The following is a 72089-nucleotide window of genomic DNA, read 5'->3' on the forward strand; positions in this document are numbered from 1 at the left end:
AGACAGGCAGAGACATGAAGGCCTGAGAGCTAACAATAATTGAAACAGGAGGAAAAGAGATTGGGAAGGAGCTTGGGACATCAGACGGCAAATATTTAACCTCGTTTTCTGAGTTTATGTTTGCAGGATCTGGGGAGACAATGAACGATATCAGGGCCTAAAAGACTTCAGACCTTTACCTGGTACTGGTAGCTAGTTGTCCAGGCAAAGGTATGAGGAAGCAAATATGAAGCAAGCATCTTCTACGTGCCAGGCAGCAAGCTGAGAAGCCCATGCTCCTCGTTGAATTGAATCAGCTGTGGTCAAATGGAGACAGCACTGGACAGAGAAGTCGGGAGACCCGGCTTCTGGGCTCATACCAGCTCATACCTGCTAGCTATGTAACACCTGACAGGCCAGTTCCTCTCTCTGGGCCCTAATTTTCTCATCAGTGAAATGGGAATGCACTTCAAATGATTATTCTGAAGATTAAATGAATTGAAATACAGAATTATTGAGTTGGTAAGTGCAGTGTGAAAGTGATGCTAAAATTCCATTGGGTTTCCAGTAGAAGGCATTGCCATATTTCTAGAGTTTGTGTCCTCTCTGACACAAGGACCAGAGCAGATTTCCCCCTAAAATTCCAGATTTCCCAGCCAGTACTATGCCCTTTCTGTTGCACTGGCCTTCGCCTCCCTTGAATGAGTCCCTGATGAAAGACTCAGCCCTGTAGAAACTGCTGCCCTGCACCCCTCCCCCCACACCTTGGGTACTGGGAAGGAGCATGATTACTCTCTTGGGTCTCAAAACACCTCAGTATCTTCCGGCCTATTCAAAGAGGAAACTAACGGTTAAACTCTGCCAACTTCCCCCCATCTCTGCAGGACCTCGGGAGTCCCACCCAGCCAGCAACTGCTCTGCTGAAGGTCCCCACAGAGATAGCCAGGGTCAGGATTGGGAAATGTAGTCCTTCCAAGTTCCACAAACAGAAGCTTCTAATTAGTTCCCAAATGAGAGTTCAGGATAATGCAGCCTAGGGGCTAAGGGAAAGTGCGATTTGCTGACTGTCTCCTGCAACTCTGCTAATAAGGCCAGAGGGAAGGGATGCCCAGAGAAGATTTTCTTTCTTTTTGGTCCTCAAGTCAGAAAGAAACTAGACCTTAGGGAGGTTAGTGGAGGAGGCCAATTAGTGTTGGGTGGTTGCAATAGCATCATTAGCAAGACTCGTTAGCAAAGTTGTGAGTAGAGGCAAGATGTATTCAAACCGGGAATGCCTGGCCAGGAGTCTCAGCCTCCCTGTAAACACTGGCCTCCCATTTCTTCACTGTCTATCTGATTTTCAGCATTTTGTTCTTCCACCTTTTTCACACCCACAACTCTCTTGTTCTCCCTCTCCTTCCATCACAACCTACTCATTTTCAATCTCATGTTAATAAATGCACCTATTTTGTGGTAAGAATGTATCATTTTATAACTGCACCAGGATTTCCTTCATCAAACTCTTGCCTTGACTCTTTAGGTTGTTTCCAGTTTTTCACTCTTGTAAAGACAAGGCTTTGATAAGTTTTTGCACAGCTCTTTTCTTTAATGGACCATATTAATGTATATATTTTCAACATTTTTATGAATATTGACAAATTACCAATAGACAGATTGCACCATTTGACTTTTCTACCAATTCAATGCAACAAGGCTACTTTCCTAGTCCTGACTAGCCCTAGGTATTACCATTCTTAAAAATCTTTACAATGTGGTGGGTGAATCACTATTTCCCATTACGGTCTTAGTTTGCATTTCTTTGTGAGAGACAATGAACTGTCCTTCCTATATTAATGTAGCTATTAACTCTTTTTCATGTATCCTGCAAATGTTTTCCTTTTTCTTATATATTTTTATTGGAGTTTGATTTGCCAACATATAGCATAACACCCAGTGCTCATCCCGTCAAGTGCCCCCCTCAGTGCCCATCACCCAGTCACCCCATCCCCCTACCCCTTCCACTATCCCTTGTTCCTTTCCCAGAGTTAGGAGTCTCTCATGCTCTGTCTCCCTCACTGATATTTCCCACTCATTTTCTCTCCTTTCCCCTTTATTCCTTTTCACTATTTTTTATATTCCCCAAATGAATGATGTTTTCCTTATTTATATTTGTGTCTCAGTGCTACTGATGTTTGTGACATACAGACTTTTAAAATTTTCTATAGCCACTTATATATTTTACTTTATGATTTCTAACTTTGCTGTCACACTTGAGATTATTTTCCCTATCTAAAGTTTATGTAAATATTCATCTATATTTTCTATTTACATTATGATATTATTTTTTATATTTTATGTTTTATATTTTTACATCTCAAATTCATTTTTCATACATGATATGACATAGTGATACAGCTTTATTTTTTAATTCTATAACTTAGGTCCCAAGACTTTTCCCAATAATTTGAAGTACCTCTTTTTGTCAAACATTAACTGTTTTTGTGCACTTGAATCTGCTTCTGGGCTTCCCATTCTGTTCATACCACAATCTTTCAACCACTGTAGCTTTACAGTACAGTCATACACATCTCATTTTAGAAATCACCATATTCAGGTCGCATTCTTGTAGATCTCTTTCTTCCCAAATGGACTTGATTAGTCTCATATGTTTAACTATAGAATCATGTTTCTGATTGGGATATTCTACTTTTGGAATTTTAATTAGAATATGTAAAATTTATAGATGATTTTGGGAGAATTGACAGTTTTCCAATATTATATCTTTCCAGATAGGGACATGGTATCATCTGTTGATTTATTCAAGTATTATTTCTAAAGAAGAGTTTTGAAAGCTTTTAAAAATGAGAATTTCCACCTTTCTATTAAGTTTATTTCTAAATAAATCGTAGTTTTTCTTACTATTATGAAGTAAATATTTTAACATAAAATATGAATATTTTTGGAATTTTAATATATATTGTTAAACTACCAACAGGAAAGTGACAGTCTCAATTTAGAAATAATCCATGTCCATATCATCATACCATCACAAATACTGATTTTTTTATCATTTCTAATTTGAGAGGCAAAAATATGTAATGATTTTACTTTGCTTTTTCTGCTTACTAGTAAAGCAGAGTATTTTCTTCTGTCTGTTAACCATGTTTGCATTTTTCTCTTTTGTAAATTACCTTTTATGTTCTTGGCCTATTTATCTAAGGAGATCTCAGTGTTTTCACTTCATTTTTTAATTTTTTGATTTTGTTTTGTATGCATTTCTAATAGATCTTTACAGGGTAAGTATATTAACCTTTTCATATTTTCTGCAAATATTTCTCAAAGTTTGTTGTTGTCTTTTAATTTGAGTAACTTTTTACATAAGTTTTTTAAAACGTTCATGTAATCAAATCTTTTGATCTTTTCCTTTGAGTCTTCTTCCATTCTATGTGTTCCTAGGATATCTGCCATCATTGATGGTTGATAAATTCTTCTATGTTCCTGTGTACATTTTCAATTTTGAATTTTGTGTTTAACTCTTAAACTCATCCTGCATTTGTTTCGCCACATTGTATATGTGTATATACACATATACATAGTATATACATAGTATATACATCTGAATGTCTTTTTTTCAAATGAACTATCAATTGATTCAACATTATTTATTGAATATTCTACTCCCTGTCCCACCTATTTGTAATGCTTAATTTATGTACATATTAAATTATTAAATTATGAAATTATTATTATAAAATTATTATATTATTATAAATTATTATAAAACCCAAAATGTGTTCATGGTCTGTGTCTTCCATTCTACAATCATCTATTTCTGAATAAATATCAGTGTTTTTTTCATCCTTAAGACAATTTTTTTAAAGATTGATTGATTTAGAGAGTGTGCATGAGCAGTAGAGAGAAGCAAAGGGAGAGAGAAAGGGAGAGGAATCCCAAGCAGACTCCCCAAGTGGGCACAGAGCCCGACATGAGGCTCACTCTCAGGACCCTGAGATCATGACCTGAGCCAAAACCAAGAATCAGACACTCAACCAACTGAGCCACCCAGGCTCCCCTCATCTTCAAGACAATTTTTATGACTAACTCACCAGATCCTAAAAAGAATTTTTTATAGTAGAAATATCACTTCTTTAATGTATACACATTTCAAGGGTTTTCCCACATTAATTGTTTTTGTTAATAATTTGGAGGCTTAAAAATTATTCTTGATTTTAATGTCATGATTATCTATTAAAATGTTCTTTTATATCTTCTTTCAGTATGTTTTTATTATTGTTAGTAACAACCCCTATTTATTTCCATTTATTTAGCAACTAGCCAGAGACTAGGCTTTACATACATCATCTTGTTTAATCCTTACCATAAAAGTCCCATGAAATAAATGTCAGAATTTTCATTTTACAGAATTTTTATTTCACAGACCCAGCAGGAAAACTCTGACAGAAAATACCCTGTAACATTTTCCTTTTTTAAAGATTTTATTTATTTATGAGAGAGAGAGAGAGAGAGAGAGAATGAGAGAGAGAGAGAACAAGCAGGGGAGGGGCAGCGGGAGAAGCAGACTCCTGGCCAAACAGGAAGCCTGACATGGGGCTCGATCCCAGGACCCTGGGATCATGACTTGAGCCAAAGGCAGATGCTTAACTGACTGAGCTACCCAGGTGTCCCTTTTTCAGTTTGTTTAAGGGTATATCACCTGTTTTCTCTCAATCTCTGGCTGATCTTACTTAGTGCCCTCAAGACTATGCACACTGCCTATCCTGCCACACCTCCTAAATTGGATCAGTCACCACATAAGCTGAAGAACTGCCAGTGGTGCCAATGCATAACAAATGCTAAGACATTGCTGCAACATTTCCACTCAGAGTTTCTTATGATACTTCTTTCACAACTGGCAAGAAGCAAACTCACTGACTTCCTGCTGAAATATGCAAAGTCTTTCAGTGTATTTCCAATGGAAGATTTTAAAACTCTCCTTGCCATCGACCTATGTTTGATCAATATTTTGTGACATGCATGTGGAAATAAAGACATGTAACCAGCCTTGACATCAGTCAGGTTTTGGTCATCTGGATGTATAGGTGAAGTGGGCTAAAATTCTAAAACTGAAAAATTCACAGCATAGCATTTTTTAGTGAGAATAAATGAGGTTTTTTCTTTTTTTAATTATCTAAATTTTAAGCACTTCAGAAGGGATGTGCAAGCCAGGAAAAGAATAATTTTTAAAGCAGGTTAGAGTAAGTGGTTTTATTTCATACTGCTTCAGAGGTTCAGGTATCTGGGGGTAAATTGGGTGGTTCTTGTTCAGGGTCTTGAGATTGTAGTCAAACACTGTTGGCAGGGCTACAGCCTCTGTAGACTTGACTGGAACTGGAAACTTCCATTCATCACTGTGTAGTCCTCTCCATAGGGATGCTCTTGCCATGGCTTCTGCCAGAGTGAGTGATGAGAGAAGGAGAGTAAGAGAGACAGAGAGAGAACACTGAAGATGGAAACCACAGAACTGAATCTTGGGAGGGACATCCCAGCACTTCTGTGATATAGTGTTTGTTAGAAGTGAGTCATCAAGTCGAGCCCACTCTCACAGGAACAGAAATTCCTTCTGGAGGAAGGGGAGGTGCATCAAAGAATTTGCAGACATATCAGAAAAGACTAATTTCCAAACATTTTAACAAAACTTTAAAATCATATTCATATAAACTTCCTCTGTGTTTTAAGAATGTAACTAGTGGTGTTCAGCTATAAATAGTGGAAGAAGCATGAAATAAAAGAGAATTTTATTATCTGACTGGTAGCATCTTGAATGACCTTTATTTTTTCTTTATTCATTTCTATATTTTCTAATAATCTTATGATAAATGTTGGTCAGCATAATAAAAAATAAGCTAAAAAAAGAATTTTATTTTATTGAATCAAGGTATGTTCAAGCAAGTATTAAGTTCTTTAATGGTACCCTAGGGAGAGAGATATGCAACTTTTATTAATTAAAAATCCATTCTATACTCCACAATAAATTAAATTTGAGGAAATGCATACAAATATCAATTTGAAAATGTATCTAAGTATTACACTGTCTGGGAACCCAGACACCTCCGTTTAGCTGTGCTCACTCTGGGGATGTCTGTTTAACTCTTACGCCTCCTAGACTGGACAGAGTTCTCCACAAGATCAAGAATTTGTGTATTATTTCTCGAAATTTCCCCAGAACCAGGCACACATGGTAGCCATCAGTAAATATTGTCTGAATGAACAAATGTTGCATCTCTCCTCATTCCTACCCTAACCCCTAACTCACCTTCTCAGGAAGAGTGATTACTTCTCCCCCTTGAGTGTGTAGTATATACATCTAAATGTGTTCTGTATCTTGTGAAGATAGTTATGCAAACAGCTAGATTCTGGATTAAATTGCAAATGTGGGTTCTAATATCTGTGTCTAATTTCATTCCTCTTTCTATCTCCAAATCCCAATCAGACAGTTAGTTTCCAGAAAGCATAGCACACATTTCCTCATATGAAAATCTAATGTAAAGACAGTAAGAATTTGACTTTCTGACCAAAACAGGCTCAGTATACCCTACCCAATGATTCACTTTGGAGACTGCTAAGGTTTTAGTATGCTTCTTCTTACTTTCATTTACTTGTGGCCATGGATGACAGTGGATGGTGACAAGAGCTGCTTAGTCAAGGACCAGTTCTCAGTTACACACCAGGGTGTTTCAGAGCTACCTGGCCAACTTGAAGGTGGAGCTGGCTCTGTGGGACACAGCTGGCAGGATGACTATGGCCTCTTGAAGCCTCTCTCCTACCCAAATGTCAACATGATATTTACCTGCTTTTCTATGGTTTCCCCTAATAATTTCCAAAATAACCCAGTAAAATGGACCCCAGAGATCAATCATTTCTATGCTGATGTGCCCATCATCCTGGCTGGGAATAAGAAGGACCTTACTTATTAAGAATGCAAGAAGTAGGAGCAGTAAAACCAGATATTTTAAAAGAGGACTTTAATACCTGAATAATAAAAGTTGCCTGGAGAGAGAGTAAAGAAAATGTGATGGGGGAAGGGGAAGTAATAGTTTTTTAAAATTTCCATATCTCAAGAAAATGCCCATATTCAAAGCATAATGGATGAAGATAGATCTACCACAAGGCAATCATTGTGAAATTTCAAGTCACTGGGATTTAAGAGAATGTCCACAAGCTTTCAAAGTGAGGATGGGAGAGAAAGGAATTGTCAGTTCATATATGAAGGATAAAGATTCGGATGCACTTGCACTTCTTACAATGGCAGGTGAGGTAACTTGGACTAAGCCTCCCTATCCAGACAACTATAAAAACTGGGCAACATATTTTTATTTTTTTTAAAAGATGTTATTTATTTATTCATGAGAGACACACACAGAGAGAGGCAGAGACCTAGGCAGAGGGAGAAGCAGGCTCCATGCAGGGAGCATGACACGGGACTTGATCTCCTGTCTCCAGGATCACGCCCTGGGCTGAAGGCAGGCGCTAAACTGCTGAGCCACCCAGAGATCCCCTGGACAAAATATTTTTAAATATATTATTGAAGGTATCAGAGAGCTAATTTAAAAAAGTGCATAACTGCTAGGACAGAACCCAGAGGGAGATCCAGTCCCACAGAAATGAGCCCATCCAGGCTTTTTTCCCTGGAGCCCCTCACTGATTTCAGAGGGGGCAGATCAGAAGCTCAAGATCACCCAACCAGACCTTGGGGCCAGAGATAATGTGGACCTGTGCTATAGTCTCTGCCATGGCCTGTGTATTTTCAGTTTACACTTTGCTATCAAAATGTAGCCTTTCTGCATCCCAACCCAAATAAAGGGGTTTTATTACTTTCTGAACGCTAATCCTTTTTCTCTAGGACCTTGAAGACTGAAAACTGTCAAAAGCACTTAAAGGCATATTAGGAAAGAAAAACTTTCAATATCAATACACTAAACACCCACCTTAAGAAGTTTAACATAAAAAAGAACAAGTTAAACTCAAAGAAGGAGTAAAGGAAATAATAAAGATGTGAGTTAAAATCAATAAAACGAAAGAATATTATCACAGAGATCAAGAAAGCCACCAGTTGTTCTTTGAAAAAATTGACTAATAAAATTGATATACTCTGGCAAGGCTTATCAAGAAAAAAGAGAAGGAATCAATATCATCACAGATACTCCGACATTAAAAAGGTTATTTAATAAAAACATTAAGAAGATTATTTAATAAAAACATTAAAAAGTTTTTGGGAAAAAAACATTTTTGGAAAGCTTTATTCTAAAAAAGTTAAAATTTTTGAAAGAAGAAATACGAAATCTGAACAGTGCTGTAATTATTAAAGAAATTAGATCTTTAATGAAAAACCTTTAACACAAAAAAAAGCACCAGGTGAATTTCTACCAGATAGTTAAGGCATAAATAATGCCAGTTTTACACAATCTTCTCTACAGAATAGAAAAACAATTCATTTCCCAATTGTTTTATAAAACTTGAATAGTTTTGATAACAAAACCTGTCAAGGATATGAAAAGAAAGAAAAATTCAGGCAAATGTCATCATAAACATTATGGAAAAATCTTAAATAAAATAACGTAAAATAAGTCATTCATTTATAACATAGAGGCTTCAATACAATAGGGTGGATTTATTCCAGGGATGCCTAAGTGGCTCAGTTGGTTAAGCATCTGTCTTCGCCTCAGGTCATGATCCCAGGGTCCTGCGATTGAGCCCTGCATCGGGCTCCCTGCTCAGCTTGATTCTGCTTCTCCGTCTCTTTCTGCCTCCTCTCTCTCTCTCTCTCCCTCTCTCTCTCTCTCTCTCTCTCTCTCCAATTAATAAAACCTTTAAAAAGTAGGTTTATTCCAGATATGCAGAGTTGATGTGCCATTCAAAGATCAGGGTAATTCACCAAATTAACAGAGTAAAGGGGGGGTGGGAATCAATTGATCTTGTCATTAAATACAGAAAAAACATTTGGTAATATTAAATATCCATTCATGATAATAACATGGATAAAAGCATAAAAAGAAGGAAATTTCTTTAATCTAATGAGCAGTATCTACCAAAATGTACAGCAAATATCAAGCTTGCTGTGGACTGAATGTTTGTGTCACTTCAAAATTCATACCTTGAAATCTAATTCCTAACATGATGGTATTTGGAAGTGGGGCCTTTGGGAGATGATTAAGTCATAAGGATGGAGACCTCATGAATAGGATCGGTGCTCTCGTAAGAGACCCCAGGGAACTCTCCCACACCTTCTGCCATGGAAGGACACAGTGAGAAGATGGGAGCTAGGAGGCAGGTTCCCACCAGACATCAATTTGGCCAGTGCTTTATTCTCATACTTCCCAGACTCCAGAACTGTGAGAAATAAATTTCTCAGTTATTCATAAATCACCCAATCTATGATATTTTGTTACAGCAGCCCAAACCAAGAACGTTGCAAGTTTTCCTTCTAAGTACAAAATCAACTGCTATATCCACTTCTAATCAACATTGTCCTAGAGGTTCTTGCCAGTTTGATAAGGCAAGATAGTAATAATGATTATAATAATGAGAATAAAAGGAAGAACTACAATGATCACTTTTCATAAATTATATATTTGTATGTTTAGAAAATCTAAAAATTATATGCTAAGCCATTAAGATTAATAATTGAGAGTAGTAGGATTGCTGAGTGCCAACTCAGTTGCACTTCTATACACCAGCAACTTACACAAAGCTAAAAAGATAGCACTTAACAATAGCATCAAAAATATCAAATGCCCCAAAATATAGTTGATAAAAGATGTGTGAAACCTGAGTAGGAAATCATACAACAAAATGAAGAGAAAATTTAAACGACCAAAATAATTGAAGGGCTATTCATTTTCATGAACTGAAAAATATAATACATGAATAAATAAATTCTCTCCAGATTGATCTATATGTTTAATTCAATCCCAGTCAAAATCTCAACAGGTATGTGTTGTGGGGAGGAGGGAAGCAGGGATACTGGAGAAGCTGATTCTATAATTTTTCTGGAAAATGCAAAGGCCCAAAAATTGCTTGAGGAACAAGCCAGGATGACTTTCTCTACTGGATATTGAAATTTATTTGTAATAGCAACTAAGACACATGGTGTGGATACAAAGATAAGCAAATAAAATAATAAAACAGAATCCAGAGATCCCTGGGTGGCTCAGCGGTTGAGCATCTGCCTTCAGCCCAGGGTGTGATCCTGGAGTCCTGGGGTCTAGTCCCACACATCGGGCTCCCTGTATGGAGCCTGCCTATGTCTCTGCCTCTCTCTCTGTCTCTCATGAATAAATAAAATCTTAAAAAAAAAAAACCAGAATCCAGAAGTTACTTCAGTCAGATAGACTTAGGTTTACAATAAAAGGTGGCATTTCAAAGCATTGGGGAAAGGATGGTCTTGTCAATGAATTGTATGGCACAATTGAATATCTAAACAGAAAACTGAGAAAGTTAACCCATATCTCACACTACACACAAATGTGGGTTCCAGGTAGACTGTAGATCTAGTTATAGAGGCACAAACAACAAAGCTTCAAGGGGAAAATAAGGCAAAATATCTTTAGGACTCAGGATGGAGACAATTTTTTTAAGACAAAAACAACCATCATAAAGGGAAAAACTGAACAAACTGACTACATTAAAATAAAGAACTTCTGTTTGTCAGAAGATACCAATGAGAGAATGAAAAGGAAAGCCACAACCTGAGAGGAGAGCGCTGACACACACACACACACACACACACACACACACACACACACACACAACTAACAACTCACTTCTCACTCATTAAGAAACATGTACAAATTAACCCAGCACAAAAGTGGGCTTGGATACCACACAAGAAGACATCCTCATGGTCAATCAACTTATGAAAGCGCAGCTTCAGTAATCAGGGAAGTGCACACTCAGGTGGGCATTCTTCAAGACCTCACGGGCAGGCAGAGCTACTCCAGGAAGGAGAGGGAGGGATGCCAGGGCCAGGTCACTGGCCATCACCTGGGGCCAGATCCCCTGCCGCCAGGTGGCAGCCTCAGCACAAGGAAGCTGGGAGACTGCTCCTGGGAGTTTAAGGAGGCCTCTGGGACCTGGTCAACAGGTCAGGTATCCCTATGTGTGAGTGGGCGCTGGCCACCGGCCACAGGAAGCTCATGCCCATGGGTTGGTGACTGTGGATGTGGCAAGAGCTGCTTAGCCAAGGACCAGTTCTCAGTCACATGCCAGGGTGCCTGAGCGCTACCTGGACGACTTGGAGGAGGAGCTGACTCTGCCAGACCCAGCTGGGCAGGAAGACGAGCCTCCTGAGACGTCTCCTACCTCAATGTCGACGTTATACTGATCTGCTTCTCCATGGTTGCCTTTATAGTTTTCAAAATATTCCAGCAAAATGGACCCCAGAGATCAATCATTTCCACCCTGCTGTGCTCATTACCCTGGTTGGGAACAAGAAGGACCTTACTTATGATGAACGCAGGAGCCAGTGAAACTGGAAGACATCCCAAAATGGTCTGTAAGATGGGAACACCTTACTACCTGGGGTGCTTAGCAAGACCAAAATTGGGATGAGGGAGATTTTTGAGCTGGCTACACAAGTGGCTTTGTAAACCAGAAATAAGAAATGTGCCCTCAGTTGCCTGGGTAGCTCAGTCAGTCAAGTACCTGCCTTATGCTGAGGTCATGATTCCAGGGCCCTGGGATCCAGCCTGGAATGGAGTGAGTTCCCTGCTCAGCAGGGAGGCTGCTTCTCCCCCACCCCCTAACCCCCCTGGCTTATTCTCTCTTATTCTCTCTCTCTCTCTCTGTCTCGTTTGTGGATAAAAGTCTTAAAAAAATAAGTGCTTTGTCTTATAAAACCTCACTCTCCCACATGATGAAGCCCTCATATGGTTATTTTTACTTATTACTGACCTTAATTTATCTATCATCTATTGACCTAATATTATAAATCACAAGTCTTCTTGCCATCAGTATGTAACAGCCAACAGTGGTTATTAATGACTATCTGTGTCCCGCAGGCCCCTGTGACAAGCCTCCTCTAGACTCCTGCTCAGCACATCTGGTGCTAGGACTTTCATCTGGTGCTAGGACTCTCTCTTAATTTCTTGATTCTCTCTAGAAAAAGAGAAAGCTCCTGAATCCAGTAAATTAAACTGTAGCTATGTTATACATGCCATTATGGTCAATTTTAAGTATCAACTTGACTGGACACAGTGTGCTCAGATTAAATATTATTGTAGGGATGCCTGGGTGGCTCAGTGGTTGAATGTCTGCCTTTGGCCCAGGGGGTGATCCTGGAGTCCTGGGATCGAGTCCCGCATCGGGCTCTCTTCATGGAGCCTGCTTGTCTCTCTGCCTGTGTCTCTGCCTCTCTCTGTGTCTCTCATGAATACATAAATAAAAATTTTAAAAATTTATTATTGTAGGTGAGTCTGGGGGAGTGTTTCTGGATGAGACTGGCATTTGAATCAATTGACTGAGTAAAGCAGATGGCCCTGTCCTATGTGTGTGGGCCTGAATAGAGCAAAGAGCAGAGGAAGGAAGAATTTGCTCCTTTTTCTGCTTCACATTGAGCTGGGACATCTCATCTCTTCTGCTTTGGGGCTGGGATTTATACCACTGGGTCCCTTGGTTCTTAGCCCTTTGGAATCAGACTGAACTGTATACCATTGGCTTTCCTAGGTGTCCAGATTGCAGATAGAAGATTATGGGATTTCTCAGCCTCCATAACCTTTTATAATATACAATATTTTATGTATATATATATATATACACATATATGTATGTGTATATCTATGTATATGTATACATGTTTCTCCAGAGGAACTGAAGCTGGAGCCATAAGAGATACATACATAGTTACATGCATAGGTACAGAGATATACAGAGATACGTAGATGGTAGGTGGAGAGACATGGTTCTACATCTCTGCAGAACCCTGGCTATTATACATGCCTGCTTATATTTCAGCTGCAAAGCACTCCATCGAAGGGCCGAAAAACAGATTTCACTGACATAGCTCCATAGTTGTGATTGTTTTGAAAATGCACTCTGCCCAAAAAGGCCTGAGTTCATGTGGCACAGTTTCTTCTCTTTTCTTTTCTTTTCTTTTCTTTTCTTTTCTTTTCTTTTCTTTTCTTTTCTTTTCTTTTCTTTTTTTTTTTTTAAGATTTTATTTATTTACTCATGACAGGGAGAAACACTGAGAGAGAGACAGAGAGAGGCAGAGGCAGAAGCAGGCTCCGTGCAGGGAGCCCAACATGGTACTTGACCCCGGGTCTCCAGGATCACACCCTGGGCTGAAGGCGGCGTTAAACCGCTGGGCCACTGGGGCTGCCCCACAGTTTCTGTTCTGTAATTTCTTTTTGTTGTTATTGTTTCAAGTTTTTATTTAAATTCCAGTTAGTTGCCGTATAGTATAATACTAGTTTCAGGAATAGAATTTAGGGATTCACACTTACATATAACATCCAGTGCTCATCACAAATGCCCTCCTTAATACCCATAATCCATTTAACCCATCCTCACACCCACTTTCCCTGCAGCAACCCTCAGTTTGTTTTCTATAGTTAAGAGTCTTTTTACGGTTTGCCTCTCTACACCTCCCCATGTTTATCTGTTTTGTTTCTTAAATTCCAAATATGCATAAACCCATATGGTATTTGTCTTTCTCTGACTTGTTTCACTTAACATAATACACTCGAGCTCCATCCATGTTGTTGCAAATGGCAAGATTTCATTCTTTCTGATGGCTGAGTAATATTCAAATTTCAATTCAGTAGTCAATATATACATATTGCAAATATCTTCTCCCATTCTGAAGATTGCCTTTTTAAAAAAGATTTTATTTATTTATTCATGAGAGGCACAGAGAGAAAGAGAGAGAGATAGAGAGGAAGAGACACAGGCAGAGGGAGAAGCAGGCTCCATGCAGGGAGTCCGACGCAGGACTCGATCTGGGTCTCCAGGATCACCCCCTGGGCTGAAGGGGGCACTAAACCCCTGAGCCACAGGGACTGCCCAATTGCCTTTTAGTTTTGTTGATTGTTTCTTCACTGTGCACTATTGGATGAAATCCCTAGTTCATTTTTTTGCTCTTGTTATCCATTTAATTTCAAGTTATTACCCTGTGATTAGTGCTTCTGAAAATGTTACCCAAATCAGCATATTAACCCCGGCTTAGAGTATTTTTGTATAGATTTTCTAATAACCAATATTTTGTCTGTACTAAAAGAGTCTTTTAAGAAAAAGAGGGGAAAAGTACTTGAAAAGAAAGTAAGATGGAAAATTTATTTTTAAAGTTCTTTTTCTCTTAGTTTCCCTCAGAGAGACAAGCCATACAGTTGTCACCCCTAAACCCTGTCACTGGAAAGATGGCTAAACCTGCCTCCCTATAATGAGAGGTGTCCTAGACCAGGCCGTTGTTACTTTGATGTGCATGCAAAGAGGTTGGGGTTCTTATTAAAAAGCAGATTCTGAGCCAGCAGGTCTCAGGTGGGGCCTGAGAGTCTGCATTTCTAAGAAGCTCCAGATGAGGCCAGTACTCCTGATGGATGGACCACACTTCGTTTAGCACATCTAAACAATATTGTTCTTTTCTGTCACTGTAACATGGCATTTCTCTACCATGGGAACCTTTCAGTTCTGCATTATGTGAAAGCTTGTTCAGAATCACAGGCCCTCCCAGATGTACTAAATCAAAATCATTTATGTAAGATTTTCACATAACTGTGTGCGTGGTAAAGTTGGAGAAGTTCTAGAAGTTGGTTCTGGAGTCTTACCTGATTTTCTACAGTAATAACCCTATTTTTTTTTTATTTTAAAAACTGATGAAGGGGTTTCCCAAAGTACTCTTTCCTGTTGAACCCCTTTCTTTGCAAACCCCTCTCAATTTAACAAGACAGTATCTTTTAGGATCTCAATGAGAACATGCCTTAGAACTTGCAGGCACTCTCCTGCATCCTTCACAAAATCTGTTCCAGTGAGAATGATCTACTCAGATTATTCAGCTTGGCTTTCCCTCCTAGCTGTCTACTAACTTTCCTTCATTCATTAATCTTTGTCTGTGTGAGTTGAAACTTACAGCATTATGAGCAAGTATGAGTTCCTTGAGCTTCTGGGTAGGTCCAGCATTAGGGGTCTCGGTTGGGGTGAAGTGATGGTAAGATATAAAGTCTGGAAACACCTCTGATGAACAACATAGGGAAAGGCCTCTGTGTGCTCAAGATTAGCCTCAGTTGAAAATCTCAACTCCAGGCTATTGGAGTTCCTTCCTATGACTCAAAGGAGGGGAATGTGGTCCCAGGGAGGTCTGAGGATGAAAGCACCTGTTCTGGTTGCCTGGGTGGCTCAGTGGTTAAGTGTCTGCCTTCTGGCCCAAGGCGTGATCCTGGAGTCCTGGAATCGAGTCCCACATCAGGCTCCTTGCATGGAGCCTGCTTCTCCCTCTGCCTGTGTCTCTGCCTCTCTCTTTCTCTGTGTCTCTCATGAATAAATAAATAAAATCTTAAAAAAAAAAGAAAGCATCGGTTCTGTGTTACTTTCTTTATTTGACAGTTTATATGCATTTATACCTCCTTTACATCTTTTTTTTTTAAGATTTTTTTATTCAGGTTGTTTCCTGGAATTCAATATCTCTTATGGTTTGCCTCCCTACCCTGAGTTTTAAATCTTTGGCCTTGAGTGCTTCTGAGACATCTGAAAAGCATGAATTCCTGGGCCTAGTACAAGGTTCCTGTGGGCAAGTGGTAAGTCCATTCCAGATGTGTAACATTGAGCCCTCCCAGCCAGGTTTAAATTTTCCTTATGGAATTTTTCAAGCTATATGTAAATCTTTTATTGGCTACACCAGTATTAATCATCTAATAAGAACATACCAACATAAGATATTGTTCCAAAGCTTCTGTTCATGTCTTATTAAACATCAGATTATTTTAATAAGGGTTATTTTCTAATAATTTAGGTAAAGACCATTGTGGGAAATAAGGGCTATTATTTTTAAAATACAAAGAAAAATATCTATGATTCTCCTATATTCTCCTATTCTCCTATAAATATATTCTCCTATTTGGTATACTACATTCTTTTTTTTTTTCAGTTTTATTGCGATTTGGCTGACATACACATTACATATATACGTATGTACACACATATATAATGACTTTTTTAATAGTTGGTTCATTGAGATGTCAGCTGGGAGATCCTAATAAAATTGCCTACATCTTTCAAAGAATACAGCCAAGGCAAGTTGTAAGTACTCCATAAGACTTCTGAGGCTTCCTGAGAGACTTTTCAAAATGCTCACTTCCCCTGGGGCCCTACTTACAGATATGCAGCCTTTATGCTGCATTCCATCACCTCAGACCTGACCCTGGATGCCTCTTGATTTCCACATTCTCAACTCAGTATCTGAAAAAGTATCTGTTAAACTCTCCAAATTCAGATGTTTTATCATTCCTGTCATTGAAGGGCAATTTCATCTTCTTCTTCTCATACTTTCCCCTATTTTTCTATTCATTCCACTCTCTTTTCTCAAGTCTGAGGATGGTCTTATTCCAAAAATATGCAGTGGTACAAAGTCTAAGACCCTCTGGAGATAATTGGAATGGGGTGTGTGTGGTCATGGGCAGTGGGGTGAACAAGGAAAGCAAAAAGAAATCTTGTAATATTGGGATCAGGCATTCCATTATAAAATTAATCTCTCAGATCTCAAAATAAATAAAACCTACATTGTTAACACTTTATATACTTTTAATCTTTGAAGTTTAAAAGTTCTGCATTAATTTTTCGCTGGTAGGTTCTCATTAAGTACTACCAAAACTTATGGGCCATGATTTCAACCATAACCTTGACTAAGTCTGAATCAAAGAAGATGGGGCTCAAAATCATTTTTGCAATGTCAGGATGAAAATCAATCCATACTTAATTATGTTCTCTTCTCTCCCTGCTACAGCAGCTCAAGAGGGTGCCTGCTAAAGCAGACAAAGCATATTTGTAGCCTTACATACAGCAGGGGTTCCCAAACTTGGCTGCATATTCCACCTGACTGCATAGGTAGTACTGATATGACCAGTCCATGAACTAGCAATTGGGAACCACTGGGCTACATTATACCCACAGTGTAGACTGAAAACACTTACTTGGGATGAAGTGAGAGCTGATTTCTCAAAGTCTCCAGTGTCTTCTCAAGGGGTGTTTCACCTGGCCCAATTACCTAATCCTTGGCATGAGGACCAAGGGCCTCCAGTTTCTTGTAATTCAGACCAACCCCCTCAATGAAGACAACTAAAAAAGCCAGATGAAATGTTAAAAATGTCTTTTTTAAAAATTTTATTTTATTTTATTTTATTTTATTTTATTTTATTTTATTGGAGTTCAACTTGCCAACATATAGCATAACACCCAGTGCTAATCCCATCAAGGGCTCCCCTCAGTGCCCATCACCAGTCACCCCCACCCCGCACCCACCTTCCTTTCCACCAGTCCTTGTTTGTTTCCCAGAGTCAGGAGTCTCTCATGTTCTGTCTCCCTTTCTGATATTTCCCACTCATTTTCTCTCCTTTCCCCTTTATTCCCTTTCACTATTTTTTATATTCCCCAAATGAATGAGACCATATAATGTTTGTCCTTCTCTGATAGACTTACTTCACTCAGCATGATACCCTCCAGTTCCATCCACGTCGAAGCACATGGTGGGTATTTGTCGTTTCTAATGGCTGAGGAATATTCCATTCATCCATTTTGAGTTTATCCTTGTATATGGTATAAGAGAATGGTCTAGTTTCATTCTTCTGCACGTGGATGTCCAATTTTCCCAGCACCACTTATTGAAGAGACTGTCTTTTTTCCATTGGATAGTCTTTCCTGCTTTGTCGAATATTAGTTGACCATAAAGCTGAGGGTCCACTTCTGGATTCTCTATTCTGTTCCATTGATCTATGTGTCTGTTTTTGTGCCAGTACCACACTGTCTTGATGACCACAGCTTTGTAGTACAACCTGAAATCTGGCATTGTGATGCCCCCAGATATGGTTTTCTTTTTTAAAATTCCCCTGGCTATTCGGGGTCTTTTCTGATTCCACACAAATCTTAAGATGATTTGTTCCAACTCTGAAGAAAGTCCATGGTATTTTGATAGGGATTGCATTAAACGTGTAAATTGCCCTGGGTAACATTGACATTTTCACAATATTAATTCTTCCAATCCATGAGCATGGAATATTTTTCCATCTCTTTGTGTCTTCCTCAAATTCTTTCAGAAGTGTTCTGTAGTTTTTAGGGTATAGATCCTTTACCTCTTTGGTGAGGTTTATTCCTAGGTATCTTATGCTTTCGGGTACAATTGTAAATGGGATTGACTCCTTAATTTCTCTTTCTTCAGTCTCATTGTTAGTGTATAGAAATGCCACTGACTTCTGGGCATTGATTTTGTTTCCTGCCACGCTGCCGAATTGCTGTATGAGTTCTAGCAGTTTTGGGGTGGAGTCTTTTGGGTTTTCTATGTACAGTATCATGTCATCGGCAAAGAGGGAGAGTTTGACTTCTTCTTTGCGAATTTGGCTGCCTTTTATTTCTTTTTGTTGCCTGACTCCTGAGGCTAGGACTTCTAGTACTATGTTGGATACATATACTATGTTGAATAGCAGTGGTGAGAGTGGACATCCCTTGTTCCTGATCTTAGGGGAAAGGCTCCCAGTGTTTCCCCATTGAGAATGATATTTGCTGCGGGCTTTTCGTAGATGGCTTTTAAGATGTTGAGGAATGTTCCCTCTATCCCTATACTCTGAAGAGTTTTGATCAGGAATAGATGCTGTATTTTGTCAAATGCTTTCTCTGCATCTAGTGAGAGGATCATATCTTAAAAGCATCAAAGAATAAGTCATACAGAGAAGGGTAAATACTGTATGTTTCCACTTATATGAGATTCCTAGAATAGTCAGATACATAGAGATGGAAAACAGAACAATAGTTACCAGGAGCTGGGAAGGAAATGGGGAGTTATTTTTTACTGGGGATAGAATTTAAGTCTGGGAAGATGAAAAAAGTTCTGGAGGTGGATGGTCATAATGGCTGCACAACACAATGAGGGTATCTAATGCCACTGAACTGTAAACTTAAAAATGGTAAAAACTGGGGCATCTGGGTGGCTCAGTCAGTTAAGTGTCTGTCTTCGGCTCAGGTCATGATCCCAGGATCCTGGGATTGAGTCCCAAGTCTGCTTCTCCCTCTTCCCTTCCCCCCACTCATTCTCTTTTGTGTGCTCTCTCTCTCAAATAAATAAATAAAATCTTTTAAGAAATGGTAAAATTTATGTTATGCATATTTTACCAAAATCTTAAAAAGAATAAAAGACATCAAACAGGCTGTCGGGGTTTTCCTAGTAGACACCAGGAGTGGACCAAGCCCAGAGAAGTCACTTAGCAGTGGGAGCCTACACACCTGGAATTGCTTTTTTTCCTCCCTAGAGGCATTTGCTGATCCAAGGAGGCCTCTGAGAAGGCTGTTTGACCTGGGAGGACAACAGTGAAACATTTTCACTCTGAGCTGTGTTATAATCCTATAACCACTAAAATATTAAATCAATGATTAAAAATCGTCTCTCTCTCTCTCTCTCTCTGTCTCATGAAAAAATAAATAAAATAAAAAAAATAGTTAAAAATCTTCTCACAAACTCTAGACCCAGGTGGTTTCAATGATGGGTTCAATCAAACATTTAAAGAATAAACAGGGCAGCCCGGGTGGCTCAGCGGTTTAGCGCCGCCTGCAGCCCAGGGCGTGATCCTGGAGATCTGGGATCGAGTCCCACATCGGGCTCCTGGCATGGAGCCTGTTTCTCCCTCTGCCTGTGTCTCTGCCTCTCTCTCTCTTGCTCTGTATCTCTCATGATTAAATAAAATAAAAATCTTTTAAAAAAGAATAAACAAATCTAATATATGCAAAGCTTTCCAGAGAATTAAAAAAAGAAGATATGACCCATGATTCATTTTATAGTTACAATAACTTTGACACCTAAATCTGAAAACATCAGAATGAGAAAATAAAGGTAGAGCCCAATCTCTCATGAACATAGATACAAAGCTCTTACACAAAATATTAATAACTGAATCAAGCCACATGCATGAAAGATAAGACATCATGGCCAACTTCAATTAGTCACAGAAATGCAAAGTTGGCTTAACATTAGAGAAGCAATGTAATTTTTCACATCATAAAGGAAAGAAACATGTAATTAATAGAGGAAGAATATTTGACAAAATTCAACATTCATGCAGGACTTAAAAAAAGAAATCTCCTGGCAAACTAAGAATAAAGTTCCACCTTCTTTTTCCTTTAAAAACTTTTTTATTTTACAGTTTTATATTGGTTTTAGGAATGCAATATAGTGATTCAACACTTCAAAACAACAGCTTGTTCTCATCACATGTGACTCCTTAATCCCCATCAACCTATTTAACCCAACCTGCCACCCACCTCCCCTCTTAGTCATCAATCTGTTCTCTATATAATTAAGAGCCTATTTCTTTCTCTCTCTCTCTTTCCCTTTGCTCATTTATTTTCTTTCTTAAATTCCGCATCTGAGTGAAATCATAGGGTATTTTTCTTTGTCTTATTTTGCTTAGCATTATACTCTCTAGCTCTATCCACGTCCTTGCAAATAGCAAGATTTCATTCATTTTTATGGCTGAGTAATATTCCATCGTATACATATGCCACATTTTCTTTGTCCATTCATCTATCGATGGACACTTGTGCTGCTTCCGTATCTTGGTTATTGTAAATAATGTTGCAGTAAACAGAAGTGCATGTACCCTTTGAATTAGTGTTTTTGTATTCTTTGGGGAATACTCAATAGTGCAACTGCTGGATTGTAGGGTAGCTCTATTTTTACCTTCTTGAGGAAACTCCATATTGCTTTCCAGAGTGGCTGCAGTCATTTTTTTTTTTTTGAAAAAGAAATCTGTTTTATTCCTCTGAACAGAGCTGGATGTGAAGGTGGCTATCTCTTGACTCCATATATCTCTGACACAAAAGTGCCCCCTCAAATATGCTCAGTTACTCGCCCCACTTCAGTCTTGGAGAACTGACAGTTATTGGGTGGGAAGGAAGGCTTAAGTCTCAGGAAGGTTTTTTTGAGACATTTTTGTGGGAAGTTTTGGGTCAAGGGGAAATATTAGACCCAAGAGTGGGTGTTCTATCCTCCATCTTCCTGGGGAAATCGAAATCCCAAAGGTCTTCTGAAAAAAAAGTCACCTCTCTCAGCGACCTAGGGAGGGAAAGAGCCCAGACCTACTGCCTGGATGTAAGGCTAAGGCAGAGAGAAGGACTGCATTACCAACAGGGCAAAGGGTTCCCTTTCTCCATATCCTCACCAATACCTGTTGTTTCTTGTGTTGTTGATTTTAGCCATTCTGGCAGGCATGAAGTGATAATTCATTGTAGTATTGATTTGCATTTCCTGATGTTAAGTGATGATAAACATCTTTTCATGTATCTGCTGGCTATCTGGATGTCTTCTTTGGAGAAATGTTTGTCCATATCTTCTAACTATTTTTCACTGAACTATTTATTTTTTGGATGTTGAGTTTTTTTCAGTTCTTTATGTATTTTGGATACAAACACTTTAATGGATATGTCATTTGCAGATAGATATCTTCTTCCATTTGGTAGGTTGCCTTTTAATTTTGTTGATTGTTTCCTTCTCTGTTCAGAAGCCTTATATTTTGATGTAGTGTCTGTATTTTATTTTTTATTTTATTTCTTTTATCTCAAGAGATATATCTAGAAGAAAGTTGCTACAGCCATGTCAAAGAGGTTACTGCCCATGTTCTCTTCTAGGTTGCTAATGGTTTCAGTCTCACATTTAAGACCTTAAATGGTTTTTAGTGTATTGTTGTATATAGTGTAAGAAAATGGTCCAGTTTCATTCTTCGTGTTGCTGTCAAGTTGTCCCAACACCATTTGTAGAAGAAATTGTCTTTTTCCCATTGGATAGTCTTTCTTACTTTTTCAAATATTAATTCACCATATAGTTGTAGGTTCATTTCTAGGTTTTCTATTCTGTTCCTTTGAAATATGTGTCTATTTTTGTGCCAGTGCCATGCTGTTTCAATCACTACAGCTTTGTAATAGAACGTGAAGTCTGGAATTGTTCTGCCTCCAGCTTTGCCTTTCTCTTTCAAGGTTACTTTGGCTATTCAGGGTCTTTTGTGGTTCCATACAAATTTTAGGATTGTTTGTTCCTGCTCTGTGAAAAAATTCTGTTGGTATTTTGATAAGGATTGCATTAAATGTGTAGATTGCTTTGGGTGGTAGAGACATTTTAACAGTATTTGTTCTTCCAATCCATGAGCATGGAATGTCTTTCCATTTTTTGTACCTTCTTCAATTTCTTTCATGAATGTTTTAGAGTTTTGGAGTACAGGTCTTTCACCTCTCCAAGAGGTGAAAGGTTTATTCCTACACTTACGTTTATTCCTAGGTATCTTATTATATTTGGTCCAATTCTAAAAGGATTGTTTTCTTAATTTGTTTTTCTGCTGCTTCATTACTGATGTGTAGAAATGCAAGACTGCTCTACTTTGATTTTGTATCCTGTGACTTTACTGAATTTGTGTATCAGTTCTAGTAGTTTTTTGGTGGAGTCTTTTGGTTTTTCTATATAGAGTATCATGTCATCAGCAAATAGTAAAAGTTTTACTCCCTTACTGATTTGGATGCCTTTTATTTATTTGTTGTTGTCGTTGTCTGATTGCTGTGGCTAGGACTTCCAGTATGTTGAATAGAAGTGGTGAAAGTGGACATCCTTATCTTGTGTCTTGTTCCTGACTTTGAGGGAACAGCTTTCAGTTTTCCCCATTGAGAATAATGTTAGCTTGGGTTTTTCATATATGGCCTTTATTATATTGAGGTATGTTCCCTCTAAACCTATTTTGTTGAGGGTTTTTATCACGAATGGATGTTGTACTTTGTCAAATGCTTTTTCTGTGTCTATTGAAGTCATCATGTTTTATATACTGTCTCCTATTGATATGATGTGTCATGTTGATTGATTTGTGAACATTTAACTACCCTTGCAACCCAGGAATAAATCCCACTTGACATGGTGAATGATTTTTTTAATGTATTGTTTGATTCAGTGTGCTAGTATTTTGTTGAGGATTTTTTTTTTATTGGTGTTCAATTTACTAACATACAGAATAATACCCAGTGCCCGTCACCCATTCACTCCCACCCCCCGCCCTCCTCCCCTTCTACCACCCCTAGTTCATTTCCCAGAGTTAGCAGTCTTTACGTTCTGTCTCCCTTTGTTGAGGATTTTTGCATCCACATTCACTAGGGATATTGACCTGTAGTTCTTGTTAGTGTTGTCTTTACCTGGTTTTGGTGTCAGTGTAATGCTGGCCTCATAAAATGAATTTGGAAGCTTTCCTTCTTTTTCAATTTTTTGGAATAGTTTGAGAAGAATAGCTATTAATTCTTCTTTGAATGTTTGGCATAATTCACTTGTGAAGCCATCTGGCCCTGGACTTCTGTTTATTGGGAGATTTTTTATTCTTGATTCAATGTATTGATTATCAGTCTGTCCAAATTTTCTGTTTATTCCTGTTTCTATTTTGGTAGTTTATATATTTGTAGGAATTTATCCATTTCTTCCATTTTGTTGGCATATAGCTTTTCATAATATTCTCTTATAATTGTTGGTTGTTATTTCTCCTCTCTCATTTTTTATTTCATTTTTTGAATCCTTTCTCTTTTTTATTGATAAGCCTGGCTCAAGATTTATCAGTTTTATTGATTTTTTTCGAAGAACCAGTTCCTGGTTTCATTGATATGTTCTTTGTTTGTCTGTGTTTTTTTCCTGTATCATTTATTTCTGCTCTAATCTTTATTATTTCCTTTCCTCTGCCGATTTTAGGTATTGTTTGTGTTTTTTTTTCTAGCTCCTTTCAGTATAAGTTTGGGTTGTTTAATTGAGATTTTTCTTGCTTTTTGTGGTGGGCCTGTATTACTATAAACTCTTAGAACCACTTTTCCTGAATCCCAGAGGTTTTGCACTGTTGTGTTTTGATGTTTCCATGTACTTTTTGATTTCTTGGGGGAGAGTGTCACACCACACCTGAATAACAGCCCCCAGAGAAATGAGAAACATCCCCCTGTAACTCGCACCCAGAAACTCATTCCACATCCATTACAGGGATGGTAGGGTAACACGCCTTGTGAACAGCAATGCACACCCAAGTCTGGAGGCTGTCCCCACAACACAGACCCCAACATACAATTGGAGCCCTGCCACAATCCCAGTCACCAACCCTGCTGAGATCCTCATCACCCTCCTTCCCACTTTCTCCCTCCTCCTTCCCACCTCCTCTCACCTCCTTCTCCCTCCCACCTCCTCCATCCTACCTTCTCTGTCCTATTGTTTAGGAGCATGCTATTTAACTTCCATGTGTTTGTGATCTTTCCAGATTTTTTCTTGTGGTTGAATTCCAGTTACATAGCACTGTGGTTAGATAAGATGCATGGTAGGACTTCAATCACCTTGAATTTGTTGAGGCTTGTTTTGTGCACTAATATGTGATCTATTCTGGAGAGTGTTCCATATACAGTGTAAAATTGTATTCTGCTGTTTTAGGATGGAATGTTCTGAGTATATCTGTAAGTCCATCTGGTCCAGTGTGTCATTCAAAACCATTGTTTTCTTGTTTATTTTCTGGTTACATGGTCTGTTCACTGATGTAGGTAAGGTGTTAAAGTCTCCTACTATTATTGTATTAGTATCAATGAGTTCCTTAATGTTTGTTAGTAACTGTTTTATGTATTTGGGTGCTCCTATGTTGGGTACATAAACATTCGAATTTGTTATGTCTTCTTGTTGGATTGTTTGATTTATTTGTTTGTTTGTTTGTTTGAGAGAGAGAGAGAGAGAGAGCAGTGGGAGGGGCAGAAGGAGAGAGAATCCCAAGCAGACTCTATGCAGAGCATAGAGCCCAACATGGGGCTTGATCCCACGACCTTGAGATCATGAGCTGAGCCAAAACCAAGAGTCTGACACTTAACCAATTAAGCCAACCAGGCACTTTTTCCCCTTTATATAGTGTCCTTGTCTCTTGTTAGAGTCTTTGTTTCAAAGTATATTTTATCTGAAATAAGTGTTGCTACTCCGGCTTTCTTTTGACATCCATTTGTATGATAGATGTAGAAATGGCGACAATTTCAATCTGCAGATGTCTTTGGGTCTAAGATGAAACTTTTGTAAGCATATGGATGGGTCTTGTGATGTTGTTGTTTTTTAATCCATTCCATCACCCCATGTCTTTTGATTGAAGGAGTTAGTCCACTAGCATTCAAAGTAAGTATTAATAGATACGTGTTTATTGCCATTTTATTACTTGTTTTGTAGTTGCTTCTGACAATTTTCTCTGATCCCTTCTTGTCTTCTGTCTTTCACGTTTTGCTGATTTTCTTTAGTGATATATTTGGGTATCTTTCTCTTTATTCTTTGCATGTTGATTAGTGGGTTTTAATATATGGTTAGCATTAGGTTTGTATATAACCTCTTCTGTATATAGCAGTCCATATTAAGTTGATGATCATTTAAATTTGAACCCATTCTTTTTCTCTTCTCCCTATGTTTTAGGTATTTGTTACTATATTTTATATCCCTTTTTTGTGAATTCGTTGACTGATTTTTATGGAAATATTAATTTTTACTCCTTTTGTTTCCTTTTTCCCTTTTGTGTCACTTTTGGTCTCTCCTTTACACTCAAAGAGTTGCCTTTATTATTTCCTATAGGCTTAGTTTGATGGTCATGAATTCCTTTAGTTTTTGTTTGTCTGGGACACTATCTTTCTATTCTGAATGATAGCCTTGCTGGATAGAATATTTTGGCTGCATATTTTTCCCATTCAGCATTTTGAATATATCTTACCACTTTCTTCTGGCTAGCAAAGTTTCCATTGAAAAATCTTCTGCTAGCCTTATGGGCTTTCCCTTCTAAGTTAATGATTTCTTTTGTATTAATGCTTTTAAGACTTTTTTCTTTATCACTATATTTTGGGAATTTAATTACAATAAGTTTTAGTATCACCCGCTTTTGTTGATTTTGGTGGGAATTCTCTGTGCCTTTTGGATCTAAATATCTGTTTCCTACCCCAGATTAGGGAAGTTTTCAGCGATTATTTCTTCAAATACATTTTCTGTCCCCTTTTCTCTCTTTTCTATTTCTGGGATTTCTATAATATGAAGTTTATTGTGTTTGATGGAATCACTGAATTACCTAAATCTGTTCTGTTTTTATATAATTCTCTTTTCTGTCTTTTGTTCAGCTTGACTACTTTTCATTCTTCTGTCTTCTAGGTCACTAATTCTTTCCTCTGCTTCTTCCATTCTGCTATTCTTTGCATCAAATGTGTTTCCCATTTCATTTACTGAGCCCTTTATCTCTCCTATGTTATTCCTTGTATCTCTGTTAAGGGTCTCACTCATGTCTTCCACTCTTTTCTGAAGTCCAGTGAATATCCTTATGACCATTGCTTTAAATTCTCTACTAAGCATGAGAGCTAAGTTTTGCTTTGATCTCTGGCTGTGGTCTTGTCTTATTCTTTCATTTGGGATAAATTTATCTCTATTCTCATTTTGTCTGCCTCTCTGTGTCTATGTCTCTGTGTTAAGAAAGTCAGCTATGCCTTCTGCTCTGGAAAGTAATGACTTTATGAAAAGGAGTTCCTGGAGTACTCTGCAGGTGCAGTGTCCCCAGTTCATCAGAACTTGGCCTTGGCCCTTCAGGAGAGTGTCCAATATGTGTTTTTTTAATATAGCCTGCTGTTGTCTCTAAGTCACTTTTTCTTCCAGTATAGTCACCTGCATTAACTCTGCCTGTTGTGGGATCTGCTTACTCTCTGTGGCATTTGTAGGACCCAGGCAGGCCAGCTTTGAGGGGGCATGCCTGCTCTGCCAGCTTTGAGCAGGGCTGCAGTGTGGGCAAAATTTGAGCTGGACCAGTAGTCCTATGCCAAATCCCCCAAAGTGCTATGGCAGCTAGGAGCTGCCCACTGGGGGGCCAGAGACTTACTGCTGGGTGCAGCTGGCAGGCAAGGGCTGGGCATGGCCAGACAGGATGCATGATGGTGGCTGGAGGTGTAGTAGAAGCTCTCTCTGCACCTTATGGCTGGGCACTGCATGTATAGAGCTTTAATAAAATTTGCCTTGATCTGTAGGCTGAGGCCAAAAGTGTCCATACAGCCCTGAGTCCTGGTGGTTCTGTGTTTATAGTAGGGGACAGTGAGAAGAAAATGGCACCTGACATTTTCCTCATTTTTGGAGAAGTCCCCCAACAGATTCTGAAATCAGTATGAACAGATCTGTTCCCTGTTTGCCCCCAGTATTATGTAAACTGCCATTTTTATGTTGCCTCACCACACAGGCTGCTATCTTTTTAAGGGCCATGACCCAGCTATCACTCATCCTCCCAGTTTGCCCAGTGCTGGGTCAGCTGGGGAAACTGAGTTTTAAAGTTCCAGGCTCCAATTCTCACTCTTTATCCAGAGCCAAGGAATTCAGTCCCTTGGGTTTTTAAAGCCAAGTGTTATGGGAATAAGTCTCCCCCCTGTGATCTGATGGCATGAGGGCCTGTTTCTCTGCCCTCTCCTTGTGCACAGCTCCCTCCTTCCTGCCAGCCAGCCTCCCTCCAACTTTCTGACCTCCCCAACCTTTCAGATGCAGCTTCTTCTCTATGTCTAGTTGCTCTGCCAGTCTTCAGATCTCTCTCTGGTTTATTGACTTGGATGTAGATAATATCTAGTTGTAAACGTGGGGTAGCATGAGCTCAGGGTCCTCCTACTCTGCCATCTTCCCAAGCTTCTCTTTTTTCAGAATCAATACTGTTTTTTTTATTATTTTTTCTTTTTTTAATAATAAATTTATTTTATCAATACTGTTTAAAAGCTATGGTCCTAAAATAATTGTAGCACAAGAAGCGGATAACTTAACATACTTAAAAAAATTTTTTTTACCAGTATGCAGAGCAAGTCACTGTTAATGAAAAATAAGTAAATAAAAAATTAAAATAAATGTTGGGTTGAGGAGATCTCTGGGTGGCTCAGCAGTTTGGCACCTGCCTTCGGCCCAGGGCATGATCCTGGAGTCCTGGGATCGGATCTCACTTCAGGCTTCTTGCATGGGGCCTGCCCTCTGCCTGCGTCTCTGTCTCTCTCTCTCTCTCCCTGTGTCTCTCGTGAATGAATGAATAAAATCTTTTTTAAAAATGTTGGGTAGAAATTTCTTTATTCTGTCTAGAGAATACATTTTTAAAGAATAAGCAGCAAAAAATGACAATTAAGAAAGTATCTAACTAAGCCCAGACGATACCCTGAGCTGATAAGACCCTCTCCATAATCAAAGTCATGGAAACAAGTGATACTTTGACCCCAAAAAACTCTAGATAGTGTCACTACAGTCATCAGGTCATTGAAAACAGTGTTATAACTCCTTGAGAAATCTGGGGAACAGCTATTCATTCTATAAATATTCATTGTTCCATGCTCTGTATGAAATATGCTGTGATACTACAGAAGATAAGATGGATATAATGCCTTGCTACACAGAGTTTTTACCACCAAGGCAAACATAAAATTTAGGAGTACTCTGAAAAACAGTATTGGATCTGATGATTCCTTTCCAGAGGAAGCAATAATTTTTGTTGGGGAAGTGAAAGAAATTGAAACAAAGACAAATGTTCTTTTGTGAATGTGTGTCAGAAGCCACAGCACTGAATTTGTCACATTTTGTTTCTATCAATTTGTGTTCTCTTTTAATAAGGATAAGGTTGGCTATACTGAGATAACAATTACCTTCAAAATCTCAGGAATTAACACAACAAAGTTTATTTCTCAATCATGCTGTATGTCTATATGTCATGAAAGCTCTGCTCCACATATTCAAGAACCCAAGTTGACAGAGGCTTTACCACCTTGAACTGAGAACTCAACAACTGAGGTCCCTGAAGCAGGGAAGAGGGGAATAGAGGAGGTACATAGGTCATTAACTTAGACCAGAAACGACACAACACTTCTGCTCATAACCTGAACCTAAGTGTAGGGGAGACTGAGAAATGTAAAGGAATACATGGTGGTCCCTACTGATTCTTTACAAGTAACAGAAATCAACTAGTTTCCTTATGCAGAGAAAAAAAATATTGGAAGGATATGAGTGAGATCATAGTATCAAAGAGACAATGAAAGACTATCTTTGCATAGATAGGGCTCAGGAAGCCTCACAGGTTCTTGAGGACAGAGAGTCCCTGAGTATCTCTCCTGGGTACCACCACTAGAATGAGTGACTCTAGTCTTTCTTCAGTTCTTATATATTTCCACTCAGGAGTCAAAGTCCCAGAGACCATGTGGGAAGCATCCTCCAATTATCCCTTCAATTTAATATAGTGCAAAGTCAGGACATCTGAGTTGACTGCCCCAAATTAAGATCACATACAATGAGATGAAGGAATCTTTCCAAAGGGAATTAATAGCTCTGTTATAATTGGAGAATGGATATAGAGTAAGCATTGTGTTGATAGTGTCACTTTCATCTTTATCCAGGAAGTTCCACTTACTTCTTCCACACTAACTAAGTCCACAACCCTCCTATGAATACTGATCACTGTTTAAAGCAAGAAATCTAGGCTTAGAGAAGACCTTTTCTAAGAATTACTTTATCTTAGATGGAACTGGTGAGATTTAAATGGGTCAGGTAAAGAATCCCACCTCATGTCCAGGACATTAGTGGGTCATGTGTTTCTCTCACTAGTCAGATAGCTAGTGGAGGCTCTAAGAAATCTGAATGCTAAACTCCAGAAGAAAGTCTCTGGGAAACAATAGTGAGAGTGCTACCCTCCTTAGAGTCTGAAAGACCTGGTACAAATCCCGTATCTTCCTTCCACTTACAAGCTGGGTGACATTAGGCAATTTATGCCTCAGCCTCAGTTTTGTCATCTCTAAAATGAATAAACAAGCCCAAATTTATGGAATTCTTGAGATATTAAATGACAATATATGTAAGCAATAAATGTTATGCCCAATAGGTATTCCATAAGGGTAGCTGCTATTATTATTATTATTACTCATTTTATTAGTTTCATTTTATCTCTTCCTTCCCAAGGTTGCATTCTTTGCTCATCTCAATGAACCCATGAAAAAGAGATTCTGGCCTTGAGATCTCTTCCCAGAGAGTCTTTTATGCCTTTGTTCCTGGGGCGTTTTCACTGTGTACAAAACAGTGGTTTCTGGACTCCTCTACTAAGCTGCCCCATAGACCAGGGAGATGACAGCAAAGTGAGAATCTCTGGTGTCTCTCTTAGGAAAAAAAAAGACTGAAGACAGCTGATATAATACAGATAAAGAAAAAGATGTCAAAATATAAGAGGGCTGTAGAGTGGCTAAAATTAAAAGACTGACAATACTAAGTGTTGATGAGGATGTGGAGTATATGGAACTCTCAAATATTGAGAGTTGAGAACATAAACCGATACAGCTATTTTGGAAAACTATCAGGCATGGTCTAAGAAAGTTAAACATTCTCTACCTTTTGGCACAGCAGTTCTCCTCCTAGGTATACATCGAGAAAAATGAAAATATGTCCACAAGAAGCCTTGTATAAGAATGTGCATGGCAGAAAAAAGAAATTGTGCATAGCAGCCTTATTCACAGTTGCTGAAAACTGGACATAAGCTAAATATTAATCAATAGAAGAATGAATAAGAAAAAAATTATCACTGTAAATCCATACAAGTGAATATTACTCAGCAACAAAAAAGTAACAAACTACTGACACATACGTCAATATAGATGAATTTCAAAAACATTATGTCGAGCAAAAGGAACCAAACCCCAAAGAGTACATACTATGTACATACTGTATAATTACATTTATATGAAGTTCATGAACAAGTAAATCTAATCTATGGTGATAGAAATGAGATCAGTAGTTGCCTCAGTGTGGAGGATGACTAGAAAAGAGCATGAGGACCTTCTGAGATAGTGAAAATATTAAGTATTTTGAGTAGAATGATCATAATATGATAATATGTAATACATTTTGTCAAAACATACTGAACTTACTGATCTATGCAGTTTACTGTATACAAATTATATCTCAATAAAGAAAAAAAAAGAAATATAAGGGCTAAAACACTCCACCAAGAGCAAGGGAAGAGACTCATCAAATTCATGTTAGAGAAAAATGCTTTCGTCATGGTCCCAGATCACAAAAATAGTCAGGGATGATGTTGTAGAATATGAGGAAGGTGTGGGTCTTGGCCGTGAGGCACGTAACAAGCAGGCAGCACCTGTGAAAGCATGGGGGGGCGGGGAGGGCCCAAGGGTGAAAATCGTGTAGTGGAGAGGGTGGTAGATGGCCATGTAGAATTCATAGGCCACTGTGGCCAGGAGAAAAATGTCTATGTTTCTTGCAGTCAAGAAGTAGAGCTGAACCAGGAAGCCTGTGTAGGAAATGAACCTGTTCTGAGTCTGGATATTCACCAGGGCCTTGGGCACAGTAGCGGAGGTGAAAAGGATGTCTGCACATGGCTGGTGAAGAAGTAGTACATGGGCATGTGGAGATGTGCATCAGTGTCAATGGCCAGAAAAATGAGCAGGTTTCCAGCCACAGTGACCATGTATATTTGCAGGAACAGCAGGAAGAGGATGTGTTGCTGTTCTGGCCACTCTGAGAGTCCCCAGAGGAGGAAATCAAAGATGTTGGTCTGGTTCCCTCCTGTCATCAGCGCAGAAGCCAGAGAAAGAGACCGCCAGTGAGACCCATTAAAACTCTAAGCATACTTCAGGATAAATTAGAAATATACTTGCAATTGAGGTTAAAGGAAAAAATTATTTTTTAAACTTTTTGTTTAAACTCCAGTTAGTTATCATACAGTGTAATATTAGCTGCAGCTGTACAAGATTTAGCGATTCAACACATCCGTACAACACTGGTGCTCATCACAAGCGCACTCCTTATCTCCATCACCTATTTAATCCACTCCCACCACTCTCCTCTCTGGTAATCATCTATATAGTTCTCTATAGTTAAGAATCTGTTTCTTAGTTTACCTCTCTCTCCCCCGCCCCATGGTTGTTTGTTTTATTTCTGAATTTCACATGTCAGTGAAATCATATGGTATTTGTCTTTCTCGGACTGACTTCTTTCACTTAGCATAATACTTTGTAGCTCCATCCATGTCATTGCAAATGCAAGATTTCATTTTTATGGCTGAGTAATATTCCATTGTGTGTGTGTGTGTGTAATCACATCTTCTTTATCCTTTCATCAGTAATAAACATTAAGGTGCATGTGTAAAAAACATCTCCCAACAAAATCCAGGGCCACATGGCATCACAGTCAAATTCTACCAAACATTTAAAGAAGAGTTAATAATTATTCTTCTCAAACTATTCCAAAAAATTGAAAAGGAAAACTTCCAAATTTATTCTATGAGGCCAGCATCACCCTAACACCAAAACTGGAAAGATTCCACTAAAAAAGGGAACTACAGGCCAGTATCCCTGATAAACATGGATGCAAAAATTCTCAATGAAATACTAGCTAACTGAACCCAACAGTACGTTAAAAGAATCATTCACCACAATCAAGTGGGATATATTCCTAGGTTGCAAGGGTGGTTCAGTTTTTTCAAATCAATCAACGTGATACACCACATTAATAAAAGGATAGGAAACATATGATCACTTCAACAGATGTAGAAACTGAATTTGACAAAGTACAACAGCCATTCATGATAAAAACTCTTAACAAAATTTTAAGAGAACATATCTCAGCATAATAAAGGCCATATACAAAAAACCCACAGCTAATATCATCCTCAATGGGGAAAAATTGAGGGCTTTTCCCTAAGGTCAGGAACAGGACTACTCACTCTGCTTCTATTCAACATAATACTGGAAGTCCTAGCCACAGAAATTGGACAACAGAAAGAAATAAAAGGCATCCAAATCAGTAAGGAGGAAGTAAAACTTTGACTATTTGCTGATGACGTGATACTCTATATAGAAAAGACTCCACCAAAACCTGCTAGAACTGATACACAAATTCAGTAAAGTCACAGGATATAAAATCAATGTATAGCAGTCTTGCATGTCTACACATCAAAAATGAAGCAGCAGGAAAACAAATTAAGAAAACAATCCTTGGGCAGCCCAGGTGGCTCAGCGGTTTAGCACCTGCCTTCAGCCCAGGGCGTGATCCTGGAGACCCAAGATCAAGTCCCACGTCAGGCTCCCTGCGTGCAGCCTGTTTCTCCCTCTGCCTGTGTCTCTGCCTCTCTCTCTCTCTCTCTCTCTCTCTCTCTCATAAATAAATAAAATCTTAAAAAAAGAAAACAATCCTTTTACAATTGGACCAAAAATAATAAGATACCTAGGAATAAACGTAAGTATAGGAATAAACCTTTCACCTTTTGGAGATGTGAAAGACCTGTACTCCAAAACTATAAAACATTCATGAAAGAAATTGAAGAAGGTACAAAAAATGGAAAGACATTCCATGCTCATGGATTGGAAGAACAAATACTGTTACAATGTCTTTATGACCTGGGGCACCTGGGTGGCTCAGTCAGTTAAGCATCTGCCTTCAGCTCAAGTCACCATCCCAAGGTCCTGGGTTGAGTCCCCACAACAGGCTCTCTGCTCCCACTGAGCAGGGAGCCTACTTCTCCCTCTCCTGCTCCCCTTGCTTGTGCTTTCTGTCTGTCTGTCTGTCTGTCTCTCTCTCTCTCTTTCTCGGGCAAATAAATTAATTTTAAAAATCTTTTTAAAAACTGAAAAGAGTCTCTACTACCCAAGGCATTCTACACATTTAATACAATCTCTATCAAAATACCATCAGCATTTTTTCACAGAGCTGAAACAAACATTCCTAAAATTTGTATGGAACCACAAAAGACCCTGAATAGCCAAAGTAACCTTGAAAGAGAAAGGCAAAGCTGGAGGCAGAACAATTCCAGACTTCACGTTCTATTACAAAGCTGTAGTGATCGAAACAGCATGGCACTGGCACAAAAAATAGACACACATTTCAAAGGAACAGAATAGAAAACCGACAACTATGTGGTCAATTAATTTTCAACAAAGCAGGCAAGACTACCCAGTGGGAACTGGGCAGCAACACAAAGAGGTACAAAACTGGACCATTTTTTCACACCACACACAAAAATAAATAATATGCTAACTGAAATAAGTCAGAGAAAGACAAATACTGCATGATTTCATTCATATGTGTAATTAAGAAACAAAAGAGACAACCATGGGGGGAGGAAGAGGCAAACCAAGAAACAGACTCTTAACTGTAAAGAACTACTCTCCAAGAAATCTTGATTTCTATACTCCATGTTTTCTATCCCTGATGGTATGCTTTGTGCTATGAGTTTTAAAGATGCTAATACATGTTCCTTACTGTATGTATGGTTACCAGTGACTATAAAATAGCTGTTCACGGGTGCCTGAGTGGCTCAGTTGGTTTAGTGGGTGCCTTCAGCTCAGGTTATGATCTCAGGGTCCTGGGACTGAGTCCTGGTCTGGGCTGACTGCTCAGTGGGGAGTCTGCTTCTCACTCTGCCCCTCCTCCCAACTTGTGCTCTCTCTCAAATAAATAAATAAAATCTTAAAAAAATAAAATAGCAGTTCAAAAAAATAAAATAGCAGTTCAAGCCAATGGCTGGCTTAGTTAGGCATCAGACTCTTGATCTCCGCTCCAGTCTTGACCTCAGGGTCGTGTGTTCAAGCCCCATGGATGTGGAGCCTAAACACACACACACACACACACACACACACACACACACATATCCACACACAAAATAGCAGTTCAGGAAGCAGGTATACATACTCTAAAATGTTGGACTTAACTTATTTAGAATCTTTTGGGCCAGAAGATCTAAAGATTGTCTTAAGAAGAGGAGTGCCTAGGTGGCACAATCGATTAACTGAGTAACTTGGTTTCAGTTCAGGTCGTGATCACAGGGTAGTGAAATTGAGCCCCACAGCTTGAGGCACTCTCTCCCTCCCCCTCTGCCCCTCCCTGCTGCACTCTCTCTCTCTCTCTCTCAAAAATAAATAAATCTTTTTATGACAACAAAGTAGAGATTGCAACATTCATGTGAAATTTTTGGTCCACATTTGCAAATTAGTGTTCTCTTGGCCAAGAACCATACGTATACTTTATCTTAAAGTCTTTTATGTTAATGCATAACAAACTAAATATGTTCTTAATTTAACAATATTATAATACCAAACCAACAATGCTAATTTTATTTTTTAAATAAAATAAAGTATATTCTAACACAATAAATTATTCAATATAAATTCTTGCCCCGTAACATTTCCAGCTGCATATAAACTTCTCAGCACATGAAAGGTCCTTAAAAGAATTCACAATGAAAATTTAACAACCAGAGTCCAAGACTCCTGGAGGTGGCTCAGTCAATTAAGCAGCTGCCTTTGGCTCAGGTCATGATCAGGGGTTCTGAGATCAAGCTCCACATCGAGTCCCACATTAGCTCCCTGTTCAGTGGGGAGTCTGCTTCTTCCTCTTCCTCTGTTCCCCCTGCTTGTGCTCACTCACTTGCGTGCTCTCTTTCTCTCTAATAAATAAAACCTTAAAAAACTAAAATAAAAATAAAACTTGTTTCCAATGGTTTATGCTGAAGAAAAAGTGCAAATATTAAATGTCTCATTTTATAGCTTAGTACTTCTCAGGTGCAAGGGCGAAGTCAGGCCACGACACTGATTTGGAATTGGCTATCCCATGCTGGAACGAGACAGATAAAGCTAAGCTCAGTGAGCACAGCTACACATCAGGTGATTATAGAGAAATGCACTCAACAGTCAAAAGAGATGAAAACAAGGTTCTGTTTTCACAGAGACAAAATGAATAAAATAGCTAATACTAAAAATCATGATAGTATTTCACAGGGAGGAGAAGGGACATTCATCACTGCTGAAGGCAGTGTGATTAGTAAAAAGGTTTACTTGAAGAATTTCTTCTCCACATTTGTCAGGAGTTAGAGAACTGCTCACCTCTTTGACCCTGGATTTTCTCTGCAGGGTCCTGAGAGATTGTCAAGGAAGAAAAAAGGCCCGAGTTGATATACCTTCTTAATAAGTTGTTCAAAATGACAATAACAATTAAATAATTTGTGACATATCCACATCATGAGCATGCAGTTATTAACATTAACACCATGTAGTTTATTTTTTAAACTTAAGTGTGTGATTGGAAATGAAAAGGAAAATTTTTTATATTTCCACAATGCCTAGCATTGTGTGTATGTTGGAGGGGAATAAATGAAAATACTTGCTCTACTAAAACATAAAACCCTTTGCCAATATCTCTACATATTTTCTTTATACTTATCTTCTCTTTATACTAAATGTATATATTTTTAAAATTTTATTTATTAATTCATGAGAGACACAGAAAGAGAGGCAGAAGCATAGGCAGAGTGAGAAGCAGGCTCCCCACAGGGAGCCAGATGTGGTATTTGAACCCAGGACCCCAGGATCACACCCTGAGCCAAAGGCAGACACTCAACCACTGAGCCACCCAGGCATCCCAAAAATATATACATTTTAAAAGAATTTTATATGTATGCGTGTGTGTGGATAGATGGATGATGGATAGATGGATGGATAGATAAAGTTTGTATGACCTGGAAGGAAAGCATGGAACCTGGCTGTCAAAGCTGATTACCTTATAAAGGTGGGATATGAGAGGAAGTCAGGAGAGATTTTTTTTCTTTATATATCTCTGTATTTTTTATTTGTTATAACAAGTAAATATTACCCTTAGAATAGGGGAGAAATTGAAATAAAGAAATTTTAAACGTAAGGAGGTGAGTAAACAAGAACATTTTTTATTTTTAAGAAAAATAAATTAAAAGGAAAAACAGTACTTAATACCACTAACGTGTACACTTAAACATAGTTAAGATGCAATAAACGTAGGAGTGCATATGTCTTTTCAAATCAGTGTTTTCATTTTCTTTTAGGTAAATATCCAGTACTAGGATTGCTGGATTGTAGGGTAGTTCTAGTTTTAACTTTTTGAGGAAACTCCATACTCTTTTCCACAGTATGTATCCCCAACATTGTATGATGGTTCCTTTTTCTCCACATCCTCATCAACAATTGTTATTTCTTATGTTTTTTATTTTAACCATTCTGACAATGTAAAGTTGATGTTTCACTGTGATTTTAATGTGTATTTCCCTGATGATGAGTGATGCTGAGCATCTTTTCATGTGTCTGTTGGCCATCTGTATGTCTTCTTTGGAGAAAGGTCTATTCAGGTTGTCTGCCCATGTATTAACTGGATTATTCATTTTGGGTTGTTGTATTGTGTGTGTGTTGAGTTGTGTAAGTTCATTATATATTTTGGATATCAACCTTTTAGTAGATATATTATTTGCAAATATCTTTTTCTATTCACTAGGTTGTCTTTTATTTTGTTGATAGCTTCCTTTAGTCTGAACTCCTATGTTTATTGCAGCATTATTTACAATAGGTAACAACCCAAGTATCCACTGATAGATGAATGAATAAATCAGATATGATATATATGTACAATGGAATATTACTGAGCCATAAAAAGAATGAAATCTTGCCATTTGCAACAACATACATGGACCTAGAGGGTATAAAGTTAAGTGAAATAAGTTAGAGAAAGAAAAATACCATATGCTTTCATTCATATATGGAACTTAAAAAACAAAATGAATGAACAAAGGAGAAAAAGAGACAAGCAAAAAAACCAGACTATTAAATTCAGAAGACAAACTGGTGGTTGCTGGAGAGGAGACAGATGGAGGGATGGGTGAAACAGATAAAATGGGATTCAGAATACACTGATCTTGATGAGTACTGAGAAATGTATAAAATTGTTGAATCATTATATTGTACACATGAAACTAACACTGTGTTAATTATTCTTGAAGCTTATAGAAGTTGTTTAAAATGGTTAAGGTGGTAAATTTAATATGTATTTTATCACAATAAAATCTTTTGAAAAAAAAGAAAAGAAAATCATGCCTTAAGAATGTATATCTAGCAAGTCTCTGAAGAATCCCTTTGATTTAGTTACTGCCATTTTTCCATGGCAAACGTGTTTCCATTGTGTGGTAGTAGTTAGCATCGTTAAGCAACAGGAACAGTACATAGAACAACATATTATCACATGCTGTAACAACAACGATATTCTTAGGTCATTGGTCAGTATCCCCAGATCGATTTGAAACAACTACTAGCAACATGAGGAAAAGTGCCTCTTTATCATTGAGCTACAGTTATTTCATGTTTATCAGGGGAATGGAAAGACCAAGATGCCTTCTTAAAAAAAAATACAGGTCAGAAGGGCACAAGAACAAACCTTAAGACACCTAACATACAGTAACAGCCAGCATGTAGCCTTGGTTTGCTGAGGGCCCGGGGTCGGGCGGGGGGGGGGGGGCCACTATTGCAAAGGCTTTATGTTCCTCATAACATTCCTATGAAGCAGGTTCTATTATTTTCCCATTTTACAGATGAGACACTGAAGTACAGAAAATTTGAGTAACTTCCCCAAGGTCTGTCTCACAGCTAGCCTTACTCTAAGGTCAGGATGAAGCCAGAGAACCCGGGGAGTGGATGCATGGACCCTCTCCCTACTGGAAATTTGTACAGGCAGTCTTTCCCTTCCATTCTGCTTCCTGTGGCTCCTCTGCATATACCGTGCCCCCCAGGTCCCTGGATTTGTCCACACTGCTCTCCCACACACCCACATCCTTCCATTCTTCTGCCATTTGAACCCCACTTCCTCCCAGAAATACTCCCTGAACACCCAAGCCACAGGCACAGCTTCTACTCTGGCACACACTGCCCAGCATCGCACTGCCTGCGCCTAAGCCTCCTTCCCTGGATCTGAATGTTAACTATCCACATGTTCCATTCTCTAACGTGAAAGGATCATCAGACCGTATCAATTCATCCCTCTCAATTTGCTGATGAGGAAACAAGCCCAGAGGAGAGAAGACACATGCCCAGAGTCCCACAGCTGATCAGGACTTGAACCTCACTCATTTCGAGACTGCTCTGACACTCCTGAGAGCCCAGTGGGGCCAGGACCCCATGGACAGTGAACAATGTTTTCAAATGACTGAATAGTTGAGCTGGAGAGGTTCATCCCCTGAGACGTTGCTACCAGTTAGTTCCACAAGTTTTACTGCCTCAGAAGAAATTGATGAGCCTGGGAATTAAGTTGCCCCTCAGATGCAGGAGGGCTGCTGCTGTCAGGCCAGAGGACAGAACAGTCAAAAGGCTTTGGAACAAGGAGCAGAAATCCTCTTGCCTTGGCTCTAGCTGGGCAGGGCTGAGGTCCTAGCATCTCTGACTAGGGCTGTGGGGTGACAGAAGGCAGCACTCCTGAAGCCCATCAAGTGGAGCTCCACAGGCACTCCCTGAGCCTGCTGTCCTGGGATGAATCTGCCAGTGGTTTTAACCCCTCCTCTCTCCCTAGACTTCTAGGTTAGGTGGGACTTCTGGGGCTGAGGTGGGCCTGGGGCTCAGGGAAGGGCTTTGGGTGCCCAGGATGGAAGACTGGGCATCGAGATCCCCAGCTCCACCTTGTCACTTTCCTCATGGCAGAGTCAAAAGAAAGAGCTCTCTCCTAACAGAGGAATCACAGTGAGGTCACAGCTTTAGGGTGATGGTTACAGGTCAGCATATGTACAGCCAGGGAGAACAGTCCTTGCTGTGATTGTCAACAAGCCCTGTCCCTCTTGGGCCATTAGCACACCCTTTTAGAAAGAGGCAGAGGGGTGATAGCATCCTCTGAGCACAGGAGGTCACCACACCAAGGGGTGTCTTTCTCAATTCTGGATTCCCAGGTTCTTTGGTTCCCTCTCTCTTATTCAGTCTTTCTAGAAGGGTAGGAAGAAGACACCATGCTGGCTGATGGCTGAGGGGTCCTCATGAAGCCAGTGGGAGCAGAAGCCATCCTTCATGAAGTTTCCTGGTTAGTTAGTGAAACTGTGCTCCCAGCCGGCATGCCACTCCTCTCACTTCTGTTGAGGTAAATGTTCTTCAGGGCATATGTGCCTTAACTCTCCCCTTGCTGGTAGCAGATCAGCCTTTGGTATACAGTGTGGAAGACATAGGTAAGTGGTCAGGCAGGAGACTTGCTGGTACAGAGCAGAATAATCAATGGCAGAAGGGCAAGGGGTTAAATCAAGGGAGAGAGGGAGAGAGGAAAATGAGAAGTACCTGTCAACATGTGACAGAGAAGATGAGGAAGTGCACAACACCATAGTTAGAGTTCAGAGCCCCGGATTCAGAGCCAGACACTTGGCTCTGTCCTCAAGTTGCTGAATGACTTCAGACACAGTGTTCTCTGGGCCTTGCTTTCCATTTGCGACATGGCTGTTGGATTAGGTGATATCTTAAAATCATTGCCAGTTGCTGATACCAAGATAGGAAGATTAACTCTTTGATCGTGTTTTATTCATAAAGCTCTGAATGCCCTTCCTGACTGGTGCTCAAGTACCTGCCTGGCATAGAGTAGATATAACAGGTAAGATTGCTGTGTAAATTATTAAAGAGAAATGAATGAGGAATTTGCAGAAAAAGCAGAGGAAGGAGCAAGCCGTTGGAATGGGAAGGGCTCCTCTTGGGTTACAACTGGTTGAAGAGAAGGCTATTCAGGATGTCACTGAGAGAAGAATCTGGGCTGACTAGCAAGAGACTGGAGTCAAAGGGTTGAATAGAAATTCCCAGGGCTGAGGGGCACCAGAGTGGCTCAGTTGGCTAGGCATTCAATTCTTGATTTTGGCTCAGGTCATAATCTCAGGGTCATGAGATGGAGCCCTGCATCAGGCTCTGCGCTGGGCTTGGAGCCTGCTTAAGATTCGCTCTCCTTTCTGCCCCCCCAATCCAGCTTGTGCTCTCTCACTCTCCCAAAGAAAGGAAAGAAAGAAAGAAAGAAAGAAAGAAAGAAAGAAAGAAAGAAAGAAAGAGACTATCTCCCAGGACTGAGAGTACTGGGAGCCAGCGATGGCTTCCCTTGTTTGCCACTGCCCATGCCCCACTCTGATAAGGCAAATGGAGACCTTCATCAAGAGTGAGAAGGAGGAAGCTGTTGGTGTTTGCATGTTGACTCCTGTGTGCCTGGAGGAATCCATGGAGGTCTCTACATCTCTGGCATTTTGGGGTGTAGGGGTCTGGGTCTTTGCGTGTATGTGGTATGTATGCCTATGGATCGATCTGTGTATCTGTCTACACTTCTGTCTAAATGACTGTTAGCAGGTGTCCATGTGTGCCCATGTGTATCTGTTCCTGTCCTGGTGGATGTGTCTGGTACATCCATGTGACTGGATTTATCAGGATATGTCTGCATCTCTGCGCAGGTTCATATCTCTGTGTACTTCTGAGTCTTGTGCATCTGAGTGTTTATTGCAAAGGTGATCTTTCCTGCAAGCTGCCTGGGAGATGAGATTTCTGATTCTACATCCTATGTATCTCCACCTCATTTAAATAAGTCCAACACCTGCCATGCCTGGGCCTTAGGCAGGGGCTCTGAGTCAACAACAGCAGCTCTGCATGCAGAGGAACCAGTTCTGTGCCAGGTTTTCTGGGGGAGCCAATACAAATTTAGCTGATTTATCTCCCTTCACCATAAGTGTTTAGGGGCTGGGTAGAGGAGGAATTTGACACAAGAGATAGAGGAAAGAGGTATTTGCATGGGCTGGAGAAGTTAAGAAGGAGGTGGGGCTTCTTAGAGGAGGTAGAGCCAGAGTTGGGCATTGGGAAACTGTAGGAAGAGCATTTCTGGTAAGCAGCAGTTCATGGAAAAGGCATGTGAGAAAGGTGTAAACGAGATATGGTGATGCTGCTGACCTGGCTAGAGCGGGGAGACGGAGAAGCATGTGGAAGCAGTGGAAGCTGAGACCACCAGAGGACCAAGTTGGAAAGCTTTGGCTGCCGGGCTGAGCCATTTGCACTGTACCTGATGGGCAGTGGGAGAGAAGCAGGGTAATAAACTGAGTAGAAAGAGCATGACCCAAGAATTCCCAGGGCCCTTATAGCTCTGGCTTTCTGTCTCTTTAAGGCTGCTGTCCTAGACCACAGAAAGCACACTGAATGTCTCTGGGTGAAGATGGATGATAATACATCTGTCCTTAAGACTGGGGACTTCTGGTCAGGAAGGAACTAAGCCCACAGACTCTGCAGACAGTACTGAAGCCTGGCATGCTCCCCTGCAGGTGAGAGAATTCAACATTCCTCTGCTGTCTTCTTGCCTTGGGTCCTATCTTCCTCCCTACCCCACTCCACTGGGCCTTACAGTGGAAGGGAGGAAGAAGCCACATTGTCAGCTCTCCCCACCCACAAAACACCGTTCTGCTTCACATTCTGTCCTCTGAATCCCCTTCCCACTCCCAGGTCTCTATCTGGTGATATCCTCCTTATTCTTCCAATTCCAGTTCAAATCTCACCTCTTCTTTGGAATCTTCCCTGAATCAGCCTAGCAAAGGAAATTACTCCTGCTTTGCCCATACAGTTAGTGTAGTGTTTATTATTGTGCATGGATAAGGTCAAGTACAATGGCTGACCTACTTGTATAATCTTAGAGACCAATACAAAGCCTGACCCAAAGCAGATACTCAACAGAGAGATGCGAAGTGTACAGTTGAACTGTTATACTGTCCCCAGGTAACTCCACACAGCCCAACCCCAGCAAGACCACTGTATCCAATTCCAGTTAAGAAACAACAATGACAAAGCAGAGGTGATCAGAATGGAAAAGGACCTGGAAATTAGGTCCTATAAGGAGGAATCTAAGGCACCAGGGGCTTTTGGGCTGGAGGAAAGAATACTTAGTAGACTTAGAATGGATTTTTTAAAATATTGTGTGAAGAGCTTCAGAGAAAGGAGATGAGTTGTTTAACTCCCAGTGGCCAAAACTGTGATAACTTGTAGAAGTTACAAGGAAGCAGGTTTCAGCCGAGATTAAGAAAGGCATCTTTAAATAACTACAGACTTCCATCAGTAGACTGGATTGCTTCTAGTAACCTTAGGGAACAGGGAGAAAGCGTCAGAAGTTGATGGAAAGGGAACTAACATCTCCTAAGCATTACCTGCTACAGACTTATATGTACATTGAGTACATATGTACTTGGCATCATTTCATCTCATCTTGGCATCACCATGCAGGGAGGAATCATCAATATTTCCATTTTATAGATGAGGAGAGTAGAGATGAAATGAAGATGAGTTGATGTTTACAAAGCCAATCCAGATTAAAACCCAGGTGGCTCTTTCTGCAAACCCGGTCACCTTTCCTCTACATCACACAGCCACCCATCTGGAGGTGGGGAGGGAAGGTCAGGGGCTCTGCAGAGAAGAATCCTGTACCTCAAAAGGAGATATATGGCAGAGGTGCCAAGGCCCTGTCTCTTCAACACTTCGGCTCTATGCTGGGGAAAAGGATGGAGTTGGCATAAGTGGATGACTCCCTGGGACAGCCAATGGGTGACAGTGATAGAAAAGCAGAAAAATGGAAAAAAAAATAAAAAGGCTATATCTGAGGCTTCTCCTGGGAGGCAACAAGAGCAGACCCTGCAGTTTGCCCATTCCCTCCTCTCTTTCACCTTCCCTTCCCCCTTTTATCTCTCATTGCTCTTTAAAAAGTTTCTTTCAACAAATACTTATTGGGTGAATTTTTATGCATAGGTCACTGGCAAGATGGAACAAACACAGGGCCTCCCTGCTAAGAACTCGCTAAGTCTAGTCTCTGGGATCTCGCCAAAGCCGGGCACTCTTTCCTGCGGGGGATAGACGAGGCTAGTAATGGAACATTTATAGAAACTTTGGAACAGTGGGAGAAAATGTGTTTCAAGGAAGAGATTGAGGGGGGGACAAAACCAGTGCCTTGTTTCTGAGGTTATTGAAGTCACTTGGTTAACTGAGAAACTCTGAAGTTTTCTGTCCGTTGAGGTCAGAGCAAAGACAAACCTTGCCCCAGTATCATAAGTGAATTTTACCTTCTTCATTCCATGCCTCCTCTACCAACAACAACTCCATACAAACTCTTTCCCTTGTCTGGATGCCCCCCCACACACACACATACACATACACACCCGTAACATGTCTGTAGGATAAACCCCTATTCATTCTCTAAGACCCAGTTCAAATCCCATCTCTTCTTTAAATTCTTCCCAGACTCCTCCAGCAGAATAATTTACTCCCATGTGGTTCATAAAATTAATAAACTATGAAACACCGCCAGCTGCCCTAGGTCAAACTGTAGGCAAAAGCTAAGACTTACCCTGTTCCCCATAGCACAAGGGTCAGCAAGCTATGTCTTACAGACCAAATCTGCCCCCCTTTTCCTCTTTTGTAAATGAAATTTTATTGGAACATAGCCATAGCCATTCATTTATATACCATCAAAGGCCTTTTTCATGCTGCAATGGCAGAGCTGATTACTTGCAATAGAGACCGTGGTCCACAAGCCTGAAGAGTTTATTCTAAGATCCTTGACGGAAAAGCTTAATAATCCCTGAGTTAACACACAATGTGTGGTGAATAAATGAATGGCGAATGCTATAGGGTGTTTTATGAAGAAACTTCAGCTGGCATTCAGATGGTCTGGGTCCCAGTTCTGCCCCAACCTCTTGTTTGACTAAGCAAATGATGGTGCATGGTAAGCACATAGATGGCAGATAGGTAGACAGGTAGCAGTTTTGTATGCTGGGTGCTGTGCTAAGTATTTTAAAGTTCTTATCTGCTTTAGCTTCACAACCCACCCCAGGGGTAGGTAGCTGTTAGGATCTCCCCCAGTGAAAGAAGAAGAAACTGAGGCTCAGAGAGGTCGCACCCGGCCCAGTGGTAGAGACAGGTCTCAAAATCAGATTTGATCCACTCCAAGCTTGAAACTACCCACTACCTTCTGGAATCCCCTTTCTTCATGAAACGGGTGGGCAGTGTGGTCGCCAAGCCTTTTCAGCGGCAATTTAAAAACAGGACGTGGAACCCCACCACGCGGACGTCTGCCCAGAGGTGCCAGGACCCCGGCCCGCTCCTGGTCTGTGGCGCCCGCGCCTGTCCAGCTGCCCCATGGCCCCGGGCAATGCCACGGCAGCCGCCGAGTTCCTCCTCCTGGGCCTGCTGGATGGAGCCGACGTCCACCCGCTGCTCTTCCTGCTTTTCCTCGGTGTCTACTTGCTCAACGCGCTGGGCAACCTGACCATGGTGGTGGTGGTGAGGTGGGATGAGGCCCTCCGCTGCCCCATGTACTACTTCTTGGGCCACCTAAGCCTCGTGGACGTGTGCTTCGCTAGCGTCACGCTCCCCAGGCTGCTGGCCGGCCTGCTCCACCCGGGCCAGGCCGTGTCCTTCCAGGGATGCTTTGCCCAGATGTACTTCTTCGTGGCCCTGGGCATCACGGAGAGCTACCTGCTGGCAGCCATGGCCTACGACCGCGCGGTGGCCGTCTGCCGGCCGCTGCACTACCGGGCGGTGCTGACGCCGGGGCGCTGCGCCGCGCTGGTGGCCGCGTCCTGGGCGGTGGCCCACCTGCACTCGCTGCTGCACACGCTGCTCATCTCCGCGCTCTCCTACCCGCGCCCCGCCGCCGTGCGCCACTTCTTCTGCGACATGACGGTGATGCTGAGCTTGGCGACCTCGGACACGGCGGCCGCGGAGACTGCCGTCTTCTCCGAGGGCCTGGCCGTGGTGCTCACCCCGCTGCTCCTCGTGTCGCTCTCCTACGCGCGCATCCTCGGCGCGGTGCTGGGACTGCGGTCGGCCGGGGGCCGGCGCCGCGCCTTCTCCACCTGCGGGGCCCACCTGGTGGTGGTGTCGCTCTTCTTCGGCTCTGTCCTTTCCGTCTACTTCCGGCCCTCGTCCGCCTACTCAGCGCGCTACGACCGCCTGGCCAGCGTGGTCTATGCGGTGCTCACACCCACCTTGAACCCTTTCATCTACAGCCTTCGCAACAGGGAGGTCAAGGGCGCCCTGAAAAGGGGACTCGGGTGGAGGGCTGCGTCCCAAGACTTGTGAGGGCGGGTCCTGATTCACTGGCGTTTCCATGATAAGAACGATTACAAAAGAACCTCTGCCCCTTCTTCTGGCTTTGCACAGCACTACTAGCATTTTGGATCCTACAGCGGCTTATTTCTGGATAAATTAAGAAATTAGGCCTGAAGCAAAGGTAACTGTGCTTGTTTTACAGGGATGGGTACATAGCAATAAGCTAACTTCATTTCTGCATTGTCTGAACGTTTGAAATACAGGTTACTCTTAAATTTTGGAACAAGCAGGGGACTGGGGAATAAGCCTGGTAGCCTCTGGAGAGGAAGAGGAAGGAGTGTGGCCAGCAGCAACACAGTGGATGGAGAAGAAGCCAGAGAAGCAGTGTAGATGTAACAAGGATTTCAAAGAGGTTTTGTCTGTCTGTCTGTCTGTCTGTCTGTCTGTCTGTTTTTTAGGGGGAGAGTGTGCTACAGTATAGACCACACCCTTTTCAGACTGCTTTTCTGGAAACTTCAGAAAAGATCTAGTTTTTATAAAATTTTTTAAAATTCTGTTCCCTAGATAATATATCCACCATTTTCATGGCAGGAACTCAAAAATAGAAATAAAGATAAAATTCTCCTTGACTGTCACTCAATCCAACCTCCACTTCCATCCCAGTTACCAGCTCAATACCTCTTCTACCTTTCTCTCTCCGATTTTGACACATAAATAGTATCACTCTCTATTATTCTGCGCTTTTCCTTTTCATGAAATAATAGGCTAGAAGATCTTTTCTTATCCCTACAAATAGAAATTCTTCATTTTTATCTTCATGGTATAGAACCCTATTCTGTGATATTCCACAGTTTAATATTCTTTTATTGATAGATAGGCTTTCCCAGTGTCTCATTATTACAATAGTGAATGATATCCTTTTAATAAAAATAAGAAAAGATAACAATTAGTAAGGACTTACTATGTGCTAGGTACTGTCTTAGGTGCTCTACAATATGTTTCCTTTAAACCTTACAAGATTCCAGGAGGAATATATTATTATTATTCTCATTGCACAAAAGAGGAAACAGGCTCAGAGAAACCAATTCTGTTAGAATCAGCTATGTCTTCTATCTAGTTCTGGGCTCTGACTTGAGCTGCTGCTACATGGTCTTCTCACTCATTGTCCTGATAGCCTTAGGAGACACACATTAGCTCTCAGCTTCATCTGGACTCCACCAACGTGTGTAAGAACTTTTCAGATCTTCATGGCCCAACACAGTTGAGAAGATTCACATTTGTGTGCATGTTGAGGTAGAAGCAGAATTTTCGAGACTCTTCCCTAGACCAGTGCTGTCATGATATGACTGCCCCCACATAGTCGTGGGCCTTTCTGCAAAGTGCCTTCTCCCAGAGTACTACCAAACTAGTTGGGAAAGTCACTATGCCCTCCAATGTCCAAACCTATTTGAAGGTTCTATAATCCCCTCTACTTGGTTATTGAAGGATAAAGAGCAGGGCCTCACACTAATATCTGAACTCTCCTTAGAATCACTATTATTTTACATTATTCTTGAAATGGTATTCAATGCAATTAGAAAAGAGAAATAACAGAACTAAGTATTTGAAAAAATATGCATACTTATCAATACTGATGTTAGCTTTGATTGTGTATCTTTAGTACTAAAGATATTTAAGTGAAAATCCTAAGAAATTTAATAAGGTGGACTACTGTAAAATTATTATACAAAACAGTAACTCCTCTATGTACAAAAAAATTACTTCTCTAAAAATACAATAGCGACCCCCTCAACAGTTTTTTAAGTGTAAAATACCTATGACTAAATGTAGAAAGTAATATACAGTAATATACCAAATTAAGAAGTTTAGAAAGGAGAAAAAATGAGTGGGAAATATCAGAAAGGGAGACAGAACATGAGAGACTCCTAACTCTGGGAAACGAACTAGGGGTGGTGGAAGGGGAGGTGGGCGGGGGGTGGGGGTGACTGGGTGACGGGCACTGAGGTGGGCACTTGACGGGATGAGCACTGGATGTTATTCTATATGTTGACAAATTGAACACCAATAAAAAATAAATTTATAAAAAAAGGATGTTAGGAGCTATGTCTACAGAAAAAAAAACAAATTAAGCAGTTTACAGAATTCAATTGTTAAATGAAAACTTGAGTGAATAGAAAGATATTTGTTATTTATAGTTTGTAAGACTACTGTATAAATAGCCCACTCTAATTCCTAAGTCAATGTAATAATTCACTGTAACTCCAGTTAATTTACCAACAGATTTTTTATTGGAATTTAACAAAATAGATCTAAAGCATATCTGAAAGGATATATGTGTCAGGAGAGTTTTGGAAGAGAAGAATATAGAGGAGGGCTTATCACACCTTACTTAAAATTCACTGTTATAAATAGGATGACACCAACATAGCAGTCCAAAATGAAGTAATAATAATATAATAAAAAGGTATACATGAGTACTTAGGACATTGTAAAGGCAGTTTTTCACATCCATAAAGGTGAAGACAACTCACCTGCTGAGGAAGGGGGGAAGAGAAAAGAGGCAGATGCCCTTAAACAAAATTTTGGATAGATCAAAGGTGATGTGGAAACTAAAACTGCACAATAACTAGTAATATAATAATAATTGTTATTATTTATTATTATTATTGGATAGAAAAGCCCTTTTCAAGCATGTCAAAGAAAAAAAAACATTATCATGAAGTAAAAATCCACTTATTTGTCTACTTTGAAGTTTTTGATCCTAGTAAGGAAAAAACACATCACTACCAAAGTCAGAAGTTGAATAACAGACGGAGGGAAATGTGGCTTACAAGATAGATAAAGTGGTATCATAAGAAAAAAGAAAATTGACTTAAGGCAAAGGACACGCACAAATAACATGCCAAAGGAACAGTGGCTAATCAGATGTTTGACCTCACTGATATATATATATAGAGAGAGAAATTCAATTTAAAAATTGTAAAAATTTTGGGGCACCTGGGTGTTTCAGTCAGTCAGGTGTCCGGCTCTTGATTTGGCTCAGATCATGAACTCAAGGTTGTGAGAATGAGCCCCTGCTTTGGGCTCCACACTCAGTAGGGAGTCTGCTGGAGATTTTTTTCCCCTCTGCCCTTTCCCCAGATCATGAGTTTTCTTTCTTTCTTTTGTTCTTTCTTTCTTTCTTTCTCTCAAATAAATAAATCTTTTTTTTAAAATAGTAAAATCTCTTATTTTGATATCAGGTTGATAAATATTTGGGGAACAAAAAATCCAGTTTTGGTAACATGTAAATAAACAGCCTTGCTTATTCACTTTTGGAAAGAGTTTACCTTAGCAGAATTCCTTGGAGTCAATTTGGCAACTTCTATCCAACTATAACATGTTCTTGATGTAATAACAACCATTTCTAAGAATGTGTTCTTAGAAACAAAGAACAAGTTCACAAGAAAACATATGGACCTGGGATGCCTGGGTGGCTCGGTGGTTGAGTGTCTGCCTTCGGCTCAGGGTATGATCCTGGAATCCTGGGATCGAGTTCCATGTCAGGCTCCCTACATGAAGCCTGCTTCTCCCTCTGCCTATGTCTCTGCCTCTCTGCCCCATCCCTAGCTAAAGATACTCTCTGCCCCCCACCTCATGAATAAATAAATAAAATCTTATTTTAAAAAAACAGAAAACATATGGACCAGGAAATAATAAAGTCAAAGTATTGTTCAAAATAATAAAAAACTGAAAACAACCCAGATTATTTAAATAAATTATGGCAAATGCATCCATTCAACAAAAGACTATACAGATTCTAAAAGGATTCTATGTCTTTATATGAAATGATGAATTAAAATATATTTTATGTAACAACATGAAAAAATGGTATATATAATTTAGTCATACTCGTTACATGTAAAGTTGGTCTATACATAGAAATATTCTATGCACATAGAATATTCCTCAACTTTTAACTGCCTTCATAAGGGAGAGCAGAACTTTGGGGGACCCTCACATTCTCACTTTATTTATTTCTTTATTGTTTGGATAATTTTCAATGAGAATGTATTCTTTTTGTAATCAATAAAATTTTTTGAAGAAGAAATGAGATCAAAATTGGCATTATTATGAAGACTTCTTTTAATAGATGAGATGTTTTTAAGGCACACAATTTCAAGAAACATATGATAATATATTGAAATAAAATCAATTATTATTCTACATCTAGCAAATACAAGGCACTGAACTCATCACTGAAGAAATGAGAGAGCACCTGTCTTCAAGACACTTATAATTTACTTCATAAGAAAAAAAAGCAAACAAAGAAAGCATCACATAATTTTAGCATAATATTTAGGAGGAAAAAATTCTACTTAGGACTCATAAATAGATTCTAATCCTTCTGTCATTATTTGTGCTACCTTAGTCTATATATGGGCCACCATTTACTGCCCATAAGTCAAACAATTCATAACAGAATCACACAGTTCATTCCATATCATATGATTTTAATTCAAAATACAAATTATATTCCAAAATATAGATATTATCAAAAGATGTAATCTGTTAGTAACTGATAAGTGGTTGGTAAATCAAAGGGAAAAGAAATTGTAGAGTGTGGTAATTAAAGAGGTGACTCAATCAACACCTAAAATGAAAAATTAAGAACTGAATAGGTTAGCAAGGGAAGAAATGATGATCCTTGGAGAGTGAAAAATTACAAAACGATGTACATAAATTGGGAGATATTCTTCATGGAATAAACATGTTTGGCGAAGCAAAGCAGTGAAATGGCTGAGAAATTTGGATTTATTTCTTAGAGAATTAGCAACTACTATGCATTTTTGTGTGCAGTAAACACTAAGGTTAAGTAGTATTTATTCAAATTTGAAAAATAATTACTAAGTGTACACTATGTGTCAGTCCTTGTGCTACGTCACCCCCAGAAACCGGGTAAGCCCAAGAGGCACGATGGACCAACCCCTAGTGACATGTGGGAAAACCCTCTGGAAGTGCTATTAGGGCAGTATTAGCTTGGGTACTACTAGACTTTACAGAATACTATTCATTGTCAATATTACACCTACTGTTTGAAAACATACTTTAATCTTTATTTTTTTATTGGTGTTCAATTTGCCAACATATAGCATAACACCTAGGGCTCATCCCGGCAAATGCCCTGCTCAGTACCCATCACTCAGTCACCCCAACCTCCCGCCCACCTCCCTTTCCACCACCACTTGTTAATTTCCCAGAGTTAGGAGCCACCCTCTCTGAAATTTTCCACTCATTTTCTCTCCTTTCCCCTTTATTCCCTTTCACTATTTAGCTACAAGTCCCTATCCCAAAGAAAGCTGAATTGTCCACTTTGAAAAGACTCTTCCCAAGGCTCCTTTTATGTCCTGATTCCTCAGGCTGTAAATAAAGGGATTCAGCATGGGGGTAATCACAGTGTACATAACAGCCATGATAGTCTCCTTAACGGTAGAATTATTAGCTGAGGGGCACAAGTAGAGACCAATGATTGTCCCATAGAAGAGAGACACCACTGAGAGGTGGGAGCCACAGGTGGAGAAGGCCTTGCAGATGCCCCTAGCAGAAGGGACTTTGAGGATGGAGGACACAATCCATGCATAGGATAAAGAGATCAACAGAAACGGAACAAAAATGATGAGCCCTCCCAAGACAAATATCACCATTTCATTTATCTGAATGTCAGAGCAGGCCAACTTTAGCAGAGCTGACATGTCACAGAAAAAGTGAGGGATCACATTATCAGCACAGAAAGATAGCCGAGCCATGAGTAGGGTGTGCAAAAGAGAGATAAAAGTGGTCAGCACCCAGGACAGCATCAACAAGGAGAAACAGAGCTTGGGGCTCATGATGGTGGTGTAGTGCAGGGGGAAGCAGATGGCCACATAGCGGTCATAGGCCATGGCCACCAGGAGGAAGCTCTCCAGGTCTGCAAAAAACAGGAAGAAGTACATTTGGGTCAGGCAGCCAGCATAGGGGATGGACGGGACTTGGCTCTGCATGTTCTGCAGCAACTTGGGCATTGTGACAGAAGAGAAGCAGAGGTCAGAGAAGGATAAATTGCTGAGAAACAAATACATGGGTGTGTGGAGGTGCGAGTCCAGGTGAATGAGGACAATGATGAGTAGGTTCCCCAGGACGGTGGTAACATACATGGCCAGGAACAGGGCGTAGAACAGGTCTCGCTGATCTGGATCAATGGGCAGGCCCAGCAGGATGAATTCTGAGATGACAGTTCGGTTGCCCATTTTCATGTTGTTTCTGTTCTACCTTTTTAAGATTAATTTATATGAAAGCGTTAATACACACACAAAGACGGACAGACACGCACACACACACACACACATATGCCTGAGCTGCCTCTCCACCAACTTAATAGTACAAGGAGCAAGGAGTGTGCAAACCAAGTGGGGCTCTATCACCACATACCCATCAGGAGCTGAATCCTTCTCTTGATCTGCATCCAACACTCCTACTCTAAAGAAAAGCCCATCTATTTGTCTGTCCACCCAGCTTATACATCCCCTCAGCCACCCACCTCAGTGGTGCAGGAAGGGAGATGATGAGCCAAAACTGACCTGAGCCCATGTTCTGCATCTGCCTCAGGCTGGGGGCCACTGAGAACAGTGAGCATTTCCCCAAACTGCAGAATGACACAAAGGTCCGAGTTGCTGCAGATTCTCTATCATTGGCAAGCACTAGAACCCAGACCCTAGAACTTCAGATCCAATTCCTACACTGAACTACCAGAAAAATGCCTCCTCCATTCTAATTTCTTTGTTACCTAGATTAATAATATCCCAACCCATGTGAAAGTCTTGTCTCTTTTCCCTTTTAAGACTTGACTGACCCAGGGACATTAGCTGGACAAGCAAGAGTTAGAAGGGAGTAGGAATGAGATGGACAGCAGGAGAAGCGGCTGAGATTGGGAAGACCCCAGTGTGCATACATAGCATTTAAGTGCCGGGCCCTTGAGCCAGTCATCCTGGGATCAACTTATACACCCATACCTGCACCATGACCTCGGCCAAAAAATTTAACCTCCCTTAGTCAGTTTCCTAATATCTTAATAGGAACACAACAGTACCTAATTTATTCAAAGGAAGTCAGGATAAAGTGTGGCATTGGTAAGACTTACCACTGTTATCATTAAGTTCTGTGAGGTTGCAGTATTTTCCCAAGTACCGCTATCCTCATCTCCACCACCCTGCACCACCACCCATGAGCACAGCACCTCAGTCAGTGCAAGTAGAGAAAATGGAAGGAGTTCTGTGGGATAGAAGAAACTACTGGTCCAGAAAGGACAGACATTTACAACCCAAATAGTGAGAATGTCCTTTCAAATCATGAGTCGAATCTATCCTTAGATAAAGATACTAATATTAGGATAAATTGATGGAGGGTGAGGAGAGCTAGCTTCATGGAAAGAGGCTCCCAGAATGGTCTCTTACATTCTGTTTACTGCACCCCCAAGCAAAATATTCAGGAGCCCACAGGAGTCAGACTCCATCATTTACTGGCTTGCGACCTTGGCAAATTACCAAATTCTTCCAACCTTACACTTCACCGTCAGTGGATCTTACATGTCTCACAGAATTGTGGGTTTGGAATGATTGATACTTGCAAAGTATGAAGTTCTCCACAAACACACAATTTATTTGTTCCTGTTAATAGCGCTGGTGACTCCCAGTTACACTCAGAGAGGTGAATCACTGTTGAAAGAGGAAAACAATGAGGCTGATGACTTCTAAACTATCCTGCAAGAGTTGTACTATAGAATTACGGAATCTTAATTTAATCTGCCAAAGGAGATTTCAGAGTAACTACTTCTTCTGAACCCCTTCCCAGCTTACCCAGCTTGTCTCAGTGTGGCTCCAAAGCCTTCTTCATATTTGTTACTTCCCCATCATGCGTGTTCAGCTGGAGTCCCTACCATTGTCTTGTGACTCCTCTCTTCTACAATACTCTGACCCCTGGGATCCGTGGATCCCAAAGAAACTCATTAGTAACAAACACACTACTTGCCTCCACCCTTATTCCTGTACATTTCTGAATAAGTCATGTCCTGAGACAGAATTCTGGGTTTACTTTAAGTCGCATCTTCTCAAGAAAGCTTTCCCCACCCATTACAGGCCATGCTAATATCTCCCTTCTCTTACCTTCTGCAATAGCTGGCCTTCTACATCAGTTGTCAGCATCAAATACTGTAGCACTTCGTTACCACTGTTATATATTGCCCAATGATTGCTTCCATATATACCAACCTTCTCCAGTGGTCTTTAATTAAGCTCCATGAGAGCAAGCATTGTGTCGATTGACTCACCCAGGAAATACTTAATCTATTAGTTCATTAATGCATTCCTTCTATAAATATTTACTGGGTACCTACCATGTGCAAGGCACTGTGTCCATGACTGTGGGAAAAACTGTGGCCAAGGTAGACATGGTTCCTGCCCTCAAAGACCATATAGTCTAGCTCATAGACATGGCAACTAAACAAATTGCCATAAGGCATTACAAATGTTATCATAGGAAAAATCAAAGATGTGATAAGAGTGTATATTAAGGACACCTAGCCTTATCCTAGCGTGTCAAGAGAGGACATGCTTTTTTAATGAAGTTTAAGCAGAATCCTTTTTTAAAAGGAAATGAAAGTATCTAGAGAGGAAATAGTATATGGAAAACCTCAGAGGTGAGAGGATCTGGAGCTTTTTAAAAGTAAAGGAAGTTCAGTGTGGCTGAAGTATAGTGCATGTGCTAGGAGGCAGGCAGAAGATGGAGGTTGTTGGGCAGGGGGCAGGTACAGTTTGGTGACTCCTCAAAAAGTTAAATGTAGATTTGTCATATGATCCAGCAATTCCACTTTGGTATATACCTAAAAACACTGAAGTTCTAAAACAAATACTTGTACATGAATGTTCATAGCAGCACTAGTCACAATAGCCCAGTGTGGAAGCCACCATCAACTGATGACTGGATAAAGAAAATGTAGTGTCTCCATACAATGGAATATTATTCAGCAATAAAATAAACAAAGTACTGATACCCACCATAAAATGGATAAACTTGGAAAATATTATGCTAATTAAAAGAAGGCAATCATAAGAGCGACATTATATGTTACTATTTATATGAAATATCAAGAACAGGCAAATCCATAGAGACATAAAGTAGACTGATGATTGCTAAGGAAAAATGGGTAGTGATTGTTAATGGGATTTCTTTAGAGGTAGTGAAAATGTTCTAAAATTGATTATGGTGATGGTTGCACAATTCCGTGAGTGTATAAAAAATAATTTTAGACTTGAATGGGCAAATGGTATGGTATGGTATGGAATTATATTTAACAAATCTCTAATAAAAACCAAGTCTTTATCGTTGGAGAAATTTGCATGTGGATTATATTAAATATATGTATATTGATGTTAAATTTCTCGGGTGTGATAATGGTATTGTAATTATGTATGAAAATGTTCTTGTTTCTAGGAGATCCTGAATGCTGAATTTCGTGGCTAAGTGTCTTGGTGTCTGAAAATTATCTCAAATAGATTGGCTATTTTATTAATTTTTAAAGTTTTTATTTTAATTCCTGTTAGTTAACATACAGTGTTATATGTTTCATGTGTGCAGTATAGTGATTTAACATAGATCAGCCATTTTAAAAGAAGAAGAAAAATGAAAGGAGAAGAAGAAAGAGAGGGAGAGAGAGAGGGGAGGAACAGAATAAGGAAGGGAGAAAGAGAGAGCTTGATATGTGCTATAAATATGAATGAATGAAACATGAACAAATTTGAGCAACTGATGGAGTATAAGCAAAACAAACTAATTTGAAACTAAGCTTGTAGCTTTTGTTTTGAACATTGTAGGTGTGATGACACAGGATTTCATCTTTTAAAATCTCTATTCTCACATCTTGCTGTTAAAATAGAAATTCAATCATTTATAAATCTGTCAATTGTGTGGTCATTCAATTATCAATTCTTATTTTTCCAATTTTCTCTTTCCTCATTAACACTGAAGTTGAACATCTTTTCATACTGTTTATTCTTCATGAATTTTCTGTAAATATTTTTTACGTTTTAAGTTTTTATTTTAATTTCAGTATAGTTAACATACAGTATTATATTAGTTTCAGGTATACAATATAATGATTAAACAACTCCATACATCACCAGTGCTCTTCACAACAAGTGAATTCCTTAAACCCCATCGCTGATTTCACCCATCCTCCCCCTCACTTCCCCTCTGGTGACCATCAGTTTGTTCTCTGTAGTTAAGAGGCTGAATAATACCCAACTATGTATACATATATACCACATCTTCTTTATCCATTCATCTATCAATGAACAGTTGGGCTGCCTCCATAATTTGGCGCTTGTAAAGATGCTGCTCTAAACATAAGGGTGTGTGTATCCCTACGAATTAGTGTTTTTGTATTTGGGGGGATAAATGCCTAGTAGTTCAATTACTGAATCATAGGATAGTTCCATTTTTAACTTTCTGAAGGCCCTTCATACTGTTTATACTGGCTGCACAGTTTGCATTCCCACCAACAGTGCATGAGGGTTCCTTTTTCTCCATATCTTTGCCAACTCTTGTTTCTTGCATTGTTGATTTTAGTGCTCTGACAGGTGTGAGGTGATAGTTCATTGTACTTTCAACTTGCATTTCCCTGATGATGAGTGAAGCTGAGCATCTTTTCATGTGTCTGTTGGCCATTTGTATGTCTTCTTTGGAGAAATGTCTGTTCATGTCTTATGCCTATTTTTAACTGGATTATTTACCTTTTGGGTGTTGAGTTGTGTCAGTTCTTTATATATTTTGGATATTAACCCTTTATCAGATATGTCACTTGGCAAATATCTTCTCCAATTCCGTAGGTTGCCTTTTAGTTCTGTTGATTGTTTCCTTTGCTGTGCAGATGCTTTTTATTTTTGATGTAGCCCCAATAGTTTATTTTTGCTTGTATTATCCTTGCCTCTGGAGACATAGGTAGAAAAATGTGGCCAAAGACATCACTGCCTGTGCTCTCTTCTAGGATTTTTGTGGTTTCAGGTCTCACAGTTATGCCCTCAGTCCATTTTTAGTCTATTTGTGTGTATACTTTAGGAAAGTGGTTCAGTTTCATTCTTCTCCATGTGGCTGTCCAGTTTTCCCAACACCACTTGTTGAAAAGACTGCATTTTTCCTATTAGATATTCTTTCCTCGTTTATCGAAGATTAATTGACCATATAATTGTGGGTTTATTTGGGGGTTTTCTGTTCTATCCCACTGATCCGTGACAGTAACATACTGTTTTGATCACTGAAGCTTTGTAATATAACTTGAAATCTGGAATTGTGATGCCTCTAGTTGGTTTGCCTTTTTCAAGATTCCTTTGGCTATTCAAGGTATTCAGTTTGCTTTATTTTTATATTACTTGTACGTGCTTTTTGTATATTCTGGATTTTCATCTTGTGTCTGTTAGACATTTACTGTCTGTCAATTCTCTTTCAAGTTTGTTTATGCTTTTTTCCTAGATAACTTTCTTCTTTTTATATGGTCAAATATGTCAAACTCACATCACTATGTTTGTCAGTTTCCACAAAAACAATTCCTTTGAGAATTTGACTTGGATTGTACTGAATGTATTTGGAGAACTGATGTTGTTAAAATATTGAGGTTTCAAAATTCACCAAAATGCACAATTTTTAAATGGATTGATTTTAGTGTATAAAGATTACTCTTCAAAAGCCATTTAAAATGAGCCACCCCTGTGATCCCTGAGTGGCTCAGCAGGTTTAGCGCCTGCCTTTGGCCCAGGGTGTGATCCTGGAGTCCCAGGATCCGGTCCCACGTCAGGCTCCCTGCGTGGAGCCTGCTTCTCCGTCTGCTTGTGTCTCTGCCTCTCTTTCTCTCTGTGTGTCTCATGAATAAATAAATAAAATCTTTTTTAAAATAATAAAATAAAATAAAATGAGCCACCCAAGGGCAGCCCGGTGGCTAAGTGGTTGAGCACCGCCTTCAGCCCAGGGCGTGATCCTGGAGAACCAGGATCGAGTCCCATGTCGGGCTTCCTGCATGGAGCCTGCTTCTCCCTCTACCTGTGTCTGCCTCTCTCTCTCTCTCTCTCTCTCTCATAAATAAAATATTTTTAAAATTGTTCAATTAATTAATTAATTAATTAATTAATTAAATGAGCCATCCAGGGTCATTGTATATGTCCACCTATTGTGGTATTCTTTTTATATCTCAGTTAAGTTTTAAAGTTTTCTTCTTATATTCTTGCACATAAATTTCATTGCTATTGAGAATAGGGTCTATTTTTCATTCTCTTTTTAATGAATTTTTTCATTATAAAGGAAACTTATAGAAGAAAGTACATTAATATAAATATTAATCTTTTTTCTTGTCACTATGTATCTGTTGTATGATGGCACTGAGATTTCAGAATTTATCCATTATAGGAACTAGTGTTACCTTAGCTGTCTCATGCATATAATAAACTATCTCAAGAAATACCATATTAAATGAAAATGTGCCATGCAATATTGTATAATCTACTTCTGTGGAGATATATATATATATATATATATATACAGAACTGGCTGTTCAGGTAACTGGGTAGAAGGTGACATCATAAATGAAGATATAGAATAAAGGACAAAGAGTAGACTTGAGAGAACATAAAGAATCAATATTGTTTGTGCATGTTGAGCTTGAACTGTTCATAGAGCCTCAAGTGGATATGTCCAAAGGGCACATGACAATAACAGTTTGAAACTCTGGAGGAAAGTCTTGGCTTCAGATAGAGATGTGGAGCTCACTAGAATGTATTCGAGGATGAAAGTGGTAGGTTTGGATGCCATCGCTTAGAGGGGACAACTGAGGACACAAATGGACTGAGTTGGAAAACTAGTCCATACCATAAATGGAGATGACGGTTTTTGTCTTCTAAAGGCTTCCCTCTTTCTTTCTAAATTGAAAGAGAATGAGAAGAAATCATAGAATCACTTAGTCTGGGATCTTACATAGACTCAACGATTGTCACACTGTGTGACTTGACAAGTAATTGAACATCATGCTTTTCAATCTATGAAATTGTACCATATCTTCTCTATTCCTTGGAATTGTCATGAGGTTGAGGGAAGGATAAAAACATAGACACAAACTTCTTTTATAAGGTCCACAACACCAAACAGAAAAGAGGCATCCTTAAACTCTGAACTTGTTTACCAGCTTCCAGCTTCTTTCCCCATTCCTGGGGAAATACATTTTAGGTCCCATGGGTTTTGGTTATTCTCAGGTAAAGGCAAAATATTTTCTTATAGTCAAGGGCTAGAAAAATCCATTTCAGATCAGGCCAGGTCAGAAAACAGAGTGGACATGAAAATAAATATGTGTGTGGGGGGGGGGGGAGTATTGTTAAGAGATAAAATGATGTGAATCTCATGCAGAGAGAGGTAAGTAGGAGACATTAAGAGGGAGGCTGGGAGGTGGAGATGTTGGACCTCATTTATTATTGATGTAAAAGTATAAAGAATCTTTTTTAAATTATACCACAATCAAAACAGAGTTCTGGCTTTAAAAAAAAGTAGTCTTCCCAGAACATAAAGACTCCTAACTCTGGGAAACGAACTAGGGGTGGTGGAAGGGGAAAGGGCAGGGGGTGGGGGTGAATGGGTGACGGGCACTGAGGGGGGCACTTGACGGGATGAGCACGGGTGTTATTCTGTATGTTGGTAAATTGAACACCAATAAAATATACATTTATTTAAAAAAATAAAATAAAATAATAAAATAAAATAAAATAGTCTCCCATAAATTAGTTAAAGAATGTAAGGCATGAAGGTCATTTAAAACAGGAGTTCTTAAAATACACTTTGCCAGAATCTCCTGGGGAACATAAAGAGGAGAGCTTAGCCAGCAGGTCACCAAGACCCCTCTTCCCTAGTTCAGCTCCACAGCTCCACTGTACCTCTTTTACATATTGAATAATTATTTACCGTACCATTTTTACAGGCTTTCCATGGTAAGAGAAAACATCTGGAATAGTATTCCAATATTATTATATCTCCTAGATAGAAATATGTAAAAGTATCAAATGTTACCATCACACAGAGAAGGTAATTTTCTTTCTACAAATGACTCTTCTCAGGGCTCCCTTCATGTCTTTATTCCTCAGGCTGTAGATGAAGGGGTTCAGCATGGGGGTGACCACAGTGTACATCATAGCCATGATAGTCTCCTTAACAGTAGAATTATTAGCTGATGGGCATAAATAGAGACCAATAACTGTCCCATAGAAGAGAGACACCACTGAGAGGTGGGAGCCACAGGTGGAGAAGACCTTGCAGATGCCTATGGCAGAAGGAACCTTGAGGATGGAGGACACAATCCGTGCATAAGACGTGATGATGAGCAGGAATGGGATCACGAGAATGAGCCCTCCCATGATAAATATCACCAACTCATTAACTTGAGTGTCAGAGCAGGCCAGCTTCAGCAGAGCAGAAATATCACAGAAAAAGTGGGGGATTGTGTTGGCACAAAAACACAATCTGGCCATTAACAGAGTGTGTAATACAGCATGGAACATGGTCAGCACCCATGACAGCACCAACAGGGAGAAACAGAGCTTGGGGCTCATGATGGTGGTGTAGTGTAGGGGGAAGCAGATGGCCACATAGCGGTCATAGGCCATGGCCACCAGGAGGAAGCTCTCCAGATCTCCAAAAAACAGGAAGAAGTACATTTGGGTCAGGCAGCCAGCATAGGGGATGGACGGGACTTGGCTCTGCATGTTCTGCAGCAACTTGGGCATTGTGACAGAAGAGAAGCAGAGGTCAGAGAAGGATAAATTGCTGAGAAACAAATACATGGGTGTGTGGAGGTGCGAGTCCAGGTGAATGAGGACAATGATGAGTAGGTTCCCCAGGATGGTGGTAACGTACATGGCCAGGAACAGGGCGTAGAACAGGTCTCGCTGATCTGGATCAATGGGCAGGCCCAGCAGGATGAATTCTGAGATGACAGTTCGGTTGCCCATTTTCATGTTGTTTCTGTTTTACCTTTTTAAGATAATTTATATGAAAGTGTTAATGCACACACACACACACACACATATGCCTGAGCTGCCTCTCCACCAGCTTTAATAGTACAAGGAGCAAGGAGTGTGCAAACCAAGTGGGGCTCTACCACAACATACCCATCAGCAGCTGAATCCTTCTCTTGATCTGCATCCAGCACTCCTACTCTAAAGAAAAGCCCATCTATTTGTCTGTCCACCCAGCTTATACAACCCCTCAGCCACCCACCTCAGTGGTGCAGGAAGGAAGATGATGAGCCAAAACTGACCTGAGCCCATGTTCTGCATCTGCCTCAGGCTGGGGGCCTCTGAGAACAGTGAGCATTTCCCCAAACTGCAGAATGACACAAAGGTCCGAGTTGCTGCAGATTCTCTATCATTGGCAAGCACTAGAACCCAGACCCTAGAACTTCAGATCCAATTCCTACACTGAACTACCAGAAAAATGCCTCCTCCATTCTAATTTCTTTGTTACCTAGATTAATACTATCCCAACCCATGTGAAAATCTTGTCTCTTTTCCCTTTTAAGACTTGACTGACCCAGGGACATTAGCTGGACAAGCAAGAGTTAGAAGGGAGTAGGAATGAGATGGACAGCAGGAGAAGCGGCTGAGATTGGGAAGACCCCAGTGTGCATACATAGCATTTAAGTGCCGGGCCCTTGAGCCAGTCATCCTGGGATCAACTTATACACCCATACCTGCACCATGACCTCGGCCAAAAAATTTAACCTCCCTTAGTCAGTTTCCTAATATCTTAATAGGAACACAACAGTACCTAATTTATTCAAAGGAAGTCAGGATAAAGTGTGGCATTGGTAAGACTTACCACTGTTATCATTAAGTTCTGTGAGGTTGCAGTATTTTCCCAAGTACCGCTATCCTCATCTCCACCACCCTGCACCACCACCCATGAGCACAGCACCTCAGTCAGTGCAAGTAGAGAAAATGGAAGGAGTTCTGTGGGATAGAAGAAACTACTGGTCCAGAAAGGACAGACATTTACAACCCAAATAGTGAGAATGTCCTTTCAAATCATGAGTCGAATCTATCCCTAGATAAAGATACTAATATTAGGATAAATTGATGGAGGGTGAGGAGAGCTAGCTTCATGGAAAGAGGCTCCCAGAATGGTCTCTTACATTCTGTTTACTGCACCCCCAAGCAAAATATTCAGGAGCCCACAGGAGTCAGACTCCATCATTTACTGGCTTGCGACCTTGGCAAATTACCAAATTCTTCCAACCTTACACTTCACCGTCAGTGGATCTTACATGTCTCACAGAATTGTGGGTTTGGAATGATTGATACTTGCAAAGTATGAAGTTCTCCACAAACACACAATTTATTTGTTCCTGTTAATAGCTCTGGTGACTCCCAGTTACACTCAGAGAGGTGAATCACTGTTGAAAGAGGAAAACGATGAGGCTGATGACTTCTAAACTATCCTGCAAGAGTTGTACTATAGAATTACGGAATCTTAATTTAATCTGCCAAAGGAGATTTCAGAGTAACTACTTCTTCTGAACCCCTTCCCAGCTTACCCAGCTTGTCTCAGTGTGGCTCCAAAGCCTTCTTCATATTTGTTACTTCCCCATCATGCGTGTTCAGCTGGAGTCCCTACCATTGTCTTGTGACTCCTCTCTTCTACAATACTCTGACCCCTGGGATCCGTGGATCCCAAAGAAACTCATTAGTAACAAACACACTACTTGCCTCCACCCTTATTCCTGTACATTTCTGAATAAGTCATGTCCTGAGACAGAATTCTGGGTTTACTTTAAGTCGCATCTTCTCAAGAAAGCTTTCCCCACCCATTACAGGCCATGCTAATATCTCCCTTCTCTTACCTTCTGCAATATCTGGCCTTCTACAACAGTTGTCAGCATCAAATACTGTAGCACTTCGTTACCACTGTTATATATTGCCCAATGATTGCTTCCATATATACCAACCTTCTCCAGTGGTCTTTAATTAAGCTCCATGAGAGCAAGCATTGTGTCGATTGACTCACCCAGGAAATACTTAATCTATTAGTTCATTAATGCATTCCTTCTATAAATATTTACTGGGTACCTACCATGTGCAAGGCACTGTGTCCATGACTGTGGGAAAAACTGTGGCCAAGGTAGACATGGTTCCTGCCCTCAAAGACCATATAGTCTAGCTCATAGACATGGCAACTAAACAAATTGCCATAAGGCATTACAAATGTTATCATAGGAAAAATCAAAGATGTGATAAGAGTGTATATTAAGGACACCTAGCCTTATCCTAGCGTGTCAAGAGAGGACATGCTTTTTTAATGAAGTTTAAGCAGAATCCTTTTTTAAAAGGAAATGAAAGTATCTAGAGAGGAAATAGTATATGGAAAACCTCAGAGGTGAGAGGATCTGGAGCTTTTTAAAAGTAAAGGAAGTTCAGTGTGGCTGAAGTATAGTGCATGTGCTAGGAGGCAGGCAGAAGATGGAGGTTGTTGGGCAGGGGGCAGGTACAGTTTGGTGACTCCTCAAAAAGTTAAATGTAGATTTGCCATATGATCCAGCAATTCCACTTTGGTATATACCTAAAAACACTGAAGTTCTAAAACAAATACTTGTACATGAATGTTCATAGCAGCACTAGTCACAATAGCCCAGTGTGGAAGCCACCATCAACTGATGACTGGATAAAGAAAATGTAGTGTCTCCATACAATGGAATATTATTCAGCAATAAAATAAACAAAGTACTGATACCCACCATAAAATGGATAAACTTGGAAAATATTATGCTAATTAAAAGAAGGCAATCATAAGAGCGACATTATATGTTACTATTTATATGAAATATCAAGAATGGGCAAATCCATAGAGACATAAAGTAGACTGATGATTGCTAAGGAAAAATGGGTAGTGATTGTTAATGGGATTTCTTTAGAGGTAGTGAAAATGTTCTAAAATTGATTATGGTGATGGTTGCACAATTCCGTGAGTGTATAAAAAATAATTTTAGACTTGAATGGGCAAATGGTATGGTATGGTATGGAATTATATTTAACAAATCTCTAATAAAAACCAAGTCTTTATCGTTGGAGAAATTTGCATGTGGATTATATTAAATATATGTATATTGATGTTAAATTTCTCGGGTGTGATAATGGTATTGTAATTATGTATGAAAATGTTCTTGTTTCTAGGAGATCCTGAATGCTGAATTTCGTGGCTAAGTGTCTTGGTGTCTGAAAATTATCTCAAATAGATTGGCTATTTTATTAATTTTTAAAGTTTTTATTTTAATTCCTGTTAGTTAACATACAGTGTTATATGTTTCATGTGTGCAGTATAGTGATTTAACATAGATCAGCCATTTTAAAAGAAGAAGAAAAATGAAAGGAGAAGAAGAAAGAGAGGGAGAGAGAGAGGGGAGGAACAGAATAAGGAAGGGAGAAAGAGAGAGCTTGATATGTGCTATAAATATGAATGAATGAAACATGAACAAATTTGAGCAACTGATGGAGTATAAGCAAAACAAACTAATTTGAAACTAAGCTTGTAGCTTTTGTTTTGAACATTGTAGGTGTGATGACACAGGATTTCATCTTTTAAAATCTCTATTCTCACATCTTGCTGTTAAAATAGAAATTCAATCATTTATAAATCTGTCAATTGTGTGGTCATTCAATTATCAATTCTTATTTTTCCAATTTTCTCTTTCCTCATTAACACTGAAGTTGAACATCTTTTCATACTGTTTATTCTTCATGAATTTTCTGTAAATATTTTTTACGTTTTAAGTTTTTATTTTAATTTCAGTATAGTTAACATACAGTATTATATTAGTTTCAGGTATACAATATAATGATTAAACAACTCCATACATCACCAGTGCTCTTCACAACAAGTGAATTCCTTAAACCCCATCGCTGATTTCACCCATCCTCCCCCTCACTTCCCCTCTGGTGACCATCAGTTTGTTCTCTGTAGTTAAGAGGCTGAATAATACCCAACTATGTATACATATATACCACATCTTCTTTATCCATTCATCTATCAATGAACAGTTGGGCTGCCTCCATAATTTGGCGCTTGTAAAGATGCTGCTCTAAACATAGGGGTGTGTGTATCCCTACGAATTAGTGTTTTTGTATTTGGGGGGATAAATGCCTAGTAGTTCAATTACTGAATCATAGGATAGTTCCATTTTTAACTTTCTGAAGGCCCTTCATACTGTTTATACTGGCTGCACAGTTTGCATTCCCACCAACAGTGCATGAGGGTTCCTTTTTCTCCATATCTTTGCCAACTCTTGTTTCTTGCATTGTTGATTTTAGTGCTCTGACAGGTGTGAGGTGATAGTTCATTGTACTTTCAACTTGCATTTCCCTGATGATGAGTGAAGCTGAGCATCTTTTCATGTGTCTGTTGGCCATTTGTATGTCTTCTTTGGAGAAATGTCTGTTCATGTCTTATGCCTATTTTTAACTGGATTATTTACCTTTTGGGTGTTGAGTTGTGTCAGTTCTTTATATATTTTGGATATTAACCCTTTATCAGATATGTCACTTGGCAAATATCTTCTCCAATTCCGTAGGTTGCCTTTTAGTTTTGTTGATTGTTTCCTTTGCTGTGCAGATGCTTTTTATTTTTGATGTAGCCCCAATAGTTTATTTTTGCTTGTATTATCCTTGCCTCTGGAGACATAGGTAGAAAAATGTGGCCAAAGACATCACTGCCTGTGCCCTCTTCTAGGATTTTTGTGGTTTCAGGTCTCACAGTTATGCCCTCAGTCCATTTTTAGTTTATTTGTGTGTATACTTTAGGAAAGTGGTTCAGTTTCATTCTTCTCCATGTGGCTGTCCAGTTTTCCCAACACCACTTGTTGAAAAGACTGCATTTTTCCTATTAGATATTCTTTCCTCGTTTATCGAAGATTAATTGACCATATAATTGTGGGTTTATTTGGGGGTTTTCTGTTCTATCCCACTGATCCGTGACAGTAACATACTGTTTTGATCACTGAAGCTTTGTAATATAACTTGAAATCTGGAATTGTGATGCCTCTAGTTGGTTTGCCTTTTTCAAGATTCCTTTGGCTATTCAAGGTATTCAGTTTGCTTTATTTTTATATTACTTGTACGTGCTTTTTGTATATTCTGGATTTTCATCTTGTGTCTGTTAGACATTTACTGTCTGTCAATTCTCTTTCAAGTTTGTTTATGCTTTTTTCCTAGATAACTTTCTTCTTTTTATATGGTCAAATATGTCAAACTCACATCACTATGTTTGTCAGTTTCCACAAAAACAATTCCTTTGAGAATTTGACTTGGATTGTACTGAATGTATTTGGAGAACTGATGTTGTTAAAATATTGAGGTTTCAAAATTCACCAAAATGTACAATTTTTAAATGGATTGATTTTAGTGTATAAAGATTACTCTTCAAAAGCCATTTAAAATGAGCCACCCCTGTGATTCCTGAGTGGCTCAGCAGGTTTAGCGCCTGCCTTCGGCCCAGGGTGTGATCCTGGAGTCCCAGGATCCGGTCCCACGTCAGGCTCCCTGCGTGGAGCCTGCTTCTCCCTCTGCTTGTGTCTCTGCCTCTCTTTCTCTCTGTGTGTCTCATGAATAAATAAATAAAATCTTTTTTAAAATAATAAAATAAAATAAAATGAGCCACCCAAGGGCAGCCCGGTGGCTAAGTGGTTGAGCACCGCCTTCAGCCCAGGGCGTGATCCTGGAGAACCAGGATCGAGTCCCATGTCGGGCTTCCTGCATGGAGCCTGCTTCTCCCTCTACCTGTGTCTGCCTCTCTCTCTCTCTCTCTCTCATAAATAAAATATTTTTAAAATTGTTCAATTAATTAATTAATCAATTAATTAATTAAATGAGCCATCCAGGGTCATTGTATATGTCCACCTATTGTGGTATTCTTTTTATCTCTCAGTTAAGTTTTAAAGTTTTCTTCTTATATTCTTGCACATAAATTTCATTGCTATTGAGAATAGGGTCTATTTTTCATTCTCTTTTTAATGAATTTTTTCATTATAAAGGAAACTTATAGAAGAAAGTACATTAATATAAATATTAATCTTTTTTCTTGTCACTATGTATCTGTTGTATGATGGCACTGAGATTTCAGAATTTATCCATTATAGGAACTAGTGTTACCTTAGCTGTCTCATGCATATAATAAACTATCTCAAGAAATACCATATTAAATGAAAATGTGCCATGCAATATTGTATAATCTACTTCTGTGGAGATATATATATATATATATATATATATACAGAACTGGCTGTTCAGGTAACTGGGTAGAAGGTGACATCATAAATGAAGATATAGAATAAAGGACAAAGAGTAGACTTGAGAGAACATAAAGAATCAATATTGTTTGTGCATGTTGAGCTTGAACTGTTCATAGAGCCTCAAGTGGATATGTCCAAAGGGCACATGACAATAACAGTTTGAAACTCTGGAGGAAAGTCTTGGCTTCAGATAGAGATGTGGAGCTCACTAGAATGTATTCGAGGATGAAAGTGGTAGGTTTGGATGCCATCGCTTAGAGGGGACAACTGAGGACACAAATGGACTGAGTTGGAAAACTAGTCCATACCATAAATGGAGATGACGGTTTTGTCTTCTAAAGGCTTCCCTCTTTCTTTCTAAATTGAAAGAGAATGAGAAGAAATCATAGAATCACTTAGTCTGGGATCTTACATAGACTCAACGATTGTCACACTGTGTGACTTGACAAGTAATTGAACATCATGCTTTTCAATCTATGAAATTGTACCATATCTTCTCTATTCCTTGGAATTGTCATGAGGTTGAGGGAAGGATAAAAACATAGACACAAACTTCTTTTATAAGGTCCACAACACCAAACAGAAAAGAGGCATCCTTAAACTCTGAACTTGTTTACCAGCTTCCAGCTTCTTTCCCCATTCCTGGGGAAATACATTTTAGGTCCCATGGGTTTTGGTTATTCTCAGGTAAAGGCAAAATATTTTCTTATAGTCAAGGGCTAGAAAAATCCATTTCAGATCAGGCCAGGTCAGAAAACAGAGTGGACATGAAAATAAATATGTGTGTGGGGGGGGGGGGGAGTATTGTTAAGAGATAAAATGATGTGAATCTCATGCAGAGAGAGGTAAGTAGGAGACATTAAGAGGGAGGCTGGGAGGTGGAGATGTTGGACCTCATTTATTATTGATGTAAAAGTATAAAGAATCTTTTTTAAATTATACCACAATCAAAACAGAGTTCTGGCTTTAAAAAAAAGTAGTCTTCCCAGAACATAAAGACTCCTAACTCTGGGAAACGAACTAGGGGTGGTGGAAGGGGAAAGGGCAGGGGGTGGGGGTGAATGGGTGACGGGCACTGAGGGGGGCACTTGACGGGATGAGCACGGGTGTTATTCTGTATGTTGGTAAATTGAACACCAATAAAATATACATTTATTTAAAAAAATAAAATAAAATAATAAAATAAAATAAAATAGTCTCCCATAAATTAGTTAAAGAATGTAAGGCATGAAGGTCATTTAAAACAGGAGTTCTTAAAATACACTTTGCCAGAATCTCCTGGGGAACATAAAGAGGAGAGCTTAGCCAGCAGGTCACCAAGACCCCTCTTCCCTAGTTCAGCTCCACAGCTCCACTGTACCTCTTTTACATATTGAATAATTATTTACCGTACCATTTTTACAGGCTTTCCATGGTAAGAGAAAACATCTGGAATAGTATTCCAATATTATTATATCTCCTAGATAGAAATATGTAAAAGTATCAAATGTTACCATCACACAGAGAAGGTAATTTTCTTTCTACAAATGACTCTTCTCAGGGCTCCCTTCATGTCTTTATTCCTCAGGCTGTAGATGAAGGGGTTCAGCATGGGGGTGACCACAGTGTACATCATAGCCATGATAGTCTCCTTAACAGTAGAATTATTAGCTGATGGGCATAAATAGAGACCAATAACTGTCCCATAGAAGAGAGACACCACTGAGAGGTGGGAGCCACAGGTGGAGAAGACCTTGCAGATGCCTATGGCAGAAGGAACCTTGAGGATGGAGGACACAATCCGTGCATAAGACGTGATGATGAGCAGGAATGGGATCACGAGAATGAGCCCTCCCATGATAAATATCACCAACTCATTAACTTGAGTGTCAGAGCAGGCCAGCTTCAGCAGAGCAGACATATCACAAAAAAAGTGGGGGATTGTGTTGGCACAAAAACACAATCTGGCCATTAACAGAGTGTGTAATACAGCATGGAACATGGTCAGCACCCATGACAGCACCAACAGGGAGAAACAGAGCTTGGGGCTCATGATGGTGGTGTAGTGTAGGGGGAAGCAGATGGCCACATAGCGGTCATAGGCCATGGCCACCAGGAGGAAGCTCTCCAGATCTCCAAAAAACAGGAAGAAGTACATTTGGGTCAGGCAGCCAGCATAGGGGATGGACGGGACTTGGCTCTGCATGTTCTGCAGCAACTTGGGCATTGTGACAGAAGAGAAGCAGAGGTCAGAGAAGGATAAATTGCTGAGAAACAAATACATGGGTGTGTGGAGGTGCGAGTCCAGCTGAATGAGGACAATGATGAGTAGGTTCCCCAGGATTGTGGTAACATACATGGCCAGGAACAGGGCGTAGAACAGGTCTCGCTGATCTGGATCAATGGGCAGGCCAAGGAGGACAAATTCTGAGACGACAGTTTGATTCTTTTCTGTCATGCTTTGTCTTCAGTATCTTTAAGAAGAAATTACAGTGTCCATTAAACCTGAATTTAAAAATAAACATATTTCTATGATACATGATCTGTTAAGTGTTCTGTAAAGTTACTTGGTATCACTCTCATCACAATAATTACCATTTATATCCAAAATTCTAAGATCAGAATCTCTATGATCAGAAATGACTTTTCTTCACTTCTCTTTATCAATATTCCACCTTTTATAAAATACTCCTATTACCTCTGAGATACATATATATTGGGTTTTTCTCATACCTAACTGACCAGACATCCTCACTAACTCTAATTACTTTCTGTTTTGTCAGTCTCTTCATGTTGACGTTCCATGGCTTTTTCTTAGACACTGTTCTCTTATAATGCTACATATACCACAAAGAAAAACTCACCTACTCCAAAAGACTGCACTACCATTTAAATGTCAGATGTAGATGACTATCTAATCTATAAAACTGTGTATGTAATTGCTTAATGATTATCTTCTTTAGACTTAGCACATGTATTTTAAGCTCAGAAAATCCTAAAAGAAGCTCATGAACTCACCCTCACCCTGCCCCTCTCCCAATCTGTGCCTCCAAATCTCTCACATATCAGTAAAAGAAACTCAGGCACAAGTCATACACCTGAGAGCTCTCTTTTGTTCCCTACTTTCTTTCATCCTCAATATCTAACCACCCAATATATCCTAAAGATTCTGCTGCATTAAACCTCTTTCTCATCCATCCACTCCTTATCTCAACCATCACTATCCTGGCTGGGCTGACATCATGTCTTGTCTGTACTATTGGAACAGCCTCTTCCCTCTTCACTCATCTCCCTGTTTCCACACTTGAATACCCTCTCCATCAATATCCTTCACTCACACGTTGGCATTCTAAGATGAAAATCTGATCATCATTCTTTCTAAAGTCTTAATGGATTCTCAGTGCTCTTAAGATAAAGGCAAAATTCCTTTCAAAGGAATTGCACAAAACATGCTTCACGACCTGACCCTTGTTGACTTCCACAGCTTCACCTGGCCCCATAGTGACACTCACATTCCCCTCTCCAGAAATGCTAGTCTTGAAAGGACACAATATCTTGCCTCCAGCCTTTCCCACTTGCTGTACCCTCCACCTAGCATCTTCTTCCCTCTGCTCCCTCTTCACCTAGATGCTCCTACTTATCCTTCAGGCATATTGCATGTCATTTACTCAGCTATACCTCTCCTGTTCCCTTCAGACCAGGTGAGACCTGCTGCTATCCACAGCATCCTGGACTTGCCCCTAAAGCACTCAATTCCCAGGGGATTGTTTACAGGGCTCTCCCTAGTGGATTGGAAACATTCAGGGAAGGCCACATCTGCCTTTTTTCTTTTTTCTTTTTTTTTTTTTTTAGTGGAAAGATATTTTTTAATTTATTTTTTATTGGTGTTCAATTTACTAACATACAGAATAACCCCCAGTGCCCGTCACCCATTCACTCCCACCCCCCGCCCTCCTCCCCTTCTACCACCCCTAGTTCGTTTCCCAGAGTTAGCAGTCTTTACGTTCTGTCTCCCTTTCTGATATTTCCCACACATTTCTTCTCCCTTCCCTTATATTCCCTTTCTGACAAATACCCACCATTTGCTTCACATCTGCCTTCTATGACTGCAGAAGTGTCAGCACCTGGCACAGTGCCTGGACGTAGCCAACGTTTCATAAATATTTATTGACTGTGCTTCAGGCTGAGACATGCATTCCTTCAACTTTAAAGACAGCAAACTCCTATTAGAATATCTACTCCTACTAAGTCATCTCAGAACAAGAACTTGCTAGTTTTTGACACTTCATCATAGAATTCCCTGACATATCCTCTAACTCATGGAAAACTTGAAATACTTGAACTACACTGCTTTTTAACCTAAATAGACAACTCAGTATAGACATCCACACCATCACTATTTCCTTGTGTTGTATTCACATGATTCAGTGATATTGCTGTAAAAAAACCAAATGTGATGGATAGAGGTTTAGCAATTTGGGGAGAAAAGGAAGAAATAAAAGTAATTTCTGCCCACGAGACCTTACATAGCAATACTTATGAATGCTAGCATTAAAAAGAAAGACTAAATGTAGCTGCTGAGTATCAGCCAAAAATATTTCTAGAATGTGGAGAAGTTTTGGGAGGCAGGAATATGTAGAAGGGGAGGGTTATCATACCTGAATAACTATCCTACAGAACG

General features: G+C 39.7%; 2 protein-coding genes and 1 pseudogene across 2 annotated transcripts; 1 reads left to right on the plus strand and 2 right to left on the minus strand.

Annotated features, from left to right (window-relative positions):
* OR10AO1P (olfactory receptor family 10 subfamily AO member 1, pseudogene) lies at positions 31238 to 31769 on the minus strand (annotated as a pseudogene).
* OR1R1 (olfactory receptor family 1 subfamily R member 1) lies at positions 45142 to 46086 on the plus strand. Its single transcript, NM_001388815.1, has one exon. It carries the CDS (start codon positions 45142 to 45144, stop codon positions 46084 to 46086), a length of 945 nt encoding a protein of 314 aa, NP_001375744.1.
* Positions 46087 to 68924: 22838 nt separating this feature from the next.
* OR1E1 (olfactory receptor family 1 subfamily E member 1) lies at positions 68925 to 69866 on the minus strand. Its single transcript, NM_001014287.1, has one exon. The coding sequence runs from the start codon at positions 69864 to 69866 to the stop codon at positions 68925 to 68927; it is 942 nt and encodes a 313-aa protein (NP_001014309.1).
* Positions 69867 to 72089: the final 2223 nt, after the last annotated feature.

This window comes from Canis lupus, chromosome 9 (assembly GCF_011100685.1).
Source record: "Canis lupus familiaris isolate Mischka breed German Shepherd chromosome 9, alternate assembly UU_Cfam_GSD_1.0, whole genome shotgun sequence".
NCBI classification, from domain to species: domain Eukaryota; kingdom Metazoa; phylum Chordata; class Mammalia; order Carnivora; family Canidae; genus Canis; species Canis lupus.

Coding starts and splice junctions, on each gene's coding strand:
- OR1R1 (NM_001388815.1), top strand. CDS start 45,142: ATGGCCCCGGGCAATGCCACGGCAGCCGCCGAGTTCCTCCTCCTGGGC.
- OR1E1 (NM_001014287.1), bottom strand. CDS start 69,866: ATGACAGAAAAGAATCAAACTGTCGTCTCAGAATTTGTCCTCCTTGGC.